This window comes from Dipteris shenzhenensis, chromosome 24, assembly GCF_047967505.1.
Source record: "Dipteris shenzhenensis isolate YYH24624 ecotype China chromosome 24, Dip_SZ_1.0, whole genome shotgun sequence".
NCBI classification, from domain to species: domain Eukaryota; kingdom Viridiplantae; phylum Streptophyta; class Polypodiopsida; order Gleicheniales; family Dipteridaceae; genus Dipteris; species Dipteris shenzhenensis.
In genome coordinates, this window is record NC_141619.1 from 13,772,677 (window position 1) to 13,844,765 (window position 72,089).

At 43.1% G+C, this 72,089-nt stretch overlaps 1 protein-coding gene across 1 annotated transcript; it reads right to left on the minus strand.

Annotated features, from left to right (window-relative positions):
* Positions 1–4,682: 4,682 nt before the first annotated feature.
* Positions 4,683–49,908, minus strand: LOC147886243 (GDSL esterase/lipase WDL1-like). The gene is made up of 6 exons (XM_087395831.1): positions 49,680–49,908; positions 49,432–49,509; positions 38,434–38,574; positions 33,496–33,572; positions 18,971–19,135; positions 4,683–5,164 (listed from the first exon to the last, which is right to left on the minus strand). The coding sequence occupies exons 1-6, from the start codon at positions 49,788–49,790 to the stop codon at positions 5,068–5,070; spliced, it is 669 nt and encodes a 222-aa protein (XP_087251957.1). The 5' UTR covers positions 49,791–49,908; the 3' UTR covers positions 4,683–5,067.
* Between the last annotated feature and the right edge of the window lie 22,181 nt (positions 49,909–72,089).

Sequence of the window (72,089 nt, forward strand, 5' to 3'; positions counted from 1 at the left end):
CATAATCGTCACTAGGAAGGGATTGTGTGGTCAAATACCACTTGTCACTTTTACAGATTTGCCCTTGTGAGACAGAAGTTGTGTTTTTTTGCAGTGAAAATATTTTACAGTGTTCTATAATGGCGTCTGATGCTCTTTCACAAATTGTCACTGAAAAGCTTGACAAAAACTTCTCAGCATGGAAGTTTAGAATGACGAATTTTCTTAAGGGAAAAGACTATTGAGAGTTCATTACTAGAGCTGAACAAGAGCCAGTAATTCCTAATGTTTCCAATCAATAGGAGTTGCAAGCATTTAAAGGATGGCATGAGAGAGCTAAAAAAGTTATGTATTGATTGTCTATCAGTATTTCAAATTCTATGATTGTGCATATTCACGATGCAAGCACGTCGAAAGAGACGTGGAATACTTTAACAAAAATGTATAGCACAAATACGCAAGCCAAAAAAATGCAGCTCAAGCAAGAGTTGCATAATGTGCAGAGAAAATATGAGCATCAATGACTACCACATGAAAGTAAAGAAGATTGCAGATACACTTGCTTCTATTGGGTCGCCAGTGGAAGATAATGATTTAGTTTCTGTGACCTTGAATGGTCTAGGAAATGATTATGCACAATTCCGAACATCCATTGCCGTCCGTGAGAATTTTACTGATTTTAAGGAGTTGATTGCTCTTCTAATTTTTTAAAAGCAGAGAAATAGTGGTGCATCTTCTTCAAGAGAAACTTCAAAAGAAGCTATCTTTTACTCAAATGCTGGAAGAGATAGAGGCAAAGGTAGAGCAAGCCGATTTGAAGGCCATGACAGAAATCAAAATATGCAACAAATTCAAGAAAACCAATCCTATGGAGAAGAACGTAGTAACTTTGGAGGCAAGGGAGCCAAAGAGATCGTGGTGGATGATAGAGAGGCTAAAATGCAAACAACAATGTTGAATGCTACTACTGTGGTAAAATGAATCATATGGTTAAAGACTACTATAAAAAGCAGAATGACATCATGACTGAAAAATTACAACAAGGCAATTATGCATCCTCTAGTAGACAAGGTAATGACAGAAATGAGCATCTATTTATGGTACAACACATAACGAATTCTGTGAAAAGTACAGAAGAAAGCAATGATGTGTGGTATGTTGACTTAGGTGCGTCAAACCACATGACAGATCATGTAGAATGGATGCAGGATGCAAGAAAAATGAAAAGATCAGGATTTGTGGAGACTAGTGATGATACTGCACATCCTATTGTGCAAATTGGTAAAATTCATATCTATGTAGGATGGAAAAAAGAAATACATGTCTGATGTATTTCATGCCCTGAATATCACCAAGAACCTGATTTCTGTTGGTCAAATGGTTGAGCAAGGCTTGCAGGTCAGATTTAATCCTCATGGATGCTTTGTTGAGGATATAAAAAATAAAGGTCGCTTGATAGCAAAAGAAAAGGACAGGATGTTTACGTTGGATGCGGACATGCCTGAATTGAGTACAGCAATGTTTACACATGGAACCGGTGTAGTTGCAGATATTGATATCTAGCATAAACGCATTGATCATGTTAATGTACAGCGACTTAAATTAATGCAGGCCCAAAATATTATTATAAGATTGCATAAGTTCAAGGTTGCAGAAATGCATAAGGTATGTGAAGCCTGTCAATTTGAGAAACAGGTAAGGAAACCATTTCCTAGACATATTCAAGAGAGTAAGAGGCCATTGGAATTAATCCACTCTGATGTGTGGACTACTAAAGCTGCATCTATTGGAGGTTGTCATTATTTTGTCACTTTTATTGATGACTACACCAGAAAAGTTTGAGTGTATTTTATGAAAAAGAAAAGTGAAGTATTTGGACATTTCAAAGCTTTTAAAGCTATGGTTGAAAAAGAAACAAGCTTGCAAATAAAATACCTAAGGTCAGATGAAAGGGGAGAGTACCTCTCAAATGAGTTTGCAAGGTTCCTGCCGGAGCATGGCATAAAGCAGCAATATTCACGCAGTCATATCCCATAGCAAAATCAACTTGCAGAAAGCAAAAACATGCATATTAAAGAGGTATCTCGTGCCATGCTCAACGAAAAAGACTTGTCAGATTATTATTGCGCTGAAGCAATTGCTACAGCAGTCTACATAATGAACAGGACTCCCACTGCAGTAATATATGGCATGACGCCAAAGGAGAGGTATACTGTAAGAAAACCAGATATTTCTCATTTGAAAGTTTTTTGTTACATTGTCTATGTTCATGTATCAGATGACTTGCGATCCAAATTGGATCCAAATGCTGAGAAGTGCATCTTTATTGTTTATTCTTTGCAGAAAAAAGAGTATAGATGCTATAACCCTTCTACTCGTAAGTTTACAGTGAGCAGGGATATTGTTTTTTATGAGATGAGCAACTGGTATAAACCAGTAAATGTGATTGATGATGTAGATGCACAAAATGGTAATGCTACACAGAATTCACAGCAGCAATCACAAAATATTAGTGAACCTGTAGTGTCCTCTAGCAATGGTTCACATACTTCGCCATGGATAGGCAGATTGAGATCAGGAGGATCTCCTCAAAGCAATGCAGATAATGGTATGCAAGTATCACGAAAATGAAAAGATAAAGTAGATCAGCCCATGGTTGATGTGAATGCAGGTCACTCTTATGTGGATGGTGAATCCAGTGGCTCAAAACAGAGCCTTGATAATGAGTTGGGTATTTATTCTGTTGTTACACTTGGAGTAAGGAAGACAAGGGATGTTTTGAGAGCACCTGGTAGTGAGCCTATTTTGTGCAAGTCTACCAGAGCTAGGTATCCTGTGGATAGGCTGAAATATGATGGATTTACAACCATTGATTATGCCTATATGGTCAAAGTGATACAAGAACTAGAACCCACTTCTTTTGAGCAAGCCATGGGAAAATAAAAATGAGAGAAAGCCATGGATGAAGAAATGGATGCCTTGGAAGTAAATGCTACATGGGAATTGATGCATTTGCCTAAAGACAAGAATGCAATTGGCTGCAAGTGGGTCTATAAGATGAAGCACAATGCAGATGGTTCTATGAACAGATATAAGGTAAGATTAGTTGTCAAGGGATATGCACAGACATATGGCATTGATTATGAAGAAACATTCAGTCCGGTTGTAAGGATGACAACCGTAAGAGCAGTCATTGCTATGGATGCATAAAAGGGATGGTCTTTACATCAGATGGATGTAAAGAATGCTTTCTTGCATGGTGATTTGCAAGAAGAGGTCTATATGGAGCAGCCACCACGTTATGTTCATGCTGTTCATCCTGAGTTTGTTTGCAGGTTGAAGAAAGCCTTGTATGGCTTGAAGCAAGCACCCACAGCATGGTCTGACAAGATAGGACAGTATCTTGTCACTATTGGCTTTCAGATTTTCAAGGCAGATTTCTCACTTTATGTGAGAAAAACAAAGAAGGGCATTATGCTGCTTGTCATTTATGTTGAGGATTTGATCATCACAGGTAATAGTGACGAAGATATCCTTCATGTGAAAATGCTATTGAAGCAGAAGTTTGAGATGAAGGATTTGGGAGAGATGCGTTACTTCTTGGGCATTGAGGTGATTGGATCCACAAGTGGGATATGGCTCTTACAGAGGCAGTATGGATTGGACATGCTGTCCAAATATGGGATGACAGGCTGTAAGCCTATTTCAGTTCCTTAGCAGCAGAATGTGAAGTTGAGCGTAGATGCAGGTGAGCTTCTGGAAGACCCTACTATGTACAGACGCATAGTAGGAAGTTTGATTTATATGACTATTACCAGGCCAGATTTGAGCTATGCTGTTAGGTTGGTAATTAGTTTATGTGGCTCCAAGGAAATCGAATTTGGATTCGGCTAGATGCATACTGAGGTATGTGAAGTCCACATTGCAGTATGGACTATTTTATGAGACTAGGATTCAAATACAGTTGCATGGATACACTGATGATGATTGGGCTGGTAGTATTTCTGATAAACGATCTACCAGTGGATATGTGTTCTCTTTTGGAAGTGCTACAGTCACTTAGAGCAGCAAGAAACAGCCTACAGTTGCCTTGTCGAGCACAAAAGCTGAGTACAGGGGTGCAGCAATGGCTGCATGTGAGACAGCTTGGTTGCATAAGCTACTTTATGATATGCATCAGTCTACAGATGGGCTAGTTGTCATTTATTGTGACAACATGAGCAGTATACACTTGGCAAGTAATCCAGTCTATCATGCTAGAACAAAGCACATTGAGGTACATTATCACCTTGTGCGGGAGAAGGTTCTAGTAGGTTTTATTGATCTAGTTTATGTCAACACAGAGGATCAGGTAGCTGACATATTCACGAAGGCATTGGGCACAGAGAAGCTGCGCAAGTTCAGAGACCTGCTTGGTGTACAGGAATTGGGATTGAGCTCGAGGGGGAGTGTTGAGATATCGAGCTCCACTCGTGATATGCCAGGGTGACCGCTGTGCATTTATATCACCGACTTGTTAGCTACAGATGCGGTTGGTACGCCGCCCATAAATAATAGATGGATGATAGCTATCTTTATGTACTCTAGTTAGTGGCTCAGTATGCCACCTTAGTTAGCTAAGTTTGGTTTGAGACCCACATATAGGGTTCACTTATTCTTTTGTACTAAGAGTTCTTTTGGCTTTCACAACTAAGAAGAGGAAATTTGTTATTCAGCCTCCACCTTTATGTGTATTTTCCCATTGTGTATGTGAGAAAGCCACAAGTGAGACTCCTTCCTTCTCTCCCACTCTCTTCACAGGGTACACGTGGCAATCAAGCACACATCCAACTCACAGGGCACCAGGTACAAGGATCCCACACCCTGCCCTAGGCCACATGTAGTAGTACCGAGCTTCATAATGTCACTATAAAAATTATTAGTAGAGAACCATCCCTAATTTAGGCATAAAATCTGTTTTCCAATGTTCAATTCTTTGCTAATGTTGATAGGAAGTGGGAATTCTGTCCCACACAGCAAAACACTTTTATCAACTAGTAATTGAGCATCACAAATCTAAGGCTCTGAAAATGCACTCTGCATTTTTTCTCAATGTAAACTTGGACACCAATTCGCCTTCTGTAATATCTGAAGCAGTTCATCAAGTAGAACTTTGTTCCCTTGAGTAGATAAGTGCATACCATCCCTGCAAATATAATCAAATTGATTATTAAACCCATAATCAAAAAGCATGTTTAAAAATAGAACATGTGGTGTAAAGTTAAATATCAATACTTAAAAAACAAAAATCCTCCTTGTGTCTACAATATTGACACTTCAAAACTTCATGATCTTCCTTTTGGCTGTGTGCTATTTTTTGTGCATGCATGTTCTGTTCATACGACAAATGTTTGAAAATCTGTGCGCGCACTCATATGGGAAAAACCAAGGTGCAAGGGCTGAAAGAGAGGGAGGCGGGTGCTGGGTGCAGAGAGAGAGAGAGAGAGAGAGAGGGGGAGGGGGGGACGCGGCGGGGACAGTAACATCCTCTGGAGGCCAGAGAGCTTCTGGGAAAAATAGAAAGCCATTAAGATTCAATCTGGGACAGGCTTAGTTAATCAGTCCATCCATCTGTCATAGTAACAACCACAACTACTTGTAAGTTAACATTGACCGTCTCTCTACAAGCACAATCTAGGTTAGCCTGGGAAAACAGCAAAATAGCATGCTGAGTATGTAAAATACTGGACAAAGAAAGAAAGCATACTTACACAATTGGCTTGGAGCCCTTCAGGGGAGTCGCACTGACTGGAGCATCTGGTGTCTCATTCAGTCCTTACCAGTTTTGGTCCTGTCTGTGGACTAGCCTTTTCCTGAGGAAGATTTCATACTTCTAGCTGGTGTCCCATAAAGGCGTGCTCATAGGACTATGGGTGGTGCACCTGATGGTAGATGACACTTATCATTGCTGTACAACAGAAGACCTTGAGACCATCACCCATTGCCTGTGGAGCTGTCTGGTGGCATAGAGGATATGGAAGTGCTCTCGCAGGATTGTGACCAGGATGCGGAGGATGCAGTGGGTCTTCACCTGGGGAATGGTAGCATGGCTGACAGAGGGACAACATGATTTCCCCATTCAGATGCTCTCTCCAGCATATATGATAAATGGACTGATTATCACCCACCAGGACATTCAGCACTGGGTCCCGCCCTCCTGACAACAAAGACCCAAGTCTTCACTAGAGAGAACAACATCTGGGAGATAGCCGCCAACATCACTTCCTAGAATATCTGTGTAGCACGATGTAGCTTAGCGATGGGGGCACAGCAGGAACGTCCTGCAGCTACACTCCTCAATATCTAGCATGATATCATTTATATCATGTGAGCTACTTGGAAACCGGGCATAGAGTGGTCTAGGAAGACCCACGAAAGGTGGGAATGCTTCTGCAAGGCATGGCCTAAAGGGACCTTCTACATTTTCACCATCAAGGAATCTGTGAGTTGTATAGCCCTCCACTGTGGCTGTTGGCACTTTGGGAATACCCTAAGAAGTGATCTGCAACATTGAGAAGCAAGCTGCATAGCAGCCAGAACCTTTTCTTTTGGTCAGCGCCTCATGCATAGCTGATCTATATTGGGTTTTTCTCAAAATTATCAAATAGATGGTTCTTTTCTCTGAAAAAAAAAAGTGGGAGTGATAAAGAAGTATTTTCAGTAATTATGCACACATACGGGAACATATATAACTTGTACATAAAATCAGAGAAAATTTTGAAAAATATTCTACCAAACTTTTATATAATTTTGAAAATTAAATGACAATCTCATCTTTTTGCAAATGTCAAATGGAGCATCTATATGTAGAGAAAGTTGACCATTTTCTCTGCACCTTTTTTTCTAGAAAAAAGAACCAGCTTGGTGTAGCTAATTCACCTTCTTTCTCGAGAGTTCATAGAGAGCCAATGCAGCATCTCCCATTGACAAGATGATGAGTTTAAAAAAGTATATATTTGGCTTTCAAAAAACACAAGGACCACACAAGGCTGCACAACGGAAGCAGACAAATCGAAAGATCAGTCCTAGGTTTCGAGAAGCTCCTAGAAATGAGAACAAGCGGAAAAATAGGGGGGGAGAGAGTGCAAGGGATCCTTCCCTTTTTGCAATCCAAGGAAAGAATGGGAGCACGGGGTGGGGAGACACAGAGAGAGAGAGAGAGAGAGAGAGAGAGAGAGAGAGATCCCCTCCACTATGACCTCCTATGTTGTTCTTTGATCCCTCTATCCTTTCAGGCTATTATCAATTTCAAGATTTAGATGGAACTCTACATAGGAAGAAGGCCAATGGATGGAGACTCAAGCCCTATTTTCAGAGGTTATGGCCAGCTTATTGGGATTCAAGATTTAGATACCATGCTGCCTCCAGAAAGTGTTGCTTATAGAGTCATGCCTTGCTGTCTGACCAATGCCCTGGCTACATTTCCGAGGATACGGCTACTTGTCAAGATCAAGAAGATGCTCATAATTTAGATGCTATAGGAGTAGACTAGAAACCTTGGGGATGGCACATGAATGTCCCTTCCTACTGGCGGGTGGCTATCATGACGCATGGTTTTTTAATACCCGAATTTGGTCACAAGATGTGGGAAATCGTACGGGTCTAGGAGGAATACAATGATAATTGGATAGGTAGATGATTTTGGGAGGAGCATTTCATGTTTCGGGGTGATACCTTGCACAGGATCAACTAGGAATAAGGGAGAAAAAGCAGATTGGACACCCAGCTCTATTAGAAGCATAATGTCTCGAAAAAGCAGCCAAAATACTAGAAAAAGCACCTAAAAGCGGAGGAAAAGCAAGTTGCCTTGAAGAAGAAGCAATCACCAAGAGGAAAGTGACCATCTTGGGAAGAAAACAGGTGCTTTTAGGGAGTTTGCCCAGCTTTGTGGACCGAAGCCCCCTATTTTTTGCCAGCTTTTTTATGTACACTCTTTTTTGGAGCGAAAGCAGCAGCTTTTTGCACAAGGCACCTCATTTTTGGAAAAAACAAGCGCAAGTCCACAAGTGGAGGTGACTATTGGGGAAAGCATGCCATGTTTAGGATGGGCAAACCGTATTTGCCTGCTTTTGGCACGTTTTTGGCCCCCTCTACATCTTAAATTGAACCGAGAGGATGCCCTTATGGTCCGTGGAGTTGCCTAGTCCTGAAGCTTCCAATTCTTGCTCTCTTGAGCATTGTATCACTCGCTTTTGAGCACATTTTGCTGCTCCAGCTTTGTATACCCTTGATTCAGCCCTTATTTATTGGTATCTTGTGGCTTTTCCATCCGGTAACTTCAGTTCTCTCATGGATTGCATCCGGTAACTTCAGTTCACTCATGGATTCTATGTAGATTTCTGCCCTCTTTCTTTACATTTATGGTGATTCGTAGCTTACGAGCTCCGAGAGAGTTGTGTTTGTGTTGCACGGTGTTTGGGAATCGATTGTGGATGCACTTCTCATGAGATCCAGTGGAGATTGTGGGATTCTACATGAAATCTCTTTTTGTTCTAAAGGAAGTGGTGGGCTGACCTATTTCCAAAGGGTCGTGTGGCTTCAAGAAACGGGTACGCTTTTCTTTGTTGTGTTCTGTTTATAGAGTTGATTCATATCACACAATGTACACACGCTCGGGAGCATTGGGAAGCTTTGGTTCATCATCTCCGGTATGGGTTTGGAGACCACTGAGTTTTGGTAGGGACAATGCCCAAACTTCAGCTTTTTTGGTTTGTTTTTTGTGTTTGGAGTTTCTCCTTGAGCTAGCTAGCAATAGCTAGGGCAAGAGTTGAAACCGCTCTCATACCTGGTCGCCGACCCTAAACAAGGCTTGCTTCTCTGAAAAACTCCTTCAACTATAGGCTGGCACTTGCTTTCCTTCAATTTTGATACGATTTATCCAAAAGCACATCCCACAATAGGGGTGAGCGCATGTTTTTTGCTCCAAAAAAGTTGAGCGACTTTCCTAAAAACATTTACTTCCTTCCCAAGATGGCCGCTTACCTTATGGTGATTAGTTTTTCACCAAAGCGCCTTTCCTCTACTTTGAGGTGATTTTCTAGTGTTTCGGCTGCTTTTTCTAGAGATCACGCCTCCAACAAAGCTGGGCAACCAATCTGCTTTGAATCTGCTCCTTGCAAAATCTCCTAAAATAACCTCGAATTCCCTCTTTGACCCTGTTGATTTCCCACTACCTAGGACCAAATCCGGGTATAAAAAAATCATGCATCATGATAGCCACCCCCTGGTAGGATGAGGCACTCATGTGCCATTCCAAAAGTTTCTACTCTACTCCTATAGCATCGAAATTATGAGCATCATCTTGATCCAAACAAGCTAGTCATAACCTCTAAAAGGTAGCCAGGGCATTGGTTGGGCCCAAAGGCATGACTATTAAAAAAACCTACTCTGAATAGATGATGTAGCATAGTATCTAAATCTTGAGCATCTTCCTAATCCCAATGGCTAGCCATAACCTCTGACAATAAGACTTGAGTCTCCATCCATTGACCTTGCTCTTGTGTAAAAAGTTCCGTCTTGATCTTGAAGTTGATTGAAAGGTAGACAATAAGCACTCTGAAAGGGCTGTCCCACTTTGGGAACTTCATATCATGCTTGTTATCTCAATTATTGTAATACCTGAACACTAATGTCCCTTCCTTAATACCCTTCTCTGATGGCAGCTGCTTATAAAATTTCTCTTTCCTCTGTTATTGCAAAGCTTCTGTCTGACTCAAAGCATCTTATCTTTTCACCTACAAATCAGCCACAAGGAGAGGGTTGGATAATGTCAAGTGAAGCGGAACACCAACTCCAAACACAAAAAATGAACGAACCAAACTGAAGACCTGGACAATACCTCTACCAAAACTCAATAGATGAATCAAATCTTTTCAATCAATGCTCCCAAGCATGTATACACTACGTGATGTGAATCAACTCCACAAACAGAACACGACAGAGAAAAGTACGCCCGTTTCTTGAAGCCACGCAATCCTGTAGATTTTTCCCTCTTTCTTTATATAGGGGTCATTCAGCAAGATGCTCTATGAAGGAGGTGACAAAATTTTTGGAGGCTGGTATTATTTATCGAGTGGAGAACAATGAGTCAGTTTCTCCTATGGTCGTGACCCCTAAGAAGAATGGGAAGTAGAGGATTTGTGTGGATTACAAGCCTCTAAATGCAGCCACCAAGAGAGATCATTATCCCCTGCCTTTCCAGAATGAGATCCTTAATAAGGTTGCAGGACATGAGAGATACACTATACGTGATGGTTATTTAGGCTACTTTAAGATCAGTATAGCTCCAAAGGACCAGCTGAAGACTATTGTAGTACACAATAAATCCAAGGCTTCCTTGAAAGAAATAAGAGTCTGAGGAGTGGCATCCAAAAAACAGCTGTGTCATCTACTAACTCATAATCCAGGAGTTCCTCATTTTGTCTCAAGGGAAGTCTCAATGCAAAAATATTAGTTTGTGATCCGAGAAAAATGCTCATAGCTCAGCCATAAACAAAAAAAGAAAAGGGACTAAAGGACATCCTTGATGGACTGATAAAGAAATCTGAAATCTCTCTCCACTGATCCCTCTGATAAGCACTTGGCTATGGGCAGATCTATACAAAGAGGTAACCCCTCTAATCCAGGCATCTAAGAATCCAAAATGATGAAGGGTGCCCTCTAGGAAATCGCAATCTACCTTGTCATAAGATTTTTCAAAATCCAAGAGTGGAATGGCTAGCTTCCGGCCGCTTTGCATAGCCCAATCTGCGACGTGGCACACCACAAAGGCCTTGTATATTCCAACTTATAATCCTCATCGACGAGAGGACATAGAATAGAATACCTCACATGACCTAGTGGGGTGGAAACAAACCCCTTCAAAGACCACGAGAGGGAACCAAGTGGAGGAAAATCCACGGGGTCAAGAGCTCCACCACCTGAGGAGGAAGACACCATGTCAAAAGGAATACCAATACTACCTCAATAAATGTAGAGGGAAATGATTGATAATCTTCCTCACAAAAGTTCGCTAGATCCGTCAATGCAAAAAAAAGAGTTTCTGTGAATCGGGACTGGCATCGGAGTACGTAAAATCCTCGTAGACGAAACAGGTGAAATGGTGTGCAATAACCCCTTCGCTCAATCCATGAGGGGGGATGCAAACAAAAATGGGGCTGCTCAAAATTACCTTGACCATGAAAATCTGTACGGGCTCTAACACAGGTTCTATCCAAGGCCAAATCATCAAGGTGAGGAGCTGCAACAATATAAGGAGCTGCAATCGGGGTCGCCTCTAGAGAAATAGTCTCCTGAGCTATGCAAGATGTAACAATAGTAGCATCAGGTATAATTTTGGTCGCAGTCTAAAGAGGATCATGAATATTACTAGTCACAACCAAAACAGGAATGTCCGAGGACTGATTGGGACTAGGTTCGAGATAAGTAAGGGTCCCTCTTGATTTGCACGTGGTGGAGGAACAGGGTCTCTAACCGAAATCCATCGGGAGACAATGGAAATGGGTGCCGGTCGAGCGGCACCTATCAGATGTGCAGGCAGTGCTGAAGGAACACTGTCGAGGATGAGAAGCTGTACCAGAAGGATTTTTGGGATCTTCTTGCTTGGGAAATCCCTAGAAAAATGCCCAAAGTTCCTACATATTCTGCGTTGATCCTGTCTGCCCACAATCTTGACCCTTTGCCAAAAGAAAGAACCATCAAGACACTAGAGCATGATATGGTGATTGAGTAAGTTAGGGTCCTGAACAATGACCCTAACTCTAGGAACCCCATCTGATCTAATAGCCTCTATTACTGAAGAGGGTAAACTAAGGAGGGGGGCTCTGTGGCCATTCCGAAGGCTCACAAGAGGCTACACACATAGGCTGACATTCAGGGCAGCAAGGTTGGGACATTAGGAGAAGCTCGGGCTTCACCATTGGCTGCACATCAGGGCAGCAAGGAGGTCAAGTCTTCAAGGTCTTTCACTACCTCACTGGTAGCTGTCCAGGAAGGATAGCTTGGAGGTGTGTTTGTAGGGCACGGCGACAAGGCCCACCTAAGCTCATCAGGAGCATGGAGGCCGAGTGTTTTAAGAGTACCATGGAGGTAGGAGAATAACTATTGCTTGTGCATAAGGGTCCACATCTACGTAGCACCCTACTACTAGAGGGTGAGACATTGGGCATACATTTTTGTATTGTGTCCATATTGGAAGGAAATACAATTTTGTTGATTCTACATCTCTTCTTGCCTCTGCTCTGTACATGTATATTTAGTACACATCAGTAATGAAGTTTTGGATTCCACATTCTACAAACACTTCTGCGTGATTTCCCGGGCTGCTCTATCAGTCTTCCGTTGTGCATATTCTCTGTTGGATTTTTTAACATGGTATCAAAGCCCTGACAGAAGCTTCACAAGAAGTGGAGCTTGTTGCTGAAGGAAGACCTTGATTTAGAGCTTAAAGAAATCAACTTCAACGTTTGAAGGACAGTACCCTTGCAAGGGAGGCTCAGGTTCAGACATGTGTATGACTTCCTAATTCTATCTCTTCTCAGTTCACAGTCATGACCATGAGATATGCTATCCCTAATTTTGGAGAGAGAGACAAGTTGGATGGGATCAATTACCCATTGTGGAAGATGAAGATCCAGAGCCACTTGATGAGGACTTCCATTGGATCAGAGAAGGTGGCTGATACCTACAAACAAAGAGCTCACAAGAGGCTGCACACCTAGGCTAACATTCAGGACAGCAAGATTGGATCATCAAGAGAAGCTTGGGCCTCACCACTGGCTGCACATCAGGGCAGCAAGGAGATCAAGTCTTCAAGGTCATTCATTGCCTCACATGTAGCTGTCGAGTAGGCTCATACCATACTAATGATAGCTTTATTAGCACTTTCACTTTGACCATTGGTTTGGGAATAAAAACCGGTGGAGAACTGAACTTATTTCCAAGGTTTTTTTTTTTTCATGAAAAAGACTTCTATTAAGTATCAACAAAACCCACGAGAGCATGCTCAAAGTTGAAATCTCACAATAAGGTAGGAAAAATCCAAGGCTGAGGATGAAAATGCCACCACAACCCTGTAGAGGACTCCGAGAAGAAAGGGGAGCCTCTCCATTCCCTAAGGAATGTAGCCCTCCTAGCAGAGGCCGCTCTAGAAGATCCCTACATGCTCATCCAAGTGGCCATCAAAGTATGTATAGTATCTGTCCAAACACTAGCCAAAGTATGAGAGGGGTGGACTTGGGAATGGTCTTGGGCCTCTGTGCATCCGACTCTCTAGATATGCCATGCTGAAATGCTAGCTAGAATCTCCCAAGAGGAATCCACCGAAGCATGTACCACTCTGAAAGGTAAGGCTAGTACATCATCCAGAGGGCATGACTCTACTAAGTGTCACCGAATCGAGAAAGCACAAGAAGAGTCATGGCTCTTGTAAAATACCCGAGGACCTTAAAGGGAAAGCCAATCAACTGAGCCCCAAGTCATGAAGAAAGCGTGGCAAAGGTGCTGGAAATCCTAGCAATCCTTTTCTAGATAATAATCCTAGCAATCCTTTTCTAGATAATCCTCGCCTATCTTCAGTCCCATAAGCAATACTGAACTAATTCCATCGCAGGGTGGTAACAAGGACACGTGGAGTTTGCCCCAAATCTGGACCTCCACACTGCAATCCCACCATGAATAGAAAGCCAAAAGGAAAGAGTGATTTTTCTATTCCATTGGGATTTCCAGAGTCTAGGATGCCTTGGTTTTTAATGTCCAGATGGGAGGCAGGCTATCTAGATCTTCAAATGATGTTCTTTTGGGGATTGCTTTCCAGCCTATTAGGGTCATTGGTTTTGTAGAGCATGGCTCGGATTCTCAATGGTACCAAGATGTTGACCCACTTCTCTTGGCCTTGGGTTCATGGAGATTGTGGCTCTATGGTGAAGCCCCAAAAAAGTATTTGCAATGGGACCCAAGAGAGTGGGAATGGATTGATGAAGGGCATCAAGAGAAGGACCTCTCCTTTCGTTACACGGTAAGTGATGGCAAGCAGTTTCAGATCAATGGCAGAGGTTGGAGACCTTCTAGAGCTCCTCATTGGGAGAATTTTCAGATTTCTGCTCATTTGCTGAAAGTTTTTTGGAGGCGTGTGATCGTGGCAAAGAAATAACCTAAAACGGAATGCCCAAACCCGAGAAGGCTCCCATCCAAGTGGAACAAGAAATATGCATATTTTCCGTCTCAATCCAATCCACTGGAATGGGCATTAACCTGCTAAACCCTTTCTGCACTTCCTCTAAGATGACTTACTACTTGTAATTTGTGGTCCTCCTGAAGCTTTCTGAAAGCTTTCCAAGATATAGAGGAGGCCGGGCCTCTCTCCCATCTCGACCATTGCATATAATGTGACTAGCCTAGCGGTGTGCCATGCTCATCGAGTATGCAGTCATTCCACAAGACCAGCTGCCTATAAATCTCTTCCAAAGAAACTGAAAAATTTGTCCGAACTGTATTTTTGAAGATGCTCCACGCTTTCAGAATGGTCGCCATAAGTGGAGAGGAAGGAGACCTCAGGGGTGCTGAAGTAAAAGTCCACTCAGTGCTACCCATCCAGTCTTCACCTGAAGGAGTATAATGCTTCAAATAAAGAAATCCTTCCAAGGCTCTTGCCTAGGAAAAAGTCCCCTTACCACAAACTTGCCAAGTAATGCCCTGCACTGCAAGTCTGGGTCTATGATATTGAGACCTCTGTCTTTAGTGGGAAGGATCAACGTCTCCCGAGCTACCCCGACCACAGTATCTGTGGTGCCATCTAGCCCATTCCACAAAAAATTCCTTATAGGTCTCTTGAGATGAGTGATGCAATACTTAGAGCTACACCAACAAGAGCAAACATACCATACTATGGCCAACAGAACCTACTTAACAACCGCCACCTTAGAAGCCAGGTCCAATTTGGCTCAACTCCAAAAGAGGAGATTCCTTTTGATGCCCTCCAATACTGGAGCAAACTACTATGAAGAAGAGATACCCATACCGACCTGGCATCGTAGATATATGATGGGAACACCCCTATGAATCCAAGTAAAATCAAAATCAGCCCCCTAATCAAGAGTGTCCTCATCACTAATCCAAAAGCCATTGGATTTGTTCCAATTAACGTGTGCACCAGTTGCAAACGAAATGAATCCAAGGCTACCCTGAAAGAAATAAGCGTCTGAGGAGTGGCATCCAAAAAAACAGCAGTGTCATCTGCCAACTCATACTCTATTAGTTTCTCATTATATCTCAGGGGAAGCTTAGGCCCAAAAATATCGACTTGTGACTTGAGAAAAATGCTCATAGCTTCAGCCACAAAGGGAAAAAGCAAAGGGGCGAGAGGGCATCCCTGATGGAATGATCTGGAAATCTGAAATCACTCTTCCCTGATTCCTTTGATAAGTACCTGACTGTGGGCTGATCTGTACAAAAAGAAGACCCCTCTAATCCATGCATCTTAGATCCAAAATGATGAAGGTGCCCTCTAGGAAATCCCAATCTACCATATCATAGGATTTCTCGAAATCCAAGAGTAGAATGGCTATTTTTCCAAGGTTTTCAAACAAAGCCGTCCAAAAAAGGCTCACATACTTTGATTCATTGTCTAAGGTAATGGTTCTAGGTAAACCATGAAGTTAAAAGATCTTCCGAATGGAGAATTTAGAAGTTTGAGGAGCTGTAATATCCTTTCTCGAAGTAATAAAGTGGGTTTTCTTACTCAATCAGTCTACCATAGTCAAGGATCATAACGTCCACTCATTGGGAACCTTGATACAAAATCCGAAGTGATATGCTCCCATCTCTTAGATGGAATAGGAGAGGTCTGTAATCCTAGTATCTTTCCCAAATTGCTTTTTATGTTTTGGCATACTGCATTCTCTTTTCCAAGTTGATATTCTAATATAGGCTGTCCAAAAGAATGGTGATATTCAGCCCATTTGATTTGTCTAGTAGACACAATATAGGCTAAGAGAACATATGCTTGAAACTTTGATGGTTGGTCTTCACCTAAATTATGTCCCATAAAGATAACACTTCCACAACCTATCAATCTCTTCTTGTGAAGAGGGCCGGATTCTCTGAAGATTATCCTGAGGCTGCCCCAAGATTTCAAGATGGCAGCCATAAGAGGGGAGGAAGGAATCCTGAGGTCACTGGATAAAGATCCATGTAGTATTTTCAATCTAATCACCACCTGAGGAGGAGGGGGAGTAGGACTTTATGAGCTTAATATAGAATCTTTCCAAGGCTCCTCACCTGGCAAAAGCTACCTGACCACAACCTTGCAAAGCAAGGCCTTGCACTGCACTGATATATAGGGTCTCTCAAGCCACTCCAGATCTGGTAATTGTAGAAACATCAAGTCCATTCCACAAGAGTAATGGAGAAATATTTGATGATATGGCATGCATAATGTTTTTTGATGCTATGCTTTTGAGCTTAAGGTATGTACATATGAAAAAATATCTACAAACAATCGTAACAGCGAGATTCTTATGTCCAATAGCATACTCACAGATTGTTTACCTGGGTTTATAAAGAGATAGAAATTATGTTTTCTCAGTTAAAACCACCTGAAAAAAATTAGTGTCTGTATACAACATATTCATGGAAGCTGAAAGAAGCTTGATCCCACAGTTTACCAGGAAATACAGTGGTTTCATGAACCAATTGGAATGTTTTCCTCCTTGTAATATGGACAAGGAAGTTGTGTTCTTTATGTAAGCAGATCAACGAATACCATGCTCCTCCAATTTCCTGGCTGACTATTTGGCCAAGGAAGCTTGCAATACTTCAGGCATTGATCAGGATGCCAGACAAATGGCCCTCAAGGAATTGCTTGGCATCTGCAAGAATTGGAAGAATTTGAAGGGGAAGCCCAAGTTTTACATTTGGTAGTGGGTTACTCTTGTACATTGAAGGGCTACATTGAAATGGTATGAAATTCTACTTGCTATCCTTGTACCATCAAATTCCGTTGGTGTATCTGTTAGTATTTCTGTTGGGCATTCCCAGTATATCCCTAGGTATATACTTCAATACATCACCAACAGATAATCAAGAAAAAAAAGATGTCCATCTTTCTCTGTGTACTCATTCATCCAGCATAGAGGATAGGCAAAGTTTCAGTATCTCAATGCTTCAATTCGCATACAGACTCTAAAGCATTGTCTTTGAGCTTGCATTCACACATAGTTGGATTGCCTTTTCTTGGTTAATTACAATCGCATCTTGACAACCAAGAAAAGTGGAAAATCCTTAATCTTTGGTGTAGCGCCCTTGAAATTGTCAATTTGCAGCTCTGTATCACCTGAGACCCATTAGTAAGCTGTCTGGCTTTGTTGGTAATATTCTGTGTACTCCCATTCCAGCATGTTCATATTCAGTTACTTGGACGGGAGCTTATTGAGGTGAAATTGATCAGTGTCCACAGTTTTTGGTCCTCCCACCTGATATAGATTATTGGGTTTCCATGATCAATTTGAGTTTACTTCCCTCGGGGTGTATATACTGGGTCTTGAGAGACAAGCGGTTTTGAGGCTTGTTTAATCCTCTGCTATTCAGAATTAACATTTTACACTACCTTATCAAGAAGACTTGTTTAACACGTAGTCATGCCTATCCTCTGCTAATCAGAGTTAACCATTCACACTATCTTATCAAAAAAAGAGAGAAAGAAGATGACTAGTTTTAGTCATGCCCTGATAACTGATGCCAAAATCTATCATTAACAACACAGGTTTTCACTTGGCATTGACTCATTTTCATGTGTTCCCTCTCCTCCCAAAAACCATGTTTTTTTCCCAAAACTCTTTTCATCACTTTATCAAAGCTCAGTTAGAAACACAGAGCAACTATGAAAAGAAAGGAACCCCAAGGGCCCATTAAACAGGACCCCAGTGCATTGAGTGGCATGCTCGGATGAGTGAGGGCTGGGGCAAGCTGCGACAACCTGTGACCCCTGCAGAGGGTAGCCAATGCAGCTGTCCCCAAAAGAGTGACTTCCATGTTCATCACCCAATCGCTGGTTGTAAAACCTAGTACTAAATGCAGATCAAGCCAGCCCAAACATTGTTATTTGTTGAATGAATGTACCTACTTGAGCCCATTAATGCCAGCACATACATTCTTTTCCTTCTTTCTTAGATCTGGGAAATCACAATCCTAGATAATAAGTATTTTGATGACCAATTTACATGCGTTCCCTTTGCTTCCACCAGCCTTGGATATAAGATTTGATAGGCCTGTTGTATTAAGCAATGAGTAGTAGGCTCTGGGAGTAGGCTCTGGGAAGCTCCAGATTGTCCTATTTTAGTTATCTGCTCAAGGTGTAATGATAGGCATCTCCATGCGTGGGAAAGGAATCAATCTGGATAAATCTATTGGAACCCCGTACGTGCACTTTTAGGACGGATTAATGGACCAATTAAAAACGTGTTTGGGAAATCTCTTACCTTAATAGAAGCAGCTGTTATAAACTTAAGTTATTCAGGGTGATGTTTGAGAACATCCTCTTAGACTCACCTACACTATGTCACCACAAATATGTGACTGGAGGACTGAGATGAAAAATTTGTTCTTTTGCAAAACTTATGATATTTTTCTGTTACATCTTACATTACGTCAGCAAGTCCTGCCTACCTCCTACCCAAAATATTAAAGTTAGGTCTATACTTCAGGTACAAGGTCACTTATCATTTTGTATAGTAATGCAAACACAGCTAAGTACTGAAGGATTTTTTAATCGTATATTGTTGGCATATGTTATTAGCATGGCCTAACAAAAGGATCCACAACATTACAGGGAATTATATTTATAAAATCAAAAAATAGAAGTTATTTCGACAATTAAAATGTTCAAAATAAGCAGCCCTTTGGAAACTTCCATGATCCCTAACACTGTGAAGATCTTTCATGGCAAGAAAAGGCATACACTGTCAGGCATTCTTGCCAATTTTGTTGTCTCTGAATAGCAGCCCAAAGGTTGACCACTTCTGCATCTACCTCTTTTGCAACCATCACACAGGCCTCAGCATACTCTCCAGCACGCTTATTGGTTCGATCAAGAATGGAACCAGCATGATAGCCCCACCTCATTCTGCAGAGAAAACAACAGTGCACTAAATAGAAGCCGCATGGCCTAGTTAAAAAAGATAAATGGTATTTCCTTTTCCAGAAACTTACTCTCGCCCATGAGTATATTATCAGTTGCAATGTTTGAAAGAACAGTCTGCCATGGGAAAGGAGCCCAAGTTGCATACTCACATATAGTAACAGAAGAGTGCAATGTTGCATCTCTTGCTCTATCAAGCTAAGTCCACCTTCTAAAACAAGTAATATCATAGCTCAGGACACTTTGTCAAGGTGCAAAAACTCATTGAGGGTGATGTCATAGTCCCAGTTCAGAACACGGAGTGGGTGGCCCCCTTTCCTTTCAGTATCTCATTCTCAAGAAAGTAAGTGGCCACATAATGTAAACTTTATAGAACTTTCTATGATGGTTTTTCAGGCTTTTATTATACATGAACTGCAAAGGAAAACATCCTTTTAACCATCTTCACTACATCTTGGGGCATCTTTTCTTTTAGGGTTATGCCTTTTGGGCTCACCAATCAACACCAGAACCATCCAACCATTTATACAAATGGAAGTTACTCATTATTTGGGTGATTTTCTCAAAGTATTCTAATTAGGTTTGCCAGGCAAAGCAGTCGGCCAGATTGGATGGTGGACGGCAGCAGACCCACAGACCTGGTTGGCACAAGAGGGCCAGTCAGCCATTTCAGATCATCAGATAGCCTGACCTGGCTATTTTGAAGGGGTTTTAGACCTATAAAAGTCCAGTCCACAGTGTGCAGAACACACCTCAATTGGAGAGAAACTGTGGGACAGGCTAACAGCGTGCAGCTAGGAGTGATCCAAGGCACTTCAGTGTGCAAAACCAACACATGGTTGGAGAGAAACCGGGAGTGGATGGATGCAATATAAGCATATTGAGCAGTAAGGGCACTCATCCTTGAGCGCATACTGAAGCCTGTTACTACCATTCGTTCTCATTTCTTTGGCTCCATGTTATGGGTGGTTGGTTCACCAAATGGATTTTAAGACTGCCTTGTTTAAATGGAGACCTCAAGGAGGAGGAACGTGTGCAGCAACCCCATGGATTTGAGGTTAGTGGACAAGAGTACAAGGTGTACAGGATTGAGAAAACACTTTATGGGGCTCAAACAAGCACCATGTGCATGGTATCACAACATACTGCCCACTAAGCCAAATTTTTATGTTAATGTGACTTCATCATCCTAGTTCTCTATGTGGATGATAGCACACTCACTTATAATTGTGATCAGAAATTACTGAAAGAGCAATCTATGCTGTCAAACGCATTTCATTTAACAGATTTGGGTTAAGTGCACTATTGTTTGGGCTTTGGGTTTGGCTAATCAAGGAAGGTATATGCATGTCATAGACAAAATACGCCAGTAGTCTCTTGCAAAAATTCAAGATGGAAAAGCTAGAGCTATTCCACGTGAGAAAGGCCTGAAGCTTAGTAAGCATCACACAGTTGATAAGTTTGATGTTACACTTTATAGACAGCTAGTAGGCAGCCTCATTTATTTGTGCTCAAAGAGCCCAACATTGCCTTAACAGGGTTGCTGATGAATTATCCCATAATCGCACATTGGAATGCATTCAAAAGGGTTCTCAGATATGCTAATGGTACTCTCACCTTTGGTTTGCACCATGCTCGAAATGGTGAAAAATTTGTGACATTGACCTTCAAGTGTACAGAAACTTTGATTGGTTAGGGGACGACCCACATCTGGCTATTGTTTCTCATTGAGTTCAGCTTGCATTTCATAACCCAGTAAGAAGCAAGACACAGTCTCTCTTTCATTCAATGGAGTGGAATATAGGGCAGAAAATGTAGCCACTATGGGATACATGTGGTTAAGGAAGTTATGCATGGTTTGCATCATTCATAGGATGGTGGCTACTCTCACTTACTGTGACAATCAAGTTGCAATCCTATCATTCATGCTCAGATGAAGCATATAAAGCTCCACCACCCTCTTCGCACGCATCCATGGGTGCCACCCTTCCACATCACAGGCTAGGAATTGATGCTACCTTTGGACCTCACCCCGCACATTTCTGGTATATATTTTTTTAATGAAAAAACTTCTATTACGTATGAACAAAACTAAGGCATGAGATAAACAGCCTAAAGAGGCCAATAAAAACTCCTCATAGCGAACTGGAAAAAATCCTAGGTTGAGGCTGAAAGTGTCACCTCAACCCTATTGTTGTCTTTGAGAAAAAGGGGGAGTCACTCCATTTCCTCAAGGAAAATAGCCCTCCTAGCCGAAACTTCCGGGAGAAGCCTTGCATGCTCACCCAAATGGCCATCAGCATGTGTACCGTATCTGTCCACATACTGGCTAAAGTGTGAGAAGGGTGGACCTAGGATCCATCTGGGGTTGCCTTCAGATAAAAAGGGGGATGAGAAGGTGGCATTCACTTACTAGACAGAGCAGCTTGGGGCAACAGTTCAGACTGCTCCCCGTTGCTCCCTTCCCCTCCCTCTTCCTCAGCCTCTCCTTCCCTCCTGCCGCCCTCCCCTCCTTCCCCTTCTGCCTCTCCCTCCCCCCTTTCCCCTTCTGCCTCTCCCTCCCCCTAGCTACATTTGCAGCCTTCTAGGCTGCCTCGTAGCTCTCTTCCCCCTCTCCCTCAGCCTACTTCCCCCGCCCCTCCCTTTCCCCAGCTTCCCCTCAGACTCTCCTACCCCTCCTCCCATTTTTGCTGCTACGGTCCCTCCTGGCCACCTTGGGCAGGCCCTCCCTAGTTTTGTGCAGCCTGCAAGCCCTGCAATGCAGATCTCCCTCCCTCCTAGCTGCATTTCGCAGCTTCCTTCTCCCTCCCTGCTGCACTGCACAGCCCTCCTAGGCCACCATGCAGCTCTCTCCTCTCGCCTTGCTGCATTTCACAGCTCTCCCCTGCAGTGGACAGCCCCTTGGGCTGCCACTCAGCTCTCTCCTCCCTCCTTGCTGCAATTTGCATCCTTTCAAGGCTGCCTTACAGCTCCTCCTTTCTCCCTTGCTGCACTTCGCAGCCACTACAGGTGGTTAGGCAGCTTTGCTCCATTCTTCTCCATAGCTGTCCTTGGGCAGCCCCTGGCTCTCTCTCTATTTCCCTCCCTTTCCTTTCCTGTCCTTCCCCTCTCCTCCCTCTTCCCAGCCTTTTCATAGTGATGGGAGGAATTTTCTTGGTTCTTGAGTCGGCCTTCCACAACTGATTGTCAAATGGAACCACATTCAAGCAATCTTTGACTGCTTCCACCGGCCATGCAAGGACCATTACCTTTTCGAAAGACAAGCTGTTGCAACTCAAAAAAGATGTGGAGTTTGAGAGCGTCACCACTTCCTTTGCATGCGTTCATGGGTCCCACCCCTCCAGATCTCAAGCTAGGGACTGGCTTGCTTCTCTTCATCCGAACCTTGTTCCACACCTTTAGATATTCGACTTTTGGGACGATGTTTTTTCTATGTGGCTTTTGATTCTCCAAAGGCTGTGAGCACTGTGCTGAAGGCCAATCTTTTAGTACTCGGTTCTAGGAGGATTTTTCTTACTCCCTTCACCTTGGGGTTCAATTCGTTAGAGGAGGACACACAAGTCACTTCAGTCTTCATCGAATTCCCCGGCCTTCCACAGGTCTACCTAATCCTTCCCATAAGGGAAGGAGGCCTTAATATTGTAGACCTAGACTTGCAGAGTAGAGGCTTACTATGCAAGATGGTGGTCAAAGGTCTTATGCAAGGGCGAAAACCTTGGAAGGATTTTTTCATTCGATACATACAGTCATGTTCTCTTTCCATAGGTGGAGACTAGTTGGATGGTACCAGGTGGATATTACCTCAGCCCATCTCAGGGCCCTCTCTTCCCTGCTTATGGTTGCCATCTTGAAAGCTTGGCTCAGCTTCAAGAGTACTCTCCGGAGAGTTCCCCCTACCTCTCGGGAAGAGATTGATAGGCGGCCAGTCATGTGTATTGACAACATACTTAATGAGCATGGTAGACCTTTGGGTTTTTCGTCTTATATGCAATGGTCTAGATGGGAGAGAGGTCCTACTTCCTTGGTGGGCTCCTGGAAGGATTTCAAAAGACTTTCAGATGATTGGCCATTCCATTTAGTAAGCCACTTCAAAGGAAGTGAAGGGAGGATTCAATAGATAAATGTAGCCATACCTATGGATAAGGTCCTCCCAGGTGACAGATACCATTATCTTGCTACTTGGCTAGGATCCTTCACAAGATTAGAAATCCCCCAGGTCATAGGATTTTCACTTTCAAATGCCTTGGTCTTTGATGTTCATTCTGGGGGCAGGTTGTCAAGATCCTCGGAGGATATACTTATGCATTTTCCCTTTCATCCTATCAGCATTATAGGTCATATGAAGCAGAGTTTCTTGGATCCATGATGGTATCTAGACCCTAACCAGATTAATTCCCTTGGGCTCCTGGGACTTTGGATTTATGGAGCGGCCCCAATGAAGTATTTGCAGTGGGATTCCGGAGAATGGGAATGCATTGATGCAGGGCATCGAGAGAAGAGTCTCCCCTTCTTTTAGTACACGTTGAGTAATGCCCGAAAATTTCAGCTCAGCCTAAGAGGCTAGAGACCCACTTGAGCGCCTCACTAGGAGAATTTTCACATTTCTACTGACTTGCAGAAATACTTTTTGAAGCAACTCTGAAAATCCCTCAAGAAAAAAAAAATCACTCGTTTCTTTTGGCTTTCTATATATGGCAGAATTGTAGTGAACCAGTGGAGGTCGAGGTTCAGCGCAAATTCCACTTCTACTCGTTGCCTTTCTATTGAGGAGTCCATCCAGCATTGCCTTTGGGACTGTAGACAGGCGTAGATTATTTGGAAAGGGATTGCTAGTAACTCGATCTCCGCTGGTTGTGCGGGTGAAGACTGAACTGAAGTTCCCTACTCCTGAAGCTGCTCCTCCCCATCATAGCCTCCCCTCCCTCCCCTCCAATCCGCCTCCACCTCCCACGCCACTCCTCGCCCGCCCCGTGTGCCTCCTCCCGTCACGCTGTTCCGCCTCCCCCGCGCCTCTCTCTATCCCCCCCATGCCTCTTTCTGCCTCCTCACACCTCTTTCTCTACCCCCGCGCCTCTCCTCTACCCCCGCGCTATCTCCTCCACCCCCGCTTCTCCTCCGGCTGCCCTCCCCTCCTTCTCCATCCACTACTCCCCACCCTACTCCCTTCCCCGCCTCTCCCCCCTTCGCCTCTGCTCCTTCCCCCCCCCCATGAACTCTCCTCTCCTCCACCGCCAGCTTATCTTCCCCCCACCCCTCGTTTTCTTCCTCCCCTCCTGTGCCTTTTCTTGCTTGCCGCCTCTGCTAGTCGTATTGCTGCTAGTCCCAACTTTGACTCGTAGCTAGCCAAAGGCCTTTCTTTTAGACTGTCAAGTGCTTGGGCAGCCTTCGCCCTTGTTTCTTGACCGTCTTTCTTTAAGCTTTCTTCCTTTTCCCTTTTTCCACCCCTCCTCTTTCTTCCGCACAGCTTCGGCTTACGCCACGGACAAAGTAAGCTTGGTGGTGACACTTGTCTGGCCAGAAGGGCTCAAATGGCAACACCTTCGAATCCCACAGCTGTCAAGGTTATCCTTTCTCCAGCCGACAAGCAACAGGTGCAACATGCGGTCCAGTCACTTCAGGACAAGGCATTTGTGGGCAGAATAGTGGACCTCACTCCCACAAGGAGACAGGTGAAAGAGTGGATCCAGGCGAGCTTGACACTAGAAGGAGACCACATCCAAGAGGTCACCATCTACGGAAGAGGCATTGATAAGCTTTTTTTGTGCGACTGATATCTTTTTGTATCGGATGAAAATGCCATGTAGATCATAGATAAGAGCACTCATGTGTAGGAGAAAGTAGCACTGATAGGATCATGTCTAGCTCGTACAGTTACGGTAGAAGATGATAGCTAGTGAATAGCATGATAGTGGCCTCCTCTATTTTTTGAGATGATACTTTGTATTGAATATATATTTTGGAAATAACTATGCGCTTGTATGGAGAGCCCTGATTGCAGGAAATGATGAAAAGACTTTGTCGCCAGTTGATGATTGGATGGCCATTGGAAGCTTGGATGTGGACCTTTGGAGCCTTGTCTCCGTTATGTGCAATGGATGAAGACCGCCAAGGGGAATACGCTCAGGGACATTCCAGTAATGAAGAGAGGGTGAGAAGGCACAATGGGCCACAAGGAAAGAAAAGAAGGGATGGTTCCTATTGATGATGGGAAAAGCACCAATCCACAACTGGTTTTTTACATGGAAAAGCAAGGGAGGGGAAGTAAAGCAAGTGAAAAGCAATTACCAGTTGGCCATCTATAAGAAGGGCAGCCAGCCTAGGTTCACAATCATCTTCATGCTCGGCTCACGTTGAAGAGGGCAGTTGATCACGTTCTTCATGAGCCTTGTGCTCATCTCAGTTCATGGTGGGAGTTGCCCACCTTGATTGTTAGTCTTGGCTCAAAGGTCAAGAAAGCTGATATGATTTGTGTATAAATTTGTTTGGCTTTGTTCTGGTTTGGAAAGAGCAGTTGATTGCTCTAGCACTAGGTTTTCATTTGTCACCATCTACATCCACAGTTGCCGATCGCGGGGGTATTTTCTGGTTTGGATCCGTCGGTTAAAGGTTGTTAAACCTTTGCACACTCCAGTGGTTCATGGACAAGGGCTCATGGCGAGTTCATAGCAGCCATTGGTGTTGCAGACAATCATAGATAGTGTGGGCGACTACTTTTAGAATAGGAACCAAGACAGCTGCGTGGACCAGCGATAACGGTTGAGGACGTGAAGCTTTGCACATGAAGGCACCATCAACCAAGTTTGCGACAGGATTGTGGAGCAGGTGTTGATTCAATTGATGTTGATGTTTGCACAGTATCAAGATCGAGAGCTGTAGTGGTTTTTCCTCGATTAGTTCTAGAGTTGTTGCTGTTGATACGACTGTTGGTGTCGCTCTTTGTGAAAGGGTGCGCTTCCAGTGCGGGCTTGTTTGGTAGCTATGCGCTGGTCGTAGCAGATCTACGCTGATTTCAGCGATGACTGAAGTTGTTTCAAAGATTTTTGATTGCTTGAGGGTGGCCGGTTCTCCATCTAAGGAGTCCTTGGCTCTTTCCAGTAGTACGTGCTGGTTGGCTAGCTTCGATAAAGCTTTGAATAGCTCATCTCAGTCGAGATTGTGAATTAAGGTGGTTGTATGTTGCTCTCTTAGCGTGGGATTAGTTGAACATGGGTGCAGTTCTACGTGATTTTGATAGGCCGAATGCTCTTTGGTATCATAAGAAGAGATAGGCTGCTTGCATGGATTGGTTAGCTTCGTGCTGAGTTCTTGGAAACGGTTCAAAAAGGCAGAATTCCATAATTTTTGTTGCAAGAGGAGTCGGTTCACTTGCAGAGAGAGACATGGAGGTCTAAGATGGCGGTTGGGGTCTTGTGAGTCGGTGGTTGCACAGAGGTGACGTGCTATTCGAGAAGAGTTTCCAGTGAAGTGAGGAGAGACATAGAAGACCATTGTGATCAATGCTGATAGATCTTTGGCGTGCTGAAATAAACTTCTAGTTGAGATTCACGGGGGAGAAGCCGATATATGGTTTTATAGTAGGGGTTATTAGATTGCCACCTGAGGCAAGGATTAATCCGACACATTACTAGCCACTTCGGCAATGTGCTGAGATGTTCGGGGTGGACGTCCCCTTCATGTTGCGGTGGGCACGGAAGATTGGCATAGAGCCGGTGTCCACCCTGGTATGCCGTCGCACGGACACAGACTACTCGCCCTTCAAACCCTCCTCAAAGTCACAAAAGGCAGTTTTTCTAGAAGAGGCACCCACTCATAGGCGAGCCTTGTTTTCAGTTTCCCCGTCCTCATGAGTTGGACCATAGTGAGTTGGAACATGCACAGGCTTCACGACTGTGCACGTAGTCAACCTGCAGTACTTGATCCTTCGGCAAGAGTTGTAGAGGGCAGTGGTAGGGCGAGCAATGGACTTCCTTTTGATGCAGGAGCACATGTTCTCAGCATCAGACATCCGACAGCGCCATCACCTTCTTCCCAGGAGAGGCCCAGAGGTGTGGTCTCCTACCGTAGGACGGAGTGGAGGGGTCTGCATCTCGGTCTCCCAAGCAGCAGCCCCAGAGGTCTACAATTAGGGTGAGCTTAGTGGGCAATTTCGATGGGAGCCAGGATGGGAGAGTCCAGGATCGCGGGATCCTGAATGTGTATGCCCCGCAATGCAAATAGCAACATCCGGCCTTCTGGAGGAGGATGACAGAGTGTCTACCAGATGTTGACTCCTAGATTGTTGTTGCTGAGACTTCAGCAACCTAGAGTTCGAGGATGACAAGAAGGGGGTGCCTCCTTTTCCAAGACGCCAGCATCAGAGCGGAGCACATGGGAGCAGTTCATCATGACGATTAGTGGTAGAGACCCGTGGAGAGAGCCAGAGTTCCAACAGGATACCTAGCAGCCTCCGCTTCCTCATTCGGCTAGAGGAGACATGGTGGACCGCTTGAGAGGCTGGATCGCTTCTACGTTGGGGACTGGGCACTCCACAGAGGCAACTCTACAGGGATTCTAGCAAGCACTACAATGTCAAACCACTCTCCAGCGGTACTCTACCTAGAGTAGGGGGTCCGCATTCCAGAGGACCTCCTGCAGGATGAGGAGATTCAGCAAATTATGGCAGAGATTTGGCAGCAATCAGAGACTGAGCACCTCACGAGGGCTGGCTTCGTGGGTGGCAGATGCGATTTAGAGGAGCAGTGAGGAGATGCACTCTCGCGTCCTTAGATGGAGGAGGGCTCTTTAGGAGCACGAGCGTGCACTGCGACGAGACCTCGCCTCCATACAGAGGCTAAGGGAGCAGGACCTAGGATCCCAGTGACTTAATGACAGATATGAGAGCACGCGCCTTGAGCTCCAGGACACGGAGGTTCGGTGGGTTGAGTTCTCCTACCACATCATCTTGGACAATATCTTCACGTTCTGGGAGGCAGTGGATTGGGCCAGGGAGGAGTCATAGCCTTTGGCCATCCTTCTCTTGGACTTTAAGAAGATTTCGATAGCATGGAGTGGTATTTCCTGGAGGGCACTATGCAAAGGTTGGGTTTCTCAGACAGATGGATTATAGGAGTCTTTGCGCTTTACGCGGGGAGCTCTAGTCAAAGATGCTTGTCGGTGGATACACGGGTGAGGCCTTTCCTCTCTCTTGCCGGGTTGTCAGGGCTATCCCCTAGCTCCCTTTCTTTTCCTTTTTGTGGTGGTTGCATTGGGCTACTACTTGAGATTGTAGGTAGTGGGCCTCACACGGTTGAGGCTCCCAATCAGATAGCTGCTAGACTCTGAGTTTGCAAATGACACAGCCTTATACAGGCACCGCAGCAAGTTTCTTCACAGGCTCTGAGGAGATACATGAGATTAGAGAGTGGGGGATTGCCTTTGGCTTCCGATGGATTCCACGGGGCCACATAGTGAGATACCTTGGATGCCGATATTACAACAGTGTTTGGCGCAAGCTTCTCTACTGGAGCTCAGCCAAACTCTCCCTAGTGGGCCATGCCTTAGTGGAAAACCAAGTCCTTGCCATGGCCTGGTACATTGCCTCCTGTTGGTGTTTTCACAGAGGATGCATTGGACAACTCCGACGTTTGTTTCAAAATTTCCTTTGGCAAGATCGGACGGCACGAGAAATATCAGAGCTCGGGTGGCTTGGCGAACGGTGATCATGCCCCATGCATTGGGAGGCTTGGGCATCATTGATCCAGAGATGCAGAGCAAAGCCCTCTTGGAAAGGTTGGTTGTGCACGGTCTCACCCATGGTATAGAGCCCTGGAAGCTCCTCTTGCAGCGAGGGCTTCTTAGGAACACCCCACACACTTTGGGGGCAGTGGCAGCACTCACCAGATGGATCTTTTTAGAGGCCCCCCTTATTAAAAAGGGTTCCCCCATTATGAGGAGCCTCCATAGGGTCTGGCAGAGATTAGCGAAGGGCCTCATCAACCCAGTTGCAGAGAGGAGTTCGAGCGCCAACCCCTCATTTGGCACCCGGAGATCAGGGATCAGGATGGACGTATGCTCGAGCAATGGACTCACATCGGATGGGCACAGTGGGACAGTGGCCCGGCCTGTTCCTTTGGCAAATGGAGTAGATTACCCATGGAGGCAGAGGAGAGACTTGGAGCCATAGCGCATATGCAAGGGGAAGGGCAGCGGATGAGGGAGATTGACCTATCCATCCTCGAGTCTTGGTGGGAGGGACTCCGTGTGTGGATGGATAGCAGATGGCTGGGTCAGTTTTCTCAAACTAGGGTCCCCTTGAGGATGATGATTCAGCGAGGCAGCACACAGCCTGGATTCTTCCATGTAAGGCCTAGCGGCCACTCACTGAGAGAGACCCAGAGATGGGCAGAAGTCTGGATGGGATTCATTGGCAGATGATCAAGCTGGTGGGCCGATTCAAAAAGGAGTGGCACATTGATCCTCCCAGCATACCAGAGCAAGATGCCCCCAAATGGCACCCCTGGCTTTGGGAAGGTAGACCCCTGAGGGAGGTCCAGTGGGATCCAGGAGAGTGGTTTTGGCCTTCCAGGATCGGCCTCGCCGAGCAGATGGACAAGGTGCCCTTCTTCTCATATACCACTCGGATTGGCAGGAGGCTTTAGATGGACTCTTCGACTTGGACCCCTCCGAGGGAGAGGCATTGGGTGCCCCAGGAGGTCCCCGATCCAGATTTTGGGCGTGCCTATGGTCCAGTTTGCAGCCGAGGAAGATCTCCTACTTCTAGCTGGCCGCCCATGGAGGGTTGCCCATAGGCCCGTGGTTGGAGCAAATGTGGGTGGAGGAGAGGCAATGTCACTGCTGCTCTGCTTGATTTTTGCAGACGGTCCCTCGCTGCCTCTGGAGCTGTCGCAACACAATGAGGATCTGGATGGGAGCCCTCATGATTATGACCCGCATGCAGAGCCTTCAGAGGGACTACACCTGGGGGATGGTGGCCTGGTTGACTGAGGGAGGTCACGCATTCCAGATTGATGAGGTCTCTCTAGCTTACCGGATACAGGGTTAGAGCATTCATAGGATAGAGCTTCATGAGGCATTCCCTCCTGATAGCCCGGATCCTCATTCTCCTCCGAAGGATAGCATGTGGGAGGTAGTAGCCAATATCACAGCGTGGAACATTTGGGTTACTCGTTGTAGTCTGGTGATGGGTGAGCATCTGGTTCCACCCTCGGCTACCTTAGTCGCCATCTAGCAGGATATCATCTACACCTTGCGATCCACTTGGGAGCGTGGGACCCCAAGCTCTACGGCGACTGTTGCGAGGCACTGACGTTTCTGCAAGGCTTGGCCTGCAGGAGTTTTCTACATATTCACTCCGCAAGGGATTCGTTGGTTGTATAGTCCCCCCACCTAGCTATTAGAGCCCCTATACCAGGGATCCCCAGGAAGTGAGCCAGGTTTCTTTGGAACAGGCTGGTTTTTCCTTCTTTCAGCCTTTATACAGTCTTTTCCATACTGAACACCTTTGGGGCTGCTGTTTTGTATGAAGTCTTTCAAGCATTAATAGAAGGTTCCTTTCTTTGGTTTTATTTTTTTGGAAAGGGATTGCTAAGCTATTGAGCACCTTTACACACTCTCCCTTGAGGATTGGTAGCTTGGCTTTCCCTTTACGGGCCTCACGAGGTATACGAGAGACATGACCGCTCTTGGGATCTATTGATCCCACGATATGATGTTCCTTCGATGATGTTCTGATACTTCCACACAGACCTACATATGCCTCAGTGGATATGTCTTGGGAGATTCTAGTGAGCATATCAGCTTGGCATATTTGGTGTACAAAGACCTTAGACAGTCACATGTTCATCTCGCTCACACTTTTTCCACCATATGGACAAACACAATACAAACTTTGATGGCCATATGGGTGAGGATGTAGGGGTCTTCGCAGGCTCTAGCAAAAGGGTAGTATTTCAAGGAATGGAGTGACTCCCCTCTCTTTTTGGAGTCACTTACAAGGTTGAGATGGCATTTTCATCAACCTTGGTTGTTTCATTGCTCCATTTAGGAGTTTATTTTTTGCCCTTCTAGTGTGCATTTCATGTACTCCATGATGCTTTTCTCCTATGAGTTTTCTTAGGGAGGTTCTTACATACTTAATAGGAGTCCTTTTCTTGCGCGTGCGCGCGCGAGAGAGAGAGAGAGATAGAGAGAGAGAGAGAGAGAGAGAGAGAGAGAGAGCAGCTTGGGACACCTTCCTTTTTCAATTCAGTCTAGCATAGATGCTTGGAGAGATGATGCATTTCACAATTTGAGGAGGTCACTCTGGCAGAAGCAATTCCGATGGCTTATACATAGGTGTGACATGTGCTAGTTCGATATTTTGTGCCACCCAACCAGGCCTGCAATTGGACAGCTTGGTGTATGATGAAAATATTAATATTGAAATAGGTATCCTTTATGTGTCTGTATATTGAAATAGGTGTATGTTTTGTAGATCTAGGTATCTTAGTTGCACGGTGGAGTAGCATATCCTTTAGACGTATATCTACCATGAGTTTTGCTCCTGGTGTCTCTTTCATACTTAGTAAAGTCCTTTTCATGGAAAAAAATTTCGTTATTACTATATTCAGGATTGTATTGAGGATGGCTTCATTGACCTGAATTATTGTCCATCTGAGAACAATGTTGTGCACAAATCATTTCCATATATTTATACACTTCGAGGAGGCTTGGGGATAGAGATCTATGAACAATGTCAAAGGGGCTTGTTAAAATAACATTATATTTGTTTATACTCCCATGCTGTAATAGAGCAAATCTCTTCCTAGGGAGGTTCGCATGCATAGTCTATAGACGCAACTTTCACACATGATGCCTTATTTTCAGTTCATGATACTTGGTTTTTAAATAGTGGTGCTTCCAAGAACATAACTCCTTGCAAGCAGTGGTTTGACATATCAAACTTTCTTATGGAAAACAGTATTTTAGCAGGGATGTTGCATTCAATAAGAATGCGAGCATGATGCCTAAGATACTTGGGATACCATTTGATGATGATGCTCCTGTGAATGTGATTCAGTTTGAGCCTAATGACTTGCCACATCATGAGGTTAGAACCTCCTGCCTCACATGTCCCTGAAGAACCACCTCCTGCCTCAAATGCTTCTAATAATGAGCTAGCACATCATAGGATAGATCCTTCTGCCTCACATGTTTCAGATATGCAGCCAGTTATTGGGGATGGACAGGATACAAAGAGCAGGTGGTACTGCCAGTTAAAAACAGCCAGGTTGACCATTCGTGATGCACAAAGTCAGCCTTCTTTAGGAAGGACAAGGCACACTAAGCTGAGGTAAATTATGCCTTGATGATCTGCAAGTGTGTATATTTCCTCTCTGCTTCTATCTTAACCCTGCTGGCATGTGCAAGTAGTGCCAACAGTGCCAGCAGTGCCAGTAGTGCCTGTTATGGATGATGTTGAGCTTCAAACATATAAGGAAGCACAGGTCATCCCCTATGTCAAAAAGCTATGGAATTTGAAATTAGGTCCATTGAAGAGCATGCCACTTGGAGTTTGGTCGACTCTCCCATTGAGAATAATGTTATGGGTACCAAATGGATGGCACAGAATACAAAGCTCGTTTTGTTGCCAAGGGTATGCACAGGAAGAGGAAATCGACTATGAGCAAACTTCTGCTCCGGTAGCCAAAATGACTACCATTCGTTGTGTCGTTTCTTTAGCTGCATTTATGGATTGTTTATTCACCAGATGGATGTTAAGACTCCCTGGGAACCATATGGATGTGTATTCCCCAGGTGGATGTTAATACTACCTGGGAAGCAGCCAGCACCAATGGGAAGAAGGATGTTATCTGCCCTGCCAATGGAAGAGTCCACTTGACAGTGGGGCGAGGCTAGACCAAGGAGACAACATTTTGGGGTGACATCGTTGTTTCAGTAGGGATTGATGATAGAGGAGATTTAAGTGTTGTGAAAGGAATGAGAGAAGTAGATAGCAGCTACGAGCTAGCCTGAGTGTAACTCTTCCATATATCGGGAATCTCTTTCATGGAGTTTTGCCTTACTTTCTATCCAAAGCCTTGTTAGTGTATTCTCTTGTATACCTATTCTTGCATCTGTTTTATCTCTTCATGCAGCTAGAGGCCCACTTGGTTCTTGACCTTGTTGTCAAGTGGGCTGGTATTGCCTATGGTCACATGAAGCCTCATTGCATAACAATCCCATGGACTTCTTCTGCAAGTGTACGACCGACCCCCTCAACAGCATGTGCCACCTAGTTTCAATAAATCTGATACTAAATCTCTATTGAGTGGCATTTGCAATAGCAGAACTTCACATCATGTTACCTGTTATATTGACTTCGTTTTTCTTCGTCTATTGGTGTGGCAGTTACAAAAACAACATGAGTGTCATTTGAAAGCCCCTACACAAAGAAAACATTCAGTAGCATAGACAAATGTGAAATATGATTGCAGCTCATATATTTCAATAGGTTGTCGCAAATAAATTATGAAAATTGTAGAACGCTTTACCACTTTTTTATATTTCAAGAGCCAAAATTGCAGAATTAAATTGCATCTTTTTTCTGTTCCATGGATAATAAAGAGAAACACTGGTTTTAACACGTGACATTTCTCACACAAGCATTAATGTTGTCAAAAATGGATGTGACATACAGCCATCAGCCATTAAAATTGCGTGAGTCAAAATGTTAGAACTTGTTATCCTCTAGCATATGAATGCAATCAAATGAATATCTTGAGTTGCGATTATGTTCAACATCTTCTTGCTGGCAACTTCCAAGCAGCCAATCTTGGCTCTTGACTCAACAGAATAATATTTAGAGATATCAGTGAAACAAAGAGGCTATATCACTTAGTGATTGTTCACATTAATTGGCCTAATGATCAAAGGAATCAAGATTACCCTACACATTGTCTTCTTAAACATGTAGCATTTTCTGTCCCTCATTCGTAGGGATGGAAGCGGTGATTCTTAGTTAGGGCTGTTGAGCTTTAGTCTACTCTTTGGACTAAGAGCTATGCCACCAAGGGTTTTATGTTCAGTAATGTCTCTACCTTAGGTGAAACCCCCATGGGCCAAGAGATGTGCAACCAAGGTGAATCTTTTTCTCCTTTTCTTAATTTACACAGAGGAGCACACATTTTGCAAAAAAGAAAACAATGAAGCCACCTGTGAGAAAAAAAGAGAAGAGCAAGAGTGTGCAAAGAGAGAGTGAGCTTAACGTAGTTCACTCCCCAAAGTGTACTGAACTGAAATGACTGAAGTGAAGTACAATGAAAGAGACGAGGATTTTGCCTAAGTGACAAAACCCTATCTAATCACTAACCGTAGTTAGAGATTAGACCGTGGTTAGGGGAAAAACCTCTAGGAGGTAAAAGTACCCCTAACTCACTTATTACATTACATTGGCCATTGCCTAGAATATAATAATAATTCTAATACCCCCCTGCAGTGCCAATGTGGTGTGTAGTGATCAATCACCAGAAGAAGATAAGTTTAGGGCACTGCGAAATGCCTCAAACTTCTCATGTGGAAGTGCTTTGGTAAATATGTTTGCAACATTGTCATGTGTTGACACATAGATCATACTGATCTCCCTTGCATGCAACTTCTCTCTGACATAATGATAATGAACCTCAATGTGCTTCGTGCGAGCATGAAACACATGATTCTTTGCCACTGCTATAGCACTCTGACTATCAATGAGAATTGGAGAAGGACCCTCCAATATGAAACGAAGATCAGCGAACAAACGTCGCAGCCAAACACACTCAACTGTCACTGTGAAAGCTGCCCTGTACTCAGCTTCACATGAGGAAGTAGCCACTGCAGATTGCTTCTTACTCAGCCAAGAAATGCAAGCGTTGCCCAAAAAGAAACAATTACCACTAGTGGACTGCTTGGTATCATGGTCTCCAGTCCAATCTGAATCACTGTAAGCATGCATCTCCAAGTCACCCCCCTTGGGAAACATCAATCCAAAAGATTTTGTGCCTTGCAAATATCTGAAGATGCATTTTACAGCCTGCCAATGTGTGTTGTCTTTGGGCTGTGCATATATCTGCTCACCTGAGATACTACATATTGAATATCGGGCTAGGTATTGCACAAGTATATGAGACATCCAACAACCTGGCTGTAAAGTGTGACATCCACTGATTCACCTACATCATACATAGTAAGCTTCACAGCCCCGGCTCCATGGAAGTGGCAATAGGCTTACAATCATGCACGTTGAACCTATCCAAGAGCGTGTTAGGTCATTGTCTCTGACCCTAACATCTCGGATGACCACATTATGCTTCAGCGTCCAGATGGCTCCTTCTTCTTTAGACAAAGAGTCGAGATTGCAGGGAGACAGGATCAATGTAGGATTTGCAGGACCCTTGGGCACTTTGCCAAAGATTGCCCAAGGAAAAAGAAAAGACCTAAAAGATCCACAGGTGCGCCTCATAGCTTTACCTAACCTGGATCTTCCTCACGACCACTTCCTACCGCTTCACGCACTGCTAGACTGGCTGACTGGCTTCGCATCCAGGACCATCAGCCTCTCGTCGTGATACTTCTACACCACAGACAGGACAGTCAGCACGTCCTGCTTCGATCGTCCCCCGTTGGGTGCCTGTCATAGTTGGGGAGCAAGTACCTCAGGCTACCACTGAACAGGGCCGCAGACCCGTCTCTTCACGCAAGAGACATTCCTGTCTTGGTTCCATGTGCAGATGAGACTGCTCCTACCCCTGTTCATGTACATGAGCGCTCACCTAGGGAGAACCTTTCTCCAGAGACCCGTGCCTTACTTGAAAACAATGCCAAAGTCATGGATGAGGTCATGCAGATTCATGCCAAGGTCATGCAACGGCACCCCCCTTCTTCTCTTGCACGCCTGTCTACACCTGACAGAGGTAAGGGGGTTATTGGTTTCACTCCTCCTTCCGTAGGACTCCTTCGCACTCCTGCCCCTAAGGTACTTCGCAGGAATTCATTTTCAGTACTGGCAAACTTGGCTGAGTTTGAGGCAGAGGAGGAGTTTGTACCCTCTATGCTCGGGGAGCACATCTTTCAGACATCCGTGGACAGAGTTTCCCCCTCAGCAAGTGTGGGTGTGCTTTCCCCAGTTGACTTCCCTCCTCTTGATAGAAGGAACTTTTCGCAAGAGAGGGCTTTCTCCGCTACTAGGTCGGATAGGATCTTCCATCCGGCCTCCTCCTCTCACAGATGAGGATTGTTAGTTGGAACGTTCAGGGCCTCGGGAGTGTACCTCACCGCCGCCGTAGGCAGCTGATTCGTAACCAACTTCATCCAGGTGTCACTGGGGGTCCCATGAACATTCTGATGATTCAGGAACACAAATTGGATGTCAGGGATTGTGCCAAGTCAGGTAAGCTTCTTTCAGGCCATAATTTTTTGTCACCCGCCTTGGGCACCAACGGAGGCACTTGCATTTCTATTTCTTCTTCTATACTCCCCTTGGTGATTGGACACGGGATCATAGTCCCTTCCAGAGCTTAGTGACTTATACTTATGATTGGTGGACATAAGGTTGGTCTCTTAAACCTTTATGCACCCGATTCTAGAGGCAATCGTGTTCTTTTTTGGAAGGAACTGCTCTCTTGGTCACATATTGCAGATGCTTGGATTATAGCGGGCGATTTCAACATGGTTGAAATGCCCTCACCAGATGCCGTCTTGCAGGTTACACACACTCTGATGGCCATTTAAGCAAGCATGCAGGGATCCTCCAGAGCAGCCACTGCCAAGACAGCACGATGTACTCCCGCATTTGAGCTTGCTCTCGCGGTTTTCTTTCATACTTAATAAAGTAATTTTCTTGAAAAAAAAAAAAAGGAAAAAAATGGGAGAGGGGATGGCATAGCACACTGGGGGGACTGAGGCTAGATGTAATGGAAGAAGCAGCCCACGAAAGGCTGAGACAGGAGGAAGAGAGGGGAAGTAGGAGAAGCAGAGCTAGAGAGCACAGGGCGGAAAGATGGTGCGGGGCCAGAAGGGCTCAGGTGCACTCAGGGGAACTCAGGTCAACAAGCAGCACAAAATTTTAACTTCAGGTCTATGTCAGGGATGCATTCTTAGAAAGTTACAAGATTCTCCATTCAAAGATGGCTCGATGTAAATAGAATCGTAGTTCATGTTTTATAGGTAAATCTTTGTAGCATTCAAGACCAAAATCTCTAGACCAAGCTTGGCTCTAAAAGGGGAGGCATCCATTCTATATAGAGATGGTATCTTATTCTTTAAAAGGTCAAAGATCCCGTTGGTTGTACAGCCCACCACACTGAGTGTTTCTACCTAATTCCTAAGATACCACATGCACTGAACCGGGCTCCGGAGAGCAAGGCAGCTGGCTTCTTTTCAGTGCCTCACAAAGCTAACATTATTCATTTTCAAGGAATATACTAGAGGTTCATTTCATTGGGGGAGGGGGATCTAGACCACATTATTGATAGGTTAACTGCCATAAGAGATCAAATCAACAACTCCGTGCTAGAATTGGCGAGGCCCAAAGTTCTCCTCAGCATGCTGTTCCCAACCTCTCTAGCATCAATAAATTAATGACACTCTCTACAAAATTCTTTGGTATGCTAGGCCACTTCACTAAGGAAAAAACACCAGAACGGATTTGTTGTCACTTCAAGGACTGCATGTGGTATATTTGTAAACTTTGAAGCATGGGATACAGAGAGCATGAGTCATCACACCACCAAATGCAGCAATTCAGATAGCATGTGAACAGAATTCAAAAACTAGGCATACATAGTTCAAGGACTGCATGTGATTTCTTTGGTCAACTTCGAGCATGTAAAATAGAGAGCATCAGTTGTCACACCAAGATATTCGGCTATTCAGATAGCATGTTGAAAAGAATCAAAAACTAGGCCCTAGGTTCTCCTCGGCATGTTGTTGCTCCAACCTCTCTAGCATCAAATAAATCGATAACACCCTCTATGAAATTATTTGTCATGTTATGCCATCTTCACTTGGAAAAACACCAAAATGGATTGTCACTCCTTCAAGGATTGCTTGTAGTAGATTTCTAAACTTGGAAGCATGTCAAATAGAAAGCCTTAGTACTTACACCACCAAATTCAGCAATTCAGATAACGCTGAACAGAATTAACAAATTAGGCATACATAACTCATTAATTCAATCCAAGTTCATCGCCAAGATAACATATACTAGTGAAAAATGGTCTTTCAGAGATAAGAGGTGGGAGAGAGGTCCGAAAGCAAAAATAGGTTACCTTCAAGTATGTGGCAATCTGCCGAACATTGTCTTTGTACTCATGTATAGGAACATGCTCCTCTAACCCATGTGGATCTGGGAGCCGTGCATCATTTGCACCAAAAAACACTACTACAAGGGCTGGGTGCACTAAGGAATCCTGCACATACAGTCAAGTAAAGATCAGGAGATCAGCTCCAGCCTTGCCCGCCCCCCCCCCCCCCCTCCTAGCGAGCCCTTTGTCTCAGCCCACAGTGGCTTGTATTGGCTACTCTTTTTTACTGTACTCTGCCTCATAGGCCCGCAAGGCCTTCTGAAGACGTAAATACATCTCTCTACATCTCTCTCTCTCTCTCTCTCTCTCTCTGTGGCAGAAGAATCCCTGAACACCACATCATGGTACTAAATCAATAAAAAACATGACCAAAATTGTAATAAATCTCTCTCTCTCTCTCTCTCTATATATATATATATATATATATATCAACACCCGTGATTTGAAGTTCCCAACTCAGAGGGCATGGTCTACAGGTTGAGGAAGTCATTGTATCACCTTAAGCGGGAACCTCAGGCATGGAATCAGAAGATTGATGCTTTCTTTCTTTAGAAGGGATTTCGGAGGTCATTGGCAGATCTGAATTTGTATCTTCTGGAAGAAAAGTCTGGTGGCCCTCATTATCTTGTTTGTCGATGATCTCATTCTCAAAGGCAGCCACGTGATCCACATTGCCGAGACAAAGGCTGCTTTGTCACAATAATTTGAGATGACAGATTTAGGTCTGCTCCACGTCTTCTTAGGTCGGAGATACCAAGAGGATTTTCTTTGTATCAAACAGCGGTATCTTCATGAGCTGTTGGCAGCCTTCAAAACAGACAACTGTAAACCCATCTCCTCTCCCATGGATCCCAACTCTAAGCTGGCCCAGCATGATCCCAGTGAGCAGGTGGATGCCACAATGTAAAAGAAACTTGCTGTTTCCTTGATCTCACTCCTTAACACTAGGGTGGACCTGAGCTTTTTACCACATTTGCTAAGCTCCTTTATGTAGACACTACTGAAGACACATTCGGGTGCAAGTATGCGCATCCTCAGGTATCTACAGGGTACGAGGGATCATGGACTGTTTTATGTGGAAGGAACGCAAGTAAAGCCTATTACAGGGGTAAAATGATCCGACACCGGAGGGGGAGGAGATCCGAACACACGGAGATCAACAAGCGGCTAACATTTTTCCCTTGGTTCAGCTCCTTGGGTTGATTCGACATCTAGGACCTGAGAGGCACTGTTAGGGTTAGTCACCTCCTGTATGTATAGTAGTGAGTGAGGGCTGCTATGTGGGTTTGCCCGCCAGAGTGAGGCATAGGATATTCAAGGAGACGAGCCAAGGCACCTTTACGCCAAGGTTCCCTACTAGAGTTCTAGCTTAGGCTAGGTTCAAAGGCTGGTAAGGGCCGCATTTGGCCACCTCACCAGCCAGGTTTGGGGGCCACGTTTGGCCACCCAACCAAGTCAGATAACCCCGCTAGACTCAATCCATGTGGGTATGGTTAGGCAAGTATATCAGCGTGGCATATATGGAGAGCCAGGTGCACAGAGGCATCGGATGGACCGCAGGTTCACCCCTCTTAGACCATGGCCAATATATGGACAGACACTATACACACACTGATGGCCGTTTAGACGGGCACGCAGGGGTCTCTCGAGCAACTTCTACTAGTAGGGCTTGTTTCCTCAGGGAATGGATGGACTCTCCTTTCTTCTTGGAGTCTTCCACAGGGTTAAGATGGCATTTTCAGCCTCAACCTTGGTTGTTTTGTACTCATGCACAACATGATGTATCACCGCATTGAGCTTGCTTTGGCGTGTTTTACTCATACTTAATGTAAGTCTATTTTTGCCCCCAAAAATTTTTGTACAGTTCACCTTTTTCACACCATTCTGCAAAATCAGCTCTTCAGTATTCCATTTTCGTATCACTCCTACTTGACGCAGGCATGGCCTCCCTAGGATTGAGTATGCATTTCTGTCTGGCTAGTTAAGAGCACATGAAAGGTATATATGAAAGGTATACATAATTGCACCCAAGGACTTGGCTCTCGAGTTGTCTGCTAGCTTTACCTAGTACATAAAAGGAGCATCACTTCTTATACCCACTTCATTCACTCAATAATAACATTGATTTCAGACCCTCCATCCACAAATACATTCTTAACAGGCATACCATTAATCAAAGCAATCACCACTGTGATCTAAACATTCAAATCAATCCTCACATCCCTTGCTTCCATCACACTCTTTCTCCTTTTTTTACCGTAAAACTGCTTTTATAGATTGCTGCCACAAGGCAGGGCTGACTGCAATCAGCTTAGGTATAGTTATATTTGCCTTCACATCACACAAATCAGCCATAGCCTTGCTGAGCAAGTTCTGAAGGCTTGGACCGTGGAGCCACCGTCCCAAATGTGTACGGCCTTGCTTGTAGACAGCACACCTGCGTTTTAGAGGCGGCTGACGGAGAGCCTCACTAATGTTGGCTCTCACATTGTTGGAGGTGACTTCAACAATCTAGAGTTTCGGGAGGACACGCAAGGCGGAGCCTCTTTTTCGGACTTGATTGCGACTGAGAGGAGCACATGGGAGTAGTTCACCTTTGTGATCTATGGCAGGGACCCTTAGCAGAAGGCAAAATTCTCCAAACTTCTCGGTAGCCCACTTCTCCTTTGGGTACTAATGACATAATGGCCTTCTAGAGAGGCTGGACAAGTTCTATGTGGGCGATTGGGCAATCCATACGGGGCGATCCACCGGCAATTTGGCAAGTACCATGATGTTTGACCCCTCCCCGATCTTGCCACACCTAGAACAGCCCCGCTAAAGGCTCCCCTAGAGAGGGCTCCACATTCCAGACGCCCTATGCCAAGAGGAGGAGAATGTATAATAGGCTATTACAAAGATTTGGCAACAGCCAAAGACCCCACCTGGGGGCGGCTGGGCCTTGTGGGTAGCGGCGGATGCGATTCAAAGGAGCAACGAGGAGCTTGAATCTCACACTCTTCGACTGATGGCATTCCCCTCAAGAGCATAAGCGAGCATCGAGATGGGACCTTGCTTCCATACAGTGTCTCAGAGAGCACCACACTCTTCGACTGATGGCATTCCCCTCAAGAGCATAAGCGAGCATCGAGATGGGACCTTGCTTCCATACAGTGTCTCAGGTTCCTAGTGTCTTACAGATCGGTAGGAGTGCGTGCATCTTGACCTGGATCTAGGACACAGAAATCCGCCGAGCAGAGTTCTCCTATCACTCTTCACGGGCACGGTGGGTACAGCACGGTGACAAGATGACAAGACAGTTTTTCCAGACCACTAGGCCTCAATCAGTAGGGATGCAGTTGCAGAGATTGAGAGACGAGAGTTGGCAAATGTGCTTTGATCCCCAAGAGATCCTAGAGTCTGAGGAGGAGCCTCCCTAGGTTCATGCAGCCCGGGAGTTAGTTTGGTCCAATATCTGGTCAATAGTCTCTCCGAGTATGAGCAGGCAGGTGGAGAAGACTCAACGATGAGGAGATCTGGGAGGCCCTCAAGGCCTTCCCTCCGCAAAAGTGCCCTGGAGAGGATGGAGTAACACCTTCTTTCTTTAGTTGATTCTAAGAGCACATCTACACCCCCCCTTTCTCAAGATATTTTTGAGTCACGTTCTCTTTCACAATCTTTGAGCCGTGGTTGGATTTGTTTGATCCCAAAAAGGGGGGCAGGTCTGATCTTTGTTAGTAGAGACCGATTACTTTGCTGGACATTGCATACAAGATCTTGGCCAACATCTTGAGTTTGTGAACAAAGACCCATCTAGTGGATATCATTCACGACACGCAGACAAGTTTTATTCAAAACGTAGCATCCTAGACAACATCTTCATCTTTTGGGAGGCACTAGATTGGTCCAAGGAGGGGTCTCAACCTCTTGCGATCCTTCTCTGGGATTTTGAGAAGGCTTATGACAAGGTGGAGTGGTCCTTCTTGTTGGAGGGCACCATGCAGAGATAAGGCTTCTGAGACAAATGGATCAAAGCAGTCTCGGCCTTGTATGCGAGGAGTTCTGGTGGTCACATGCTTATTGGTGGCCACACGGGCGAGGCCTCCTCTCTCTCTCTCTAGCCAGGTCAATCAACTAGTTGACCTAGTGGGCCATTGCAAGCCCTATATAAGGGGCTCTTTGGCCCCCATTACGAACGAAGAGGTTGGGACCAATTCTCCCAATAGCGTGAATGGCACAGCACATCCTGCATACCTAGTCATACAGCTCGCATTCAGGGAGCATGATTGTCTCCTTGAGCAGAATCGACTCCTTTGTAAGCAGCTCCAGCTCTTGCGCAAGCAAGATAAGAAGACAATGGAGGATGTAACGACATTGGACCATTTTCAGCTTTTGCTAGAACAAGATCGCCTTGAGGCGGTCGTGCATGTCGTACCGACTAGGTAGTCTGTCTTGCCTAGAACTTTCTCCATAAGCTGCTTTTGCATAGACCCTTTAGTATGGCTAGAGCAAGCAAGCAAGGATCTTTGAATTATCTTATTTGGAAAGAAAGAAAGCAGGCAACAGCCTTGCCTTCATTGGAGTATCACTGGGATAGCATGTTTCTGATTCTATATAGAAAAATGGACGATGGACAAAATTGTCAATGTACTTTGGTAAGTTTCTCATTGCTCATCAAGCATCTCTATGCCAATGTCCTTCCTGAATGTTGTCCCTTACTTTCCTTCAGTCTCTCAGCTCTACTGACCTCTCTCTGCCAAGATTCCCTTATCCAATCTCAACCGTCCAATGAATTTGGTTTCTCAGACAGCACACCGGGCTTGTTTCTCAGACAAACCTGTTTGGCCAGCCTTGTTGGTACATTCCCATTACTCATTTGTGGCAATTTCTTTACTGAATGTTGACCCTTATCTCCCTCGAGTGACTTGGGATATAGCACCATGGCTGTTCTCCCTCTTTCACAAGTTGAGGTCTAGCGCAGGCGAGACTACGAGTAGATGCTTTTACAGCATCAACAGTTTCTCATGGCATGCTCACAGCTCCTCTCCCAATCAGCAGCTACCAATGTGAGTCCATCATCCGCTCAGGGATCTTCCAGCCTATAGCACAGTGTAGTGGACTATCCTCCTGTAGTACCCTCAAACAGTTTTGCTGCAGCAGTTCAGACATTGGCTTCTCTTGGGTCTACTAGTCCAAGGGACCAATCACTTTCCATAGTAGCTGCATGCAGTTCCTCAAGTTCTTCCACCCATGGGGTTATTGCAACCATTTCCACAGCCAGCTCTCAACGCGTCTTCCATCTCTAGGGCCAACCAGCAAGCCCAGATTATGAGCCTCTTGGGTCTACCACCCATAGCAATCATCCAGTTTCAGCAGCTTATTCTCTTGGAGCTTGCACTCAAGGGAGATCATTCAGTTAGTACAGTTAGTTCGGATGGGTTTTTTACTCGTCCAGCAGCTTTATCACGTCCGATTAGTTCCTCTCTGGGTCTTCCACCTAGGGAGCTCAGTCAACTGGTTCAGCTTTACCACAGGAGCATACAGATTTCAGAGTCATTTGTGATAGGTCTTCCATCCTAGGAGACATCTCAGACCCATCAGCAATTGCAGTAGATGAGCCTCTTGGGTCCACCACCCAAGGGGTTGTCTAATCCTCACAGTTAGTTCGCTTGGAGATTCCACCCTAGACTGAGTAGACAAGTGTAATGTGTCTTCCACCATCAGGCCTTTTCCTCAGCTACAATCAGTTCCTACGGGTCTTCCACCTTTGGAGCTCCATTGGCCACATCAGCTTTAGTCAGGCTGGCTCACATTTCAACTTCTCATCAAGAGTTTTCAGGATTAGTGGGCTCAATTTCCAGTCCCTCTGACCTTGAAGCTTGGAAAGAGGGGGCGTCTCAAGAGTCTACTACCAGACCATAGTAGGAGGGAGAACCCTCATAGCTAGAGTAGCAATTGTAGCTATCAGCAGTATGGAAGTTGACAATTCATTGGCAGTCAGTCAGGATAGCCATGCAGTTCCCTCCATAGTTTCCCTTCTTGCATTCTTTAGGGAGGCTTGCAGTTCCAGTCAATAGAGAGGTTGACAACACCTTACCATTATTATGTCCTTTACTCTAGGAGCTTGGTCATACAGTTTCCTCTTCAGCAGATCCGAGCCACCAGTAGTAGCAATGACCAGTGTCTACACCTACAGTTTCCTTGGTGGTCACAGCAGTTTGGTCGAATTGTGCTCATCAGTCTTCGTCCTTCCTGAGTACCTCAAGGGGACCCAGTATCCCTTCAAGAAGAAGCTATGCCATCCATCTCTCAGTCCTTTCAAGAGGAATGCTAGTCAATTATAGCAGACGAAGTGTTCTCAGCGGTTCTAGACATACATTCCTTTTAGGGGTGCTCAGCAGCTCCTCGTTTCCTTCAGGCAGCATCTAGTATAGTCTATCCCTTGGAGGACTGCTCTGCAGTGCCAGTCGCCTCTCAGCTTCTTTGGGAGGCATCCACAGTTCCACCTCTCTCACAGTTTTTCAAAGAGACAGCTTCAGTTCCAGCAACTCCCAGCATCACTCAGGTTCTTCGGGAGGCTTTTACATCCACAATTCCATATTCCAAGAGGGTGACAGGGCTTTTACCCTCAGCCGTTATCACTCCAGCAGAGGAGGCATGTTTATTCCATCTTTCTCTCACCGCCGCGATCATGCAGACAACAATACCTCAGTTTCCAAGAGTGCATGTAAGTATTCTGGAGTTTCCAAGCTTTCAGTTTTGGTTACCTAGCCATGCGTTTTTTGTCATCACCCCAACAGTTCATGGAGCAGCACCATCATTTCTATGTGGGTAGATCTTCCGCAAGGGGGAGAGTGCAAGCCAGCAGTTGTTAGCCAGTTTCATGCCATTGGCCTTCCAAAGTGCAGTGCCTCCGCATCAGTAGCCCAGTCACTCAGCAATTCAAAAGGAGTCAGGACACCATGCAATTCATATTGCCAGACAGTGCCATACCACCCATTGATCACGAGTGCACAGTGGTAGCGTGGTTGGATTTTGGCTTCCAATCTTCGCGGCAGTACCAGTTCTCAGGAGTTTTCATTGAGCCGCCATGTAATCATATAGAGCATTTGTTTTGGAGCAGTGCCATACTATTATTCCCCATTTCTTTGTGAGGGTGATCAAGTTTCGAGCCACAGTTAGTGGTCCTCATTTTAGCTTGGCGGATTCATTCAGTCCCTCGGCATCTACCGCCATCCAGAAGATAAGCAGGAGGGAAAATCATATGCACCCCTATGTTAGGTGCATGGTGACAAGTTGGCTAAGCTCAGCTTTCATCACAAGCTCAGACCACCAGAAAGCATAAAACAACAGCCAAACAAGGGCAGATCACAAGTGGCCAACCTCCATCCGGAGGAGGGAAGAGCAGCAGCATTTGGAGTCTGTTTGGAGGCTGTTTGGAGGAGATTAGGAGGCCATTCAATTGCACCAGATCTGGTCAAACTAGGGCAGTCAACCGACCAGCCAGGTCGGCCTGACCTGGTCAGTCAACTGGTTGATCTACTCGGCCATTGCAGGCCCTACATAAAGGGCTCTTTGCCCCTCATTTCAAACGAGGAGTTTGAGGCCAATTCTCCTCCAATTCTCCCAATAGCATGCACGGCACAACAGATCCCACATATCCAAGCACCTAGTTCTTCCGCAGTAATTAGAGGAGTTTCCATCGCATTTTATAGTCATTTTACAGCCACATGATACTCCAAAGGATATCCATTTTATATGCCGATTTGGCACTCATGTACCACACTAGACAGGGCATTTATACCATCAGTATAAATGAAGCAGTGTACTTTTGTTAGGAAGATCTCTAGTGTCTCTCACGCTTGAGTTCTCCTTTTACATTTCATATATTTTCCACACAGCAAGTCCCCACACGTTACAAAGACTTGGTGTAGGCTCCCGGTGCCATTTCTCATCTCTGAGGGGCAGGCCATGGATGAGGGAGACTGATGCAGCCATTCCTGAGTCATGGTGTGCACGACTCAATATATTGGCAATCGGTTGGTGGGCGGGTCGATTCTCCAGGACAGGGATACCCTTGAGTATTATGTTTAGGCACAACGACCAAGCCCATTTCTTCAAAGTGGGCTAGGAGGGCTTCTTCAACTCGTGTATGCCAAAGACCTAAAGATGGATGGGAGCCTAAAATCGCTTCAATGGCGATCAAAGTAGTGGGTCAGTTGGGCAAGGAGTGGTCCATCTACCCTTCACACGTTTCAGACCAAGATGCACCTCAGTGGTTTTGGGATGGCTGTCCCCTTCTGAGGTCCAGTGGGACCCGAGAGACTGGTTTTGGTCATCTAGAGTAGACCATTCAGAGCGCGTAGAGGAGGTGGCCTTTTTCTCTCACAAGATAATAGAACGGTGTCTTCAGGTGGAGGCAACGGCATGGACTCCAAGCGAGACATTAGGCTGAGGAGCAAGTATCCCAAGAGGTCTAGTCTAGATTCTAGGCGTGATTATGGTCCAGCCCGCACGCACGAAAGTCTTCTTCTGGATGGTTGCCCATGGGGGTCTTGCCATCGGCCCATGGCTGGAGCGAATGCGTGCGGATGGACAGTGTCACCACTGTACTAATGGAGTTCTTGAGTTGATCCCTCATTGCTTATGGAGTTGTCATAGAGCACAAAGGATCTGGTTGGACTCTCATCCTATTGTGGCTCGGGTGTGGAGGATTCATAGGAATTTCACTTGGGGCATGGCGGCCTGGTTGATAGAGGGGGTCATGACTTCCAATTGACAAGATTTCTCCAGCTTACGGGATACATGGAAAGAGCATCCTCACGATAGAGCTACAAAAGGCAACCCCACTAGTTCGACATCATCCCCTCCCCTCTCCGCAAGACGGTGTGTGGGAGACAGTGGCCAGAATTACAGTGTGAAACATCTGGGTTGAGTATGCAGCCTAATGATGGGCACACACTTTGTATTACCCGCAACCGTTCTTGTCACCATATGGCACGACATCATGTACACCCTGCGTGCCACATGGGAGCACGGGATGTCAAGATCTAGAGCGAACGCCGAAATGCCAAAGCATTTCTCCAAGGCTTGGCCTGTAGGCATATTTTATATTTTCATGCCATGAGGGATTCACTGGTTGTACAGTTTTAGAGATTCCCTAGGCAGTGAGATGGGTTCTCTAGAACAAGGCTAGTTGCCAGTTTTCTTTATAATGTTTCCCATGATAAGCACCATAGGGACGGCTGATTTGTATGGTTTTTTTTCAAGCATTAAGAGAACGTTCTTTTCTCTGGAAAAAAAAAGATGCATGGCGGGAGCCTGAGTTCTCCGCTAGCCTTCTTTTCTCCTTCGTCCAGCGATGCAGTAATGGTTTCTTTGTGAGACTTGATAGGCTCTGTATCAAGGATTGGGCACAAAGGAGGTCCATAAGTATTCTAGCAGGCACAACAATGTCTTATCACTCTCCTATTGTTCCCCCAATGAGGATTCTGGATTCTGGATATCCTCACTCCCTAGGACATCTAGAGATGTCCACCTCTCTTTCTACCACTATCTCTTCTAGGCAGAGAAGGAGACTCCACAAGCAAGGCAAACCAAGGAGGTGTGGGTCCACATCCCCTCAATAGTTTCTTCACAAGGTGAGCCAGTTAGAGAACCCCTTCACTAACATGGAGCTTCTTGAGACCCTCCCAATGTACAAATGCCATAGGGAGGAGGGCCTCTTCCCAATGTTCTTAACTTTTGGGAATATCTAGTCACCCAGTTGTACCTGTCCTTTCAGATATTTTTGACTCGAGACAACTACACAATGGCTTTGAGGAAGATAGTATCAAAAGTCCATGGACCTCCTCATCTCAAAGGTGGATTTGTCTGATCATGAAGGGAAGAAGATCACATACCGACATTCGATGGTGGTACACAACCACTCTTTTAGACACCACATACAAGAACTTGGCCAACGTCTTGAGTTGTGATTTCACTCGTACCTCCTAGGCATCATCCATGACACGCAAACAAGTTTCGTTTAAAAGAGGAGTGTCCTGGACAATATCTTTATGATCTGGGAAGCCTCTGAGTGGGCGTAGCAAAAGTCTCAGCCTCTTGCGATCGTACTCTGGGTTTTAAGAAGGCTTAAGACAAGCTGGATTGGGCCTTCTTGGAGGGGACCATGGGAAGCTGGGGATCTCGGCTCTTTATGCAAGTAGGTGATTATTTCAGCTCTTTATGCAAGCTCCTGGAGGGGACCATGAGGAGGCTAGGGACTAGGCTCTTTATGCAAGTAAGCTCCAAGCAGGTGTTGATTTCAGCTCACGGAGCAGACTCTCTCTCTCTCTCTCTCTCTCTCTCTCGGGTTTTGTTTTTGTTCGTGGCTGAGGCATTGGGCTTCTTCTTAGATCTCAAGAGGCCCGCTGATAGCCTAGAGAGGGTGAGACACCACCTCATTTCTATTTCAACTTCCTTAGGCTAGTGGGAGGCGGCTTCACTCACCCAGGGATATACGCATGTCCACAACAGACTTTTGTGTAGTCTGCTCAAAGGGGGTTTTGAAAAAGATAGTCTGCTCAAAGGCGGTTTTGAAGGCGGTCATGTTGCCAAGGAGGACCAAGAAGGCACTTTGTAAATCTTGAAGCAAAGTGCGGGAAACGGAAAGTGTCTGCCACCACTACGTTTACCACAGTACTTGCACTTGACTTGAAAGAGAAAAGGCAACAGACTGACATCTGTCATCTGCATTAAAAACCATAAGAAAGAAGCTTCAGTCTGAAGGAGCTATGCCCTTTAAACTTCTCAACTGTCCATCTAACCAGCCAATTCGCGCTACAGACTACCTTGTTATTACGAAGACAGAGTAAAGGCTACACTGATATGATAAGGTTAGTCGCAAAAATGCTTAGACGACGTGCGTTCCATGTTGCCTGATGTTACGGCATTTTTAGTTGAGCTGATAATCCTCTTAAGTTGAAAAGTTATGAAACAAACCTTGGGAAAAATCTTCTCTAGAACAGCTACCGCACGCCTCGTAGTCCATCCCGTGAAACCCCTCAGGATAATATCCGCCTGAAAAACGACAACGATATGGCATGGGGCAAGGCAGAGGTCGAGTTGAGATTGTGTGCGAACCCATGAACAAATATGGATTGAATGAACCCATGCGATTCTTGAGCATAAAGAAAATCCGCGAATCGATGAACCCAAATGATCTTCAGCAAAATGAAGCAGTAACGTACCGTGCGGGAGTAGGTGGTGGCGAGTCCAGCACCCCAACCGCCGGGCTGGAAGGACCACTCAGTCATGGAAGCTCCAAAGAGGACGAAAGAGGGTCGAGGATGAGAGGCCATGGGAAGGAGGTGAGAAAAGGAGGAAGAAGTCGTAAATTCGCAACAAAAGGTGGTAGAAGAAGCCAATGCAAATGCAAAATGTTAACAAGGGTGGCGGAGTAGACCAAAGCAAAGACGAAGACTACAAAGACAACGTCCACATATTGTCCAATCCACTAAATTTAAGTATCCCATGCATTCTTTCCACGTTCCCCCTCATTAATAACAACTCTTTTATGCTTGTCGGGCTCTTGAGGTTGCTCTTTGTGGTTGTAAGTAGTGTCACGTCGTTGTAAGTGGTTGGAAGTAGTGTGGTTGTACTTAGTCTGACATCGGGTACTATCACGATGCATGTGTCGTCATAATTAATGTTCGTAGAAAACATTTTTCTCAACAGATCACAACTTGGGGTCACGTTTCCATTTTCTAGAGATCTTTCTTAAGCATCTACAAATTTTCTCGCTAGAATATAACTGAATTGCCCAAATTTTTGTGAATTTCACAAAATTGAGAAATTATTTTTTACACGTGAAAATGAAAATGTTGCAGGTTCATTTGGATATAGTTCACAGGTTTTATGTGAATACTGGTTGTAAGTTGAAGCTTTGCCTCTCACGTCCCTACTCCACGTATTATTGTATTGGATGTCTTATTGCCACACCTCTCGATTCTTACACAAGTCCTAAGCTTATACAATGTGGGTGCATGAATGGTCTTCATTATCTTCGAGATTATCGTGGCCTGAGTAAATGATCTACGTGTCTGTGTAAGCGTGTAATGCATATGCACTTCCACGCATGTGTGCTTTCATATATGTTCCATTTTGACTCATTATTGACGAGGATCAATTTTTAACTCCACCCCCATGTCCCATTTTGACATGTATATGTGTGTGCATGAGCTTGTGTACATACATATACATATGCTTGCATACATACACACTCCATACACATATATTATATTTATATTTATTGCCACAACTCTCGATTGTTTGCACGAGTTCTACACCTCTACAATGTGGGAATGGTCTTCAATATCATGGCTCGAGTACATGATTGGATTGGATATGTTCCTACATCTTGAGATCAACTTATTGTCCCATGATGGACTCAACCAAGTTGAAGTCCTTGTCTTTATTACATGAACATTGCATTTTAGCTCGTGAACCATGTCTATATAATTCGTACAGTACATGTACACAAGCATGTGTACATGTGCCTCACATATATACATACATATTTGTATTTATCTAATAGGTGCATTGGGCAAAAGTTACAACAACAAATAAGCAACCCACCATAAGCTACAATGTACTTAAAGTAAGCAATGACCTTGCCACACAAATTTACTTTGAAAAACTTGACTCTATGATCAAGCCATGGGCTCAACATGGGAAATAAAGTCATGAAATTGACTTGATAGCTACCTCAAGGACTTGGTTACCACAAATTTGTGTTATCTCATTGTACACAAACTCTTTTATCTAAGCCATGCGCTCATCAGATATAAATGGTCTAAGGTCCTTGTCAAAATTTTAACTCATGCTTATTGAGGATTATATTTAAGAAACATATATTCTTATCCTAAAATTGAAAAGTTCACATAATTTGGCCAATCTATACAAGGGGGTAAATTTGGTGACATAACACCTTGTGAATTATAGAACATTTCTTTTCTTTGTACAAATTTGTTTCATTTAAAAAAACTATTTATATCGCTTCATGCAAAATATAATATTTCACACAAACTAATCTTTCATATAAGGATGGTTTATGTGAAGTATTTACTTAAGTGTTCCAAATCCATAAAACAAAACTTGTTGAGCATTACTCCAAGCCACAAAATGGATTTTTTAATTTAGTTTCAAGGCATCCCTTTCCTTGCTTTGAAATAAGATGCCAACATTAAAAGACTTAGCCAACTAGCAAAACAAATCTTTGTCTTTGCATTTAAGAAAGTACTTTCAGCTAATAAATTTAAAAGCCTTTAAATTACTTGCAACAAAAGGACCCATTTCTTTCTTAGCAATAGTATGCCTATATCAACATTCAAAAGCCTTTGCCAACTAGCAAAACAAATTTTGTCATTTTACTTGACAAAGTATAGCTAGAATGATTGTAGAGTCATAAAAGAAATTGGGACTTGTAGAAACATGAATCTTTTATGCACAATGGAAGGAAGGATTCTATAGAGATCAAAGAGGCTTAAAATAACTATAGACACCTATTAAAACATAAACCTTGTATTTAGAAACTTGTAGAGACCAAAACATTATCCGTACAGGGAAAGAACTCGATTTATAGAAACTTATAGAAACATCATTAGGGAAAAAGGGAGCTCATTTTGGGGCCCTGTAAGAAATTCACTATTTTTTGATTTATTTCTCTCTTGAATGACCTCAAAAATAGTAAAATACGGAAACATGGCTCAGAACTGTCAGTAAGGACTACAGAACTGTCAATTCAAAAAGGAATAAGATAAACTTTTGTTTGACTAACACGATTTTGCATTAAATATCTCCTTAGATTTTTTTTTGTTTACCAAAGATTCCGCATCTCTTTTGCCGACGTGTGCAGGCCTTTCATAAAGAATCCATCACTGAACTTGGTGATTGCAAGTTTTTAAAATATTCACATGGATACCGCCACACTTCCACGATTCATGTTACAAAATGACTATGAGATTGAAAAACAAACTTCGCAACCTCAGAAGCACAAAAAATGGCCGATACTAGTGAGTCACTATCTCAGAAGAAGCGATTACACTATCTTCACATCGACTTAGAAGAACAATATGCTCCAGCACAAAAAAGACGAAAGGATACAGTGCTGAATGCTCAACAGTGGGAAAATATGAGAAGAGAAGGGCTTCAACATATTGACTTATGGTGCGATGGAAGCATATATCCAAAATGTCAAGTAAAAAACTCTACACCTCCATTTGTCAATCCCACCACATTACTAAGGTTTGCCGGCGATGGACAAAATGGACTTCTTGGTTATATTTCAGCGTAGTCTGCATTTGCGGAAACGTATAAAATGATGTACCTACAAGAAAAGGGGGCCAAGATGCAGGAGATAGCCATTCATGCAAAATTGGAGCAGCAGTTGCAGAATGAAATTGAGGAGCATTCAAAGAGTAAAAAAGAGTTGACAAGAGCAAGAAAGAAGAGAACCGTGCTTGGAGACAGACCACGTAGCAGGAAGATTAAAAACATTGCAAATTTGAAGGCTGGGACTGGTGGATGCAAGCAACGAATTCAGGAAGCAAGGTTAGATTGAAATTTATCATTTTGTATACTCAAAAAGGCTCTCAAATGACTATATCTATTTCGTCGATTATCACAAAACAAGAATGGAGGTGCTGAATGATATAGGCATATTGTGTTGTTACTACAGGAAATTATTGGAGCCTACAAAAGAAAATATGGACCCGAACCTTCTTCCTGTTAAACAAATGAAAGGATTACTTTCTTGCGGTGTAGCAAAAGGTTTGATTGAGGGAAAAAAATACAAAACAATCAAACACAATGTTGTAGAGGACTTTGTATCCAATAATCAAGTTGATGGCACTATAATCCAAGAGGCTCTTGATGTTAGTGGAGTTAGCAGGAAGGGATATAGTTCGATTTTCCATGCGATATCCTCAACTTTGAAAGATCAAAGGATTAAACGAGTTTTACTGCCAAATCCAGCAACCGTGTGGAGGATAAGAGGTCATTTGAATGAAGGTATAGATGAATTTATTGGGCAATATATCCATATTGAAGAAATATTTCATGGTGGTAAAGGAACCACTGTGTATGATCCTTGGAACAATATATTTGTAGATCTACAACAACTTCAAAGAAGAATGGTCGAGTTTTATGGAATAACATTTGAGGAGTGCAAAGGCATTTTGAAATTTGTTATCAAACTGGATGAGTGTGAGGTTGTAAAGGAAAAGAAAACAGAAAGAGTTACTATTACATTGATGAATGGAGCAATTGATACATCATTGACTGAAGCGAGTTCGAAGTATTTTAGTGTGCAGCCAGAGAAACACATATGGTGGTTAGGCTCGTTCCAGGTATGATCATTTTTTGTTTTATACTTGATTTTGGTCATTGTTTTCAAATCTGTTATAGTAAGACTTTTGTTTTCTATAATCTGGCAAGTGAAGACCGAAGACCATGAAACACTAGATTGGGTGTTTCACCACACGGAAATACCGAGAATAATCAAAAGACAAGTGCAAGGCGAGAATCTCCATGTTGTAGGAAAAGGTGATTTTCAAGTAGAGTGGCACATGGCCGGGGATCTTAAAACACTTAAGTGCATGTATAACATTAGTAAAGGAGGCAACTCAAAGTCTCCTTGTCTTTACTGCAAAGAATCAGCTCAAGTAATGGATTCAAAATGGTGGAAGAGAGCACCTAATAGAGATAAAGTTGACCCTGACTTCAAGGCCATTCTGGACATTCCACTATGTAATGTTCACATCTGCACATTGCATGGTCTATGTCTAATTATTGAGAAATTGGTATTTTGATATATTGGATTCGCTTGGAAACTCCGTCCCGAAAAAAATAGAAAGGATGCTCTTCAAGCATTGGAAAAAGTGTTATCCGATATAGGTCTGCATGGAGGAGATGTTTAAATCACAAAGGATTTTAAAAAGTCTACCAATGGCAAGGAGGTACCAATCAAGCCCTCTATTGGTGGTGTTAAGGCAAGAAAATTCTTGTCTCGACCCAAACACAGTAAGCAAGTAAGGCAAGGTAGAACAGTTTCAAAGATTAATTATGGATTGTGGAAGCAAGTCCATAATGTTGTGAAAGATCATGAGGTAGATGGGGAAGCACGAAATAGGAAGGCAGAGGTGTGGAGGTCTCTTGATCAACTCTTCATGTTCTATGAAAAAGTAACATGGACAAAGAGTGATTACAAGAACTTTGAGGAGGCAATTAAACATTTTGGGAAGTCAATGAAAGACGTGTGGACAGCCTGCAATATAACTCACTACATGGTAAGGTTCTGTCTTTTTCTTTTACTTAAGTGTGATCCTCTTTTTTTAATTACTTACTATGCATTCTTATGTCTTACAGCATATCATCTACAACCACCTTCCCTATTTTGTCAAAAAGTATGGATGCCCAGCAATTTGGTCTACCCAAGGCATGGAGAAGTCTCACTACATGGCACATAATGCATTTTTCAGACACACACAACACTATGGAGGGAGTCAAAAGGCAAATAGTCTGAAGGAAGTCTTCCAATGGTTTTACCGAGGCATACTACAGAGGCTGCATGCTAAAAGAAAAGTTGCTAGCTCCAAAATCAAGCTTGCTTTTCTTCTAGCCCAAAAGCAAAGACGAAGACAAGCTCTAGAGAATTCAATGGCAGCAGAGAGACATAGACAATGGAGGGAATCGAAGATATTTAGAAACCATAAATGACAAGTAAACATGAATAGGACTCATTTGTAACTTATTGGTGTTATGTCCACATGTTTTCAAACTCAATCAATAGAATTTTTTTTTGTGGAACAAGTGACTCTTGGTGTTATGCATCAAAAGTATTTCGTTTGTGAAACATATGATCTAAACGTAATACAATTTGTTCACAATTTCAATATATTGTTTGTTTAATATTTAACGACACCACTCTATCTAAATGTACAAATCATTTCATCTTCAACTTATTGTTCATTTATACAAGATCATACCAGATATCAAAGACTTTGTACAAATCAGTTCAACTTTAATATAATGTTTGTGCTATATTTGATGACTAAATCCTATTTCTCCCAGGGCCTGCCGATCGGAACTCTCTTTTTGATCTTGATTGGAGTCTTTTTCTTCTTTATTGGCTTGATGTCGACTGTCTGTTTATCAATGCTTGCCTCTGTTGCTTGTTTGGGAGGGGTATCCTTTTCTTCAGCTGTCTCCACCTGTTCCTCTTCTTGGACTGTGTGGCCTAATGCAATCATGGGTGGCTCTCGAAACCTTATGAGCTTGTGTTTTCCATATCCCTCCAGACATTTGGGCTCCTTAACACCACATGCTAATGCATAAGAAGTGTAAGACAAAAAGTAAGCGGCCCTAGAGGCCTGCTTATTCACATAATCTCCAAATATATCCATGGCAGACAACCTCTCTATCAAAATGATCTTTTCCTTTTGCCATGAAAGATCATGTCCACCTAAATCCCTGGACAAACATTTTAAGAAGTAAACAATGGCTTCTCCATTGTTGCTCAACTGCCTATGGTAAATCAAGAGATCTTAGCACTGCCTAGATCATGAATATAATGAGCTAGGCCTGACATTTTGCGAAACCCAACCGGCCTGCTTCCACTTGATCTCTAGAGGAATGTGTCATCCTCAATTTGTAGCTGCCACATATCAAAAGATTGGAGTGAGACAATACACAACCTACAAAAACAAAGTTAAGCAGAAGACAAAGTATTTGATTTGAAGTACCTTCTCATTTTCATCAGCAACAAGCAGTTCATCTTTCCAAAGGTTTATCCCTCTCCCCTCTTGTCCAGCCTCTTCTTTAGGCTTTTCTGTGTATAGTGCTGAGAGATTCATAGCTTCCTGTGTGAGTTGGAAGGTAGCTTCATCTGGCTCTTGGAACTTTTCAGCCTCTTTGAAACAAAATGTAAGGGCCTCTACAGGATCAAAAATTGTTTCCAAAGCCAGTAGTGAATGGTCATCCTCTATGCCAACCTCCTTGTCAAGCCTTGAAGCCTGGGAAATAAGGGAAATGGCATAGTCCTCCCTCAAATTGAACATACACTCTATATCATGGAGGAAAACGTAATCTTTTCCACCAATCAAGACACCTGGAAGCATGGGCACTGCATAGTTGCTGCTCTGAACATCAAAATCTTCAACTGGCTCTGCTCCCCTCAGAGTTTTTGTCCTCAGTTGAACAAGGTCAAGAGCAACCACTTGCAGCCACTCATCCTGAAGGTTGATATCTTCTTCTTGCTCTGCCATTTCTGTGACCAAAGAAACATCCTCCTTTTCCTCTGCTTTAGATGTGTCTTCTTCTTCAATCTCCTGCCCTTGTTCATCCAAAGACTCCTGAGTGAAGACAATGTACATAAGGAATGCCATGGTTTCCTCAAGCACTCTGCACTTTCTGGTGTGCAAGTTACAGTTGAATTTATATTGATCAGGCAGGCTGTCAAATCTTCTGTTCACATGGTACCTCAACCTGTCAATGGAGACAATATGATTTATATGCACAAAAACCTTTTCTCCTTCCACAATTCTTCCTACCTCTGTCAGTTCTTTGAAGGTATCCCAATAGTCTGAAAGAAAATCTTTGTGATGCTCCAGTACAGAGCTCATTGTGAACTCCATGTTGAAAATACTGTGGTATATATGGAAGTTACTCTGAGCCTTGCATTTGTGAAGAAACTCAAATAGGAGCAAATCTGGAGACTTGTCCTCTTCTGGTTCCTTTTGTTTTGTGATGGAAGAATCAGCACTCTGCTCCAGTCTCTTCTTTTTGCCTGTTCAAAAACTTATATACTATGAATTCTATATGCTGACATATGCAATCAGTGAATGCATTGGATATCACCAGATAATTCCTTCATGAGCTCTCATGACTCACCTGGTGATTGCTATGGTCTAATAATAGCAGCAGAAAAGTCCAGCTTCCTCTTGAAAGGTGGGGCCTGGGAGCCAACTGTTCCAAAGCAAAAACATTTCTCATCATCAAGGAAGAATTCCATAGAGCTAAAGATAGCAAAACAATGAGGTAGAAGTGAGAACCAAATCAGACATACGAATTTGCAGCAAAACGCGATGGGGGACCATTTGGAAAATATAAAGCACTCTCCTCGCATTTTGTTGCAAATTCTCCAGTTCTGTTCATATGCATGTCAAATCAAACACTAGGTTCATCTCATTGAGTCCTGGACAGCAGTATGATCTCATATGCAAGAGAAATGTTGGAGCTGAGTGAAGCTTTTCATGAGGAATGTGTCAACAACAGGAATTTGCAGCAAAAAGCGATATGGGCTATTTAGAGATTTATAAACCACTCTCCTCGCATTTTGTTGCAAATTTCTAGGTTCTATTCATATCCATCTCCAATCAAATTCCTGGGTGATTTACCACATTCTTGGACAGTATCAATTGAAAATGTAACAAGAAGGGTGGAGCTGAGTGAAGACATTTGGACATAAAAAATCCAATGGATGGAAGAAATATATGTCAAAAAACATTGAAAACAATCTAGAATTCTGACCTTTTTTTTCCTTTTCCATGCTGTTGGAGTTGCACTGGTGAATCTCCTGCTCTTTCACTAGCTTGAACTCTGCACTCTAGGTAACCTGGAGATCTGGCAGTGGTAGTAGTCTTCAGGCAGGTTGCAGTCTGGATGGAGTGTGCTGGGTAGGAAAGGATCAGAGAGAAGGAAATGGAAGATGCAAGGGTCATGGCAAGGATGAAAGATTGGGAGGCAGGGGAGGGAAGAGTGGTTGTGGAATTGATTATGAAATCATGAATGGCACAAGTTCCAAGGCATAAAGTGTACCTTTCACACGTGCCAAATTTCAAACTCCAAGAGATCTGGGTCCCATCCACATGTGTGAAAAACGACTACATTCCACACATGTGGGATATTCCACACGTGTGGGATTTAGAAGATGCCTTATTTGTATTTGCACTTATTTGTGGTATCCTGTTTCAGACCTCTTGCCCTCCAGTCTCTGCTCTCTTGCCTCCCTACCTCCATACTCTGCAACATCAGCATCCTGACTAGCAGCACAGGTTCATCCTCAGCACAGGGTACTCATCAGCAGCACAGCACATCCACAGATAGATTTTAGGTCAGTAACAATGGGTTCTTCCCTTAGTCTCTGCAATCTTCTTGCCTACCATAGAAACAATCCATCCTGCTAAGGAGGAGAAGCCATAGGAGCAAGGACCTACTGCTAATGTTGTTGAGGAGAAGATGGAGCAGCAGCAAACAGATGCTCCTGGGGCAGTGGAGGAGACAATGAAGCAACACCAACATACTGTACAGGACAGGATGGAGCAGCAGAAAAATGATTCTCCAAAAAATGTAGAGCAACCTCTGGATCAAGCTATACATAAATAGAAAATGGATGTTAGAAATATGTTCTACATGTTTAACTAAACAATTCTGTACAAAATCTTACTTGATTGAATACAAAACCTTTGTTTATGGAGTCTGTGTTATGTCAATTTTCAAATTTTCAATGTCTTTGCATTTTATTGAGCTCTCTCTTCTTTTGAGCAACTGCAAAAAAGCAATATGAATCAGAGCGGTAAAGTAAACTAATAGCAATGCTTAATGAGACTAGGATAAATCAGATGGTGTACCTTTTTGTTGTTGTAGATAAATAAAAAGTCGTTTGAAATAGAACCTTCTGTCTCAAACAGAATGTCACTGCACAATTGAGCTAGGGAGCAACATTCTCTTAATGAGATATTGACTAGCACATCACCATTCTCAACAACATCAATATCAAGAAGTTTATTTTCTGCACCAAAATAATCTTCATCTTGATCCATTGGGACTAGTTTTGTGCCTAGCATTCAACTGCGCTTGTAATAAAAAGAGAAAATAAAATTTTGTGATGCAACCATGTACTTCAGTTGCATAGAAGGTTGGACAACCTCACAAAACACTGAACTACATGTCTTCTTATCCCAACCTTTATCCAAAAATTGTGGCATGCATGCCGAACTTGTTGCTTTAACTGTGAACATTGTTTTTGAAACCTTCACTGGAAAGGTATTAAACAAGTCCACAAAAACTGTGAGAGGCATGCATAAAGAAATTTTTACTATCCTTGTGGCAATATTGGGCCTCAGAGCTTTCTGTACTTCTGTGAAAAGCTTCGCCCTATATGCCTCTGTAACACTAGAATGTGGGTGAGGCCAATCCACTGAATTCCATGCCGGAAGGTCTTGTTTTATTAACACACCATGTGTGTTAGCATTGTCCAGCAACTAATAAAAATGATCAGTAAAAAATATACCCGATTGAGCTAGCCCTGTTGCACATCGACCTTGGTATTGTTGTTCTCCTATCGATCCAGGCAGAACATCTATAAATCCCAGAATACAATTGATGTTTTGCCATGTCTCATACGATGAAGAATATAAACCTGAAATAAAACAACACAAGAATGTCAATAAGCTAAGAGAGAAAGCTTCATCTTAAAAATCCATACACCTCGTAAAGAAAAAAACCACAATAGAAAAATATACAATTAGGCTTGTGTTGCGGAAGATCTTTTGGATAGTCTCGCAAGACAAGTTCTTTATGCATGTACATGTGCTGAATCAAAACTTCTTTCACGGATTTCTTCCCTCTGGTGATTTTAAAATCTCGTACTCTTCCCTTCCATGACGCCAAGAAAATGTTTTTTGTCTGGGGTCTTTTTCTTTTGCTAGGTTGCATGAGCACCCATGCTCCTTTCGAAACACTAAACCTTTCCCAAGTTCCTTCCGTTTTGACTGTACTTGAATTCTCTACCGACGAAATAGAAGAAGCAGGTCGACGAGGTAAGGATGTGTGGTATAATTCTGCCTTCATAGCATTATCATCCACAGAGCGTCTTCCACAAGAACGACCGTGGTTTTAATTCACCATGGAGATTTTCTGACTGTAACAATAGCAAAGTAATGTAACTAAGATAACAATTTGAAGTTTCAAGAAAGAGAAAGTGGGCAGACAGACAGTTGACAAGAAACATCTTACTCTACGCCAAACAGGATCAAGGGAGCAGTTTTGGAAAAGAAAGGCTGCTGCACAATGAGGCAATGGTGTAGAATGGTAGACCTTTCGAAGGAAAGGCGGCACAACATTTCAAAGTTCAAAGGAAGGTGGAAGCGGGAAGGCCCTTGTCAGATAAAATGTCAATTTAGATTCTATCTTCTTGTCCAAAGATCTTGTGAGAATAAAAAACCAATCTCCACATTAATGTAGCACGCTTGTACCTACATAAAGTATTGTTTCTTTTTTCTATTTTCTCTTATTTTCGTGAATTTTCAATGTTACGTTGGCCCTCTATTGATTGGTTGAGAGCTTATTTTTCCAAACCGTAAAAGGCCCCAAAATGAGCTCCCTTTTTTCCTAATGAAACTTTTGTCTTTTCATGAATGTGGGCTAGGCACTCATAACTATATAAATACCAAGTTCTTTAATATTGCCTTAGACTTATTCAACTTATGAATGTCAATTTTTGTAGACATTTGAAGTTTATTGATATTTATGTCGAGAATGTGGATTGCATTATGTGCATAGGGTTGTATATAGCCTTGTGGGAACCTTGTATCCCATCCTTTTAGAATAGATAAGTGCTTAGATAAGTTTGCATGAATCTTGAATGTATGGAAACTGCCCTCCCTCTCTTTCCATCCTATATTCAAAATGCTTTTGGGCCCCTTTTGGCTATCCCTGTAGGTCAGCTGAATTGTTTTAGGTCATAGTAGCCTTCTTTTTGTGTTTAACCATAGTGGATCTTGTAATACTCTTTTAGGTTTTATTTTAAAATAATACATATCAACATAGCTTCTCAAACAAATTCATAAGCTCAAGCCATCTCAATTTCATGCCTTACAAGTCTTTCAATACCTTCATGAACCATTCAATAAAGAACACCCATAAACTATGAATAATGTGTGCTAACTCCACCTCATCCACTAAGTGGATCAGAAGATACAATTGGATGTCCATGATACTTGTTAGACAAGCTTCCTTGATTTGGCATATAGCTTTAATGGCATAGATGGACATCATTGTTGGAAGTGATAATTTATAAAGTTATATGCTTTTTTGATATCTAGCCTATCCTCTAGCATAGGTTGATCTGAGTCTACTATATAGAGACTCTTCACAATGTTCGCGCCTGCATCCACCTACATTATGACAAAGCTAGCCTTAAGCTACAAATTTAGGCAACCCTACCAATCTAATACAAATTTAAGTTTGATGTAAGACCACAGACCTCACAAAATCATGTAAGTTCTTAATAGCCTATCTAACATCTTTTGCCAAGCATCCATATCATGTTACTAGTGACATGTAGTATTGCAACTTAGGACATACTCATCCATAAGCCAAACTGTATAACCCATATGTCCCTCTATCTGCAACGATAATAAAACTGAGATAGAAACAGAGATAGATTTTACTTGCAACATCTTGTGCCAATTGTGCAATTTTAGTCTAATGCAGGGATTACATGCTTGCATAATCACAAGGACTTGTTGTGTGAATTACGTTAGTTTTTTTTTTTTTCAAAATCATATGCGCAATGATGACAAAACCTTCTCCACCAAAACTTTGGAAATTAGCATGTTATTGCAAGTAGTTTTGGTAATACATTAGTCAATGATAAATTTACCAATGGCAAATGATGCTTAACCACCGATGGACTGGTTACCACTAGTAAACACAATACTACCCATGATAAAAGTGGTGGGAAAATGAACTATTGGTAGGATCATTTGCACCGATAATATAGGGTCTACTACTGCCTATATCATAATTGTTATCAACAATGACAATACCTTTATTACAAGCAATATAGCTATTACTACCACTAATGATTGTTGTTGCACCTACATAAGGAGCCTGCTAGGCCATTGTCCTACTTTGGACTTGATAGATAATTTCCTTCTCTTCTCTTAAGCCCCACCCAACTAGGGACCAGCTAAGGCAATGGTTCTTGAACCTTGCACCTATAAGAGTTATATGAGACTACTCCTAAGTTCAAGTACCTAGACTCTCTTAATGGGGGATGTGGATTTTGTCTTTTTTCTTGCATTCATTCTGTATCATGCTCTATATGTCATAGCCCACAAATTGCATTAATGGATTTTTGTATATGTAAATATTGTATCCAATTTGCAAATTTTGCACAATTTTTTTTGCAAGATGGAAGTTATGCTAGCTCTAAGCGCACACAAGAATTAGCATTAAAATGATGTAGGATAGTTAATCAAATGCTTAGAGGGTCGTTGCTAGAGCAAATAAATAGCATGCATGACAAAGAGATGGGGGCCATAATAGATAGCACCAATTGATTACACAAAGAGGATGCAAAAAGAAGATAGTCAAACCTATGGGCTTGTCTACATTGCAAATTGGAAGTTTGATGCATTGCTTGACATTGAATCCCTCATCAACAATGTCTACACACAATCATGTGATGCAAGATTGGCATTCATCTCACTGATGTTAGTGCAAGGAATGATGGGTTGCATAATGTGCTTCAGATCATAAAAGTACAATCTTACAATCTGATAAGAAGAACCTCAAACTTGAGATTTGGGAGAAGAAGTCAACATTAATGTTTGGGATGCTAGAGGAGCAAGGAAGGAGGCAATGCAAACTTGAAAGGAAAGGTGCATGGAGGTGATGGGCAAAAGCTACGATAGCAATCTAATCACATAAGATATTATCTTTGGTTTGTTGTACATGACAAATAAAGAGATCTCCAAGGTGAAAAGATTAGATTTGGAACATACAGGATTATTTATCGAATTTGTCTAGTAGGATCTCCTGGTCTATTACAACACAGGTGGTATGCTGGCAAGAAGTTCAAGGGCACTACTTGCATGGCCCAATGATTCTATACAAGCTTGCACACCGGCAACATCTTGTTCAATTTCACTCTAGATAGTGCATGTCAAGTTGGAATCATGGATTGGAGGATGGCACTAGATATTTCATAGGAATGTAGAAAGGCCTTCATAAAATTTAAATGAAGCAGCTATAGGACAAGAGTGATGAGGATTTGGGCACAACATATTCTTGATCAGTTAGCAAGATTATGGTCAAAACACTAGCTTGCATCGAAATTATAGGTTTTTGAGATATAGTCCACAATCTGAGGTGTGTGCCCTTGGTTGGATTAACATCAAAATGGTGATGTTTTTCTTTGATTCCCATCATTTTTTCACTTTGGGTGCCTGCATTCCTGACAATGCACTTTGGAGTGCAATTTTGACACATGTTGGTGATAAGACGATGGCAAAAACCCCATTAGAGATGCTTACACCTGAAGATGCAATGCGATAATTCCAAGTGATTGGTTGTGATGGGGAGTTGGCTATGTGGCCCATTGGAGAGATGAACCTTGCTCTAAATCTTGCGGACTAATAGAAGGTAGATTCTTTGTGCATACATTTTTATGATGATGTAATAAAATCACATTTTACTCAATTTCTACTTTTCCTTGAATTTGCAAATGTCATGTAGCATTGTCATGCAATATCATGTTACATCTTATCATGTAGCATAATTGTGCATAATATCATGTTGCATTGTCATGATCACATCGTGTTGCATTGCCATGCTAAACTAAGCATGCAACCCTCATATGTGCCTATGGCTTTTGGGACTACCTTAAATTCTAGAAAAATCTATATAATATTGCTTCCAAGCAAGTGGTGTAGCCACTTATGGTTGTCATTTAATACATTTTGTTCAAGATGTATCTTTATTTATATAAATTCATAAGATCTAGAATTTATCCAATCTTACAATTAGTATATATATGTGTGTGTGTTGATACATACATAGATACATATAAGTATATGTATAAATATTATATGGATATGGATATGCATACATATACATATACTATTGTATGTGGAGCCTAATCTTTTTTTCAAAGGTTTTTTTTTCCTATGCTTTGGATCTAGCATGCTTATACCCATTCCATGAAGTAGGAAGGGGGGGAAACGCCCCCCTAGGATTGTCGCCGATGTTGAGGTCTATGCAAAGCAGAGAATATGATGCAAGAAGAAAGTCTAGAAGCTGAGCATAGAAACTAGAAGCTTGCAAGAGGGAGAGATCACGTGGACAAAGGAGAAGAAAGACAGTGTGAAGTCCTTGAGTATAGTAGGATTAGGCTCCTTGTATTTTAGCCTTAAGGAAGACTGTCTTGGGCTCCTTTAAATAGAGCCAAGGGTTCCACCAATTGAGATAAGGCACCCACTTGGTTGTACAATATCCATACACTTGTTTTTATCCAAGACTACATGTATAATGGACAAGTTCCATGTGTGCCTCTCCATGAAGCCCATGTGCCCATGTGTCTAATAATGTGAGAGCCATGTGACTACCAAACACCATTTTGTCATTCTAGTGAGTGTTACAACTTCATGATTCTCAACACCCTCCCTCAATGTAACATTGGGAAGTAGTTACATTGGCTACAAGGGATCATGCTTTCCTAGATTTCAAGATTAAGGACTTTGTATCTTAGGTATGTATGTACAGGGTAGAATTTTAACCAATGTGGTCTACCAAAAAATTTCATTTGATGGTAACGTTGTCACCGGATTGTTTTCTCCTTCTTGCCATTACATTCCCATGATAAGTGGCCCACTTCTCCACATTTTTTGCATCGCTTCTTCTTGGGATCTTTGATATAGCACCTAGCCTCAATGTCCCTTCTTTTTGCAAAAGGAACATTTGATGACATTGGATTTAGAGTACAATGCTGCTGCTAGTACTCTACTAATGTAGAAGTACCATTTGGTTTGAGTCTTTTTTCCTCATCGAGGAGAGAAGAAATGACTCCCTCAAGTGTAGGATCTGAACATTTTTCAATATCATCACTAAGGTAGCATATGACTTAGCCATAGCTTTTAGGAGAACAGCAATTGCATCCTCTTCTTCTATTTTAGCTTTTAAATATGCTAATTGTGCCTTAAGTCGCTTCATATGTGAATTGAAGGAACCAAGATCCCCTTGAGTGTACTCAAGACCGAAGAATTCAATTTTTATAGAAATTTTAGACCTTTTCCCCTTTGCACCATAGAGCTTTTCCATTTCATCCCACTTGAGTTTGGATGTGGCCAACTCATTGATGTGGTGGACAAGGGTAAGCATAATGATGGCTTGTTCCCTTTTGTCAGTCATCTTCAACCTCATCTGGGTTGCTTGGATCCAAGGTCTTTCTACCGTTTATGTATGGTCATAACCCCTGAAACATCAAGAGGTATTTAACTTGGGTTTGCACTGAAACCCTCTCCATTAAAATTTTCAATCAAAGAGATTTCTTTGGCCATTGAAAGGAGGTTTTACTAGCTTATGGACTGCTCAGCATTGTTTATCCTTTTACAACACTAATGGAGATTTTTCCCTCTTGCTTAGTAAAAAGGACCCTTGAGTGAAAAGTACTTACACCTTAGAAAAGATCATTAAGTGGAAAGGACACGTGGTAGATCTTCTTCAACCTTGGACTATGAAGGTTTTGGAGAAGAAAGATAGAGGTGCAATGACAGAGAATTTGTCTCCTTTCACAGCCTTCACGAACCAGAGATTGAAGACTCCAACGAACATACATAATTAAAAATTGTGGCCTCTACATGTGGTTTTCTACACATGGGTCCTTTGCTACTCCAATTGGTTTTCGACACATGGGTCCTTTGATATTTTGGTTCTTTGATACTCCAATTGGCCTTGCCTTTGACCATTCTGCCTTCAAATGTCTTTTTTGATAGTCCTAAGGCACTTGCTAAGATGAGCAAGATTAAGAAATTGCTTGCTGTTGCAATATTTCTTTGTTCTGACGCTGTTTCTGACCATGGAACGTTCTGCTTTCTCCAGTAACTAATTCAATGTTTGCAGCTACTCATTCTCTACTTCAATTCCTCTTTTGTTTACTTGGTTGCTCCATTGCTAGGCACATTGCATTGCCTAATCGCTTCTTGCTGTTGGCATTGCCTACTAGCACTGGGGCTTCTATTAACAAAGGAGTACATAGTCAACTTCTCTTGTTATTGTTTGGAATTACTTCTCTTCCATCTTCTCAAGGCCTCTACTAGCTTTTCTTTGTCTTCATAGCATTTGGCCACCTTTTACCAACTTTGCTTGAAGCTTTTGGTCCTGATTGCTCTCCATATCTCTCTAAGAGCCATCGTGCAAATCTTTTCAACATCTCTACATACCTCTACTTGACTAGACAATGAGCTATGCAAATACTCTACTTGACTAGACAATGACTAGATACTCTAAAACTAGCGAATAGCTTTAGAGTAACTAAGAAGTAACATGGTGACAGTGGAGAGAAACCTTAGAGAATACGATGAAAGAAAGCCTAGAAGCTGAGCATAGAAACTAGAAGCCTACAAGGGGGAGAAATTAGCTGGACAAAGGAGAAGGAAGATAGTGTGAAGGCCTTGGGTATACAAAGGATTAGGTTCCTTTTATTTCACCCTTAAGAAATATTCCCTTGGGCTCCTTGAGATTGAGCCAAGAGTTTCACCAAAATGAGACAAGACACCCACTTGCTTGTACAATATCCATACACTTATTTTTATCCAAGATCACAAGTACAATGGACAAGGTCCATGTGAGCCTCTCCATGAAACCCATGTTCTCGAATTCCATGTGTCTCATAACGTGAGAGCCATGTGACTACCACTCACCATTTTGTCATTTTATTGAGTATTACAACTTCATGATTCTCAACAACCACCGGGGGGGGCTAGGCGACATGCATTAGGTCCCCCTAGGCTAGAGTTCATCGCTAGAGCCCCCGAAGCAAAAAATGCATGAAAATTGGTGCATGAGTGGCTCATAAGCAGTGGGGTCAAATTTTGTTAACATCCACAGAGTATAGTCATAGAATGCATGGTAATAAGTGATTATAGGTGATTAAGCTTCATGATTTACTTCAACGGTCGCAGCCATGGAGGGAGTACAGTTACAGGCTTTATGGGGTTTGAGCCACAAATAGCTCAGATCGACCTCGCCACTCCAAGTTTTGAGCCTCACAGACGGGTTTTGAGCCTCAGATGGCTTAGGACTCGGACGGGCAAGGTTAACACAAGTGCTATTTGGGACTCAGTTAGGAGCTCCTCCTAATGCCAGGTTTGTCCCAAGCGCTTTTATATGGTTAACACAAGTGCTATTTTTGACACACAAAGAGTTGTAACAATAGAAGAGGGAAGGAAAGGATATAAAAGATGCCTTGGCACCCTATGGGCCCAAGATCCTTGTGAATGTAAAGAAAGGGAGAGTGCAAAAAGGAAAAGTTGGCCCTCCCTTCAAAAGGTGACTTGTATAAAAGGCCAAATGATTGACTTTGGTCTTCATTGTTGTACGTACAAGTTTAAAATACAAGGTCCCTCTTCTCTTCCAAGAGTGTCTTTGGGTGTTCTCTTGTTTCCCTTGTAGTGCCTTTGTGTTTGCCACTCCATCCCCCTTCACTCTCTCCTCCCCTCCTCCTTCTCCCTCCCTTCTCTGGCCCTCCCTTCAAAAGGTGACTTGTATAAAAGGCCAAATGATTGACTTTGGTCTTCATTGTTGTATGTACAAGTTTAAAATACAAGGTCCCTCTTCTCTTCCAAGAGTGTCTTTGGGTGTTCTCTTGTTTCCCTTGTAGTGCCTTTGTGTTTGCCACTCCATCCCCCTTCACTCTCTCCTTCCCTCCTCCTTCTCCCTCCCTTATCCCCTCTCTTCTCCCTTCTCCCCCTTCCCTCTTTCTCTTGTGGAAACACATTGCAACAATTTGGGAGTCGCTTGAGTGACACATGCGGATGGCTCGTGCTTTGCATTGCTCTCACAAGGAGTAGCTTGGAGTGGAGGCTCCATTGGCATTCCTTCAAGATCCCCATGACACGTGAGTCACCATTGAGACCACACATCTTTGGCGCCGTTTCCGGGGAATTCAAGGTATGCTTTTGCATTGCATTTGCCTTCTCTCATCATCTACCCATTGCACATTGTTTCAAGCTTAACTTGGAGCTTTGTTAATGGAGTTGTAGGAGAGCAAAGAGTGAAGGAGTGTATGTTTGGACGAAACAAAGATGAAAACTATCATTTTCAATTGGAAAGCATTTTTGACCATGAGAAGCTTGTTTTTTATGTTTGTTAGTGGTCTAAAGTGATAGGAAGGTAGTTTATAAGATTGCTAAGGCGTGTGTGATAGCAAATCCTAATAAAAAAACTAAAAAATGGAGATGGAAGCTCAATTTCAAAATGGTTCTTGAGGGTGAACAAACCAACTTGTAGGAATGTCTCATTCATACACCTAAAGTTGATTTTTTTGCTCTTTTCTGTTTAGTATAGGTGGTTTAGGTAGTGCATAGCACCCACAAACACTCAAAGCTGGCAAAAAAACTCAGAAATCACCAAATAGAAGTTGGCAAAATTCATGTTCCAGACATTTCCTATCCCCCCACGGGTCGTCTCCATAGCGTTAATGCACCGACCCATCACCATAGCACTATCCCATCGATCAAACTTGCGTTGACCTATCGGCTTAGTCCTTATCCCCATGACCTAACTTCTGATCACTGTTTAACCCATGGCCTTAATTTATACCTGCTAGAATTAGTAATCTTGTTGGTCTGATAGGCGTTGACCCATGGCCTTGAGCTTATGCCCATGATCCATTGGCATACTGTCAACCCCATGCCTGTTGTTGAATCATGTCGAGATAGATAATCTGCTAATTGGCACCCAAGGTCTATCCCTATGACCACTGCCAAGCTATCAAGCTCGTGTCTATCACTATACTCGCATCCCATCGAGCTTAACATCCCACTGCGTGTAGCCTTAGGGTGCTAACCCCACAACCATGGGCATACCACCTACATCCCATCTCGTTGACATGTGTCACTGCCCATCCTTACAACCGTTGCCTTAACTTCATCCCTACGACCGTCACCTTAGCCCTATCCCCACGACCATGAGGATATCTTTGGGGTAGATGAAAAAAAAATACAAAATTAAAAATTTAGCTAGAGTGTACCACTTTAGAGACCTTATACATGCACTTGAGATCTGGAAGAATTTTCTCCAAGGAACCCGTGCCTGAGGATTGTTGAGATATCGAGCTCCACTCATGATATGCCAGGGTGACCGTTGTGCATTTATGTAACCGACTTGTTAGTTGCAAATGCGGTTGGTACACCGCCCATGAATAATAGCTGGATGACAGCTAACTTTATGTACCCTAGTTAGTGGCTCAATTAGTATGCCACCTTAGTTAGCTGAGTTTAGTTTGAGACCCACATATAGGGTTCACCTATTCCTTTTGTACTTAGAGAGAGTTCTTTTGGCTTTCACAACTAAGAAGGGTTTAGGGGGAGCACTCGGGGGGGTCACTATGTATAAACCCTCTGTATCACGTGCGTTCAAGGCCTATATTTGATGAATCATGGAGTTTTCTATGACCATATATAAAATGCATTTGCCCAAAAATGATCAAAATGCAAATCATACATTTTATGGTTGGACCAAGCAGCATGATACTTATTGAACAACGTGAATTTTTTAATAGAATGGGAATCCTTGAAAATCAAAATGTTGACACTATAGCAAATGAGCGACAAAAGATTGCTTCCATCAGATTCGTAGACCCAAAGTTGCATGACCACTTGATGGTTATGAATCCTACCTCTTTTGAACTATGTAGCAAGGTGACTATCCGTATAAGCGATAATATGATGGACAAGGTTACCTTGGACAAAACCCTGAACCCATCAGAAGTATCACGAATATCGATCAGGTCTTTCAGTGTGGAGTCGACCAAGAAGGAGAACAACAAACCCAGGAGTTGGATATGTGTGAGCTAGCCTCAAATTTGCTGAATCAGCTGGGCCAACAGTGGAGGTCAGGGACCTCCAAGGAGGCACCAAGTAACCCCCACTTGTTTCCATGGAGAGACAATGTGTGGTGTGGGATATGTAATGGCAACCATCCCTCCAAGTGGTTTGTGAATGATGCAAGACCGATTGTCAAGGCATCGATAGTCTTTGCACACTTTTGGGAATTCATAAAATAAGGAATTAAAAACATGTATCGAGACCAAAATGCAGATCTCTTTCCAGAGATGGATGGAAAAGGAATTCACTTTATATAAAGGATCCTTAAACTGGCTAGACACATCACTTTTTACGAGGATGACTAGTAGAGGAAAGAAAAAGAACCTTATCACCCAAAGTTGGCATACTATGGCAGGGGATATGGAAGAGCTTGAGGAACCATAGCAAGAAAATTCAAACCACCCCAACCTCAAAAGTTAGACCTTATGTCACGAATATAGGTTCACCACCTCACTCATCTAGCTCGAGAATGGGGAGGGGTCATGGAAAGCTATTATCATCTTTTTCCAATACATCAAAGAAATATGCTTTATCTGACGAGGACACCACATGGTTGAATTGGATTTGAAAAGCATGAAAAGTCTCAATTATTTATATTCACGTGTTATTTGTCAATGGAATGCTAGAATCCATCTCTATAAAGAAGTTGTTTCAAAATGTGGTTCAAAAATAAAAGGTAGTATCATCTTATTCCAATACATCAAAGAAATATGCTTTATTTGATGAGGACACCACATGGTCGAATTAGATTTGAAAAGCATGAAAAATCTCAATTATTTATACTCACATGTTATTTGTCAATGGAATGCTAGAATCCATCTCTATAAAGAAGTTGTTTCAAAATGTGGTTCAAAAATTGAATGTGAATCTCGACTTGAACATATGGGACAACGTTGGATTTGGATGGAAATTTACACAAAATGTACAAAAAAAGATATATAAACCAAAAGAAACATTGTGTGAATTTCATATCAATGAGAAATTAGAATGTGCATCAAATCAGAATGGATGAATCCATTTAAAGAGAATGTGTTTGGTCATGTAGCAACTGGAGACCTCAAATTAATCCAGGACTTAAGTCTACGAGAAATGATAAAAAAAGGATTGAATCATATTGCACTAAGACCAAACAACCTTCAAGGAGTTAAAGAGGAATTGATATCCACATGGAATCGATTCACAAAAGTCGTATGTCCTAGTCTAGCAAATGAGGATAGTATTAAAATCCTTATAGATGACCTATTTCAGAGATACAAAAAGATGATTACTATAAAAAATCAAACTGAATCTCAAGACATACTGACTAGAAAGAAATGTTAGATAGAGGATTTGACAAAGGACCTCTATCTATGCTACATGGATAAGGCTCAAAATAATGTAGCATGTATATGCAAAAAACTAATTTGGTAGGTAGCTCTTGAAAGGCTAGAAGGAGAAGATTTTAGATTGTGTTCAAATTTAATAGAGGAAATTTCCACAAACATGTGTGAAGTGCAAGAGGCAAGATATCCACAATTCAAAGTGCTATCAACATCGCTTCCATACATAACTTCTTCTTATAAAGCACACAAAAAATCCTTTATATGGACAACGAATGCCCATAATTGTTGTTTCTCTCAGACGGTAGTTCTAATAACATCACTTTTGAAGACATGCCTAGGGCCACTCCAAGAAGCGTGCAAAGATTTGCAAGCATAAATAATCTACAAA

What these genes read in the sequence shown, in the direction of transcription:
- LOC147886243 (XM_087395831.1), bottom strand. Translation starts at nt 49,790, where the DNA reads ATGGCCTCTCATCCTCGACCCTCTTTCGTCCTCTTTGGAGCTTCCATG. An exon ending in AGATTGCCACATACTTGAAG is followed by an intron (nt 33,573 to 38,433) that starts GTAACCTATTTT and finishes TTCTTTGTGTAG; the next exon opens with GGGCTTTCAAATGACACTCA. An exon ending in AAACGAAGTCAATATAACAG is followed by an intron (nt 19,136 to 33,495) that starts GTAACATGATGT and finishes TTTTCTCTGCAG; the next exon opens with AATGAGGTGGGGCTATCATG.